This window comes from Tauraco erythrolophus, chromosome 6 (assembly GCF_009769465.1).
Source record: "Tauraco erythrolophus isolate bTauEry1 chromosome 6, bTauEry1.pri, whole genome shotgun sequence".
Lineage (NCBI taxonomy): Eukaryota > Metazoa > Chordata > Aves > Musophagiformes > Musophagidae > Tauraco > Tauraco erythrolophus.
The window spans coordinates 39,118,235-39,190,323 of NC_141470.1; positions in this window are offsets into that span (position 1 = coordinate 39,118,235).

The following is a 72,089-nucleotide window of genomic DNA, read 5'->3' on the forward strand; positions in this document are numbered from 1 at the left end:
AACTTTGCAGACATTTCTGTACATTAAAGGAATGTAGTAAAGAGATACCTGACTCAGATGACATTTTCTTCCTAAGTCCACAAGTTGTTATGTGTTAGACAATTATATGAGCTACAGGACAATATGATTCTTTCCGATATGGTAGATAGAATTTCTGATGATCTCTGCAGCTTGTACTGTAATGCAGTACAAATACGCAGTTCCTCATTTTGCACAGTTAATTATGTTGTTTATTGTGGTTTTGATTATATAATAAATATGAATATATTCATATAATATGAAGTTAGTCAACATAAATCAGTGCTAGTAATACAGCTACTGTTACCGTTATAAGACACTGTTGTAAGGCACTGAAAAAACATGGTAAATAATGATTGTATTTGCCTGGAATCATATTATAAGGAATGAAAAAGGCCTGTTAAGTCTGTTAGTTCTTTTGTCAACAAATACAGTTCCATGTTTCCATATTCCGTTTCAGTGAATGTATTATTTCAACTTTGATTATTTCAGTAAATTAAATAAGGAAACTTTACTACTTCCTCTTCAAGACAATCACACATGAAGAGTTTGGTGTAAACATTAGACTCTGTTATGAAGTTGCCCACAGAACACTCATTAATATCTTTCTGGTTTAATATTAACAGTATTACTGTATTAATTACATGTTTTCTTTTGGCTTGGGAGATAGGAGCTAAGAGTTTCTTAGTATTGTTTCCTTCAGGACAAAAATTGAGTAATGTTTAGCCATTATGTCCACTCACGGCTTTGAAGCTGAGTGAAGAGTAAGGGGAAGAAAAGTGAAGGAATGAAAGGCACTAAGAAATGCATAGGGAAGCGTGATCCAGAAGAAAGAAAGCTAAGGGAAATTGAAGCTACTCTAATTAAAGTTGCAGTGTGAAAGGACTATAAGGACAAAGTTAGAAAGTGCAACATATTACAAGTATAGAAAGCTGATGGAAAGGACAAGCAAAAACTAAATAGAGTACACAAATAAAAGCATGTGTGAGAGGAAACTATGAAGAACTACTGGATATAGGCAATCCATAAGAGAGAAGGAGTAGGCAAAAGTTGTATGCTTACACCAGAAAATACAAAAAGTGAGTTGTTGTCTCAGGAGTAATGGATAAATTAGTTGAATAACGTGCATACTACTTGAAATCTTCAGCCTTCTCATAATTTTTAATCATATATGGATAGCACATGTCTGTCTAATACCATGACGTTGCATTTAAAACGTTCTATGACTCTCAAAAGGTTGGAAACTTGCTTGTGATTTCTGAAACTTGGGGTTAGAAGTGTTGTTTCTTTTTTTTTTTCCCCCAGGGTAATGTCTCCTTGAATAAATACTGATTATTATCATTGTATGGAAGATTAAAGGAAAATTGGCAGTATCAGCATAGACACTATTTGCTTTACAACCCAATTACGAAGAAGATAGAATCTGGATAGTGGACGGTATTTCTTCAGGGAACAGAAGAATGAGTATCCTTTAAAGATGCTGTGATCTCATTTATCAAAGGATCACCAAAATGTATCATTTAGGAACCAGCAAAGGTCAGTTCCGAAAGCAGTTCCTTTTTTTTTTTTTTAATGTGCTCCTGCTTTCAATTATTTAGTAATTGCATACTAGTGAACAGTGAAGAAAAACTGATGTCGATAAATGCCAGCTGGAGAGGATGCTTCTTTTTGCCTAATAAAGCAGTTGAGAACTCATATAGGTAACGACACCAGCACTGACCATTTCAATTCTACAACCTTGACCCTTAGCAAATTTCTTTCTATGTACAGCCTATTTCCACCAAAATGAAAAAAGTTGCAGCATATTGGCAGCTGCTGAATTAAGTGCAACATACTTGCACTCGATACTGTGATATGATCTATGTTTCACATTTTTGCTTCTTAAAAATAACCTGATAAAGTTTAAATTACAACATGGTTCATTCCAGCAGCTAGAGATTGCAGAATATGCATCTAAAATGACATAAACATGATAGCCTCCTCCTACAGAATGCTGTTGCCCTTTTCGCTCAGGAAGAGGCGGCAGTGATAGCAACACAACTTAGCAACAAATCACACCATATGTATTTATACAAATACATATATTAAAATCTGTCATGTCAAAAATAGACTAGCTGTTCTTCTGTTATTTGTGAGTTGTCTTAAAACTTTGTTGAAGAACTTTCTCATGATTCCTCGGATTTTGTTGAGTTTTTCTATTGATAAACTCTAAGGGAAACACCATGAGTTTCAAGTAAGCAGTGTTGTAATTCTGATAACTTTTATAGAACATGAAGATTTATTAGAAAATATAAGCCTTCTGAGAAATAAATTCAAAGATTATCATAAAATTATCAGCGTGACTGAAGCAGAAAGGTTTTGTTTTATAACAGAAGGCCACCAATACAGGTTTCCTGCAAGCTAAAAAAGACGACTCAGTCAAACAATGAAAAAACGATGTAAAGCATTACACTATCGTTCCCTGCACAGTCATCCCAAAGGCAGGAGTCTGTTGCCTAGCAATTCTGACATAATTTACACTTTCCTGGGTGTCACACATGCCATGAGGTCCAATAAAAAACCTCAGGACAGTACATTTTCTAATGTCAGAGTGGTATATTTTCAGGTACACTGTATGTTGCTTGGAAGGGCTCATATTTAATTTTGCAAGCAAAATTGTTTTCCTCTTGGGCAAGCCCTTTCCTCTTCTCTACTTCTTCATGCAGTCTACCTTAAATAATAATGTTTTGCAATTTTTTCCTGATATCTCTATCTTCCTGATATCTCTATCTTCCTGATCTTTGAAAGAAAAGAAATGTTTTGGTGTACTCCTTCAAGTTACATTGACCAGTACACCATGTTACAAATTTTGAAAACACTGTCAGTCAGAATTGGTTGCATTTACCAACTTAAAACAAATTCTGTTTCAAAGCACTTTGCCTGCCATCCAAGGTAATTGGAAAGACAGTTTGAAAATCTTCTAATGTGCTTTTTAAAATTGACCAAGGCTGAAGAGGCAGCTTCTTAAACAAATATAATTAATTTCTATCTGTCTAAGCTGATCAGTGCAGGCTGACAGTCCCTCTGTATTCTTTGTTTTAATGCATGTGAATTTTTCCAATAAACTACACCTCTCTTTCATCTCCCTCTTTTCCTTGTGTAAATTGGCACTTTCTGTCTTCTAGGAATCTCATTACCATGTACTGATTCTCTATTGCTTCATAATAAAGGTGCCCAACTGATATACCAAAAGAACTGTAAATATATATTTTTCTCTACTAAAGATTTTTTCCATACAAGCTTTATGCTTACAGTGGTTCTAACATGCCAGTAGCTATCTGAATTATTCGATCTTACGATATCTGTTCAACTCTTCTTCATTCTAAATCTGTACTCTTTGGTGTTACATAGTGACTAAGATATAGGTAACATTTCCATTAATCTCTAGAGCAGTAGTTAATTAAGAATGATCCTGAAAGAACTGAATTACATCATCTGAAGATTTAAGTAAAAAAAAAAAAACAAAACCAAAAACAACCAAAACACCTCAAGGCCTGGAATGTACTACCAGTTCTCACACGGACTTTCTGTGTCATCTTTAGGAGTTTTGGATCTACATATACAAGATCAGGCTTCCTGAAAATAAAAGCCCCAAACCTACTTGTCACTTAAGCATATTGATTTCTTCATCTGAAACATGAAACTGAAATATTTCTGACCCTCAGAGCTAAGCTGTTTTTGGCTTAGAATAGCACAATACCACTAGTGTAAGAAATTTCTTGAGGACTAGTGACTGTACGGGTTTGCTTTTTACTGCATTGCCAGTCATTGGTTCATCCCAGTCGGTTTAATCCCCAGAAAATGTCCCACTCCTCTAATTTCATGGCTTATCCTTTGCTTTCAGACCAAGGGATTGTACCAGTTTAACCTTAACTGCAGTGGCAGATGAATAGTATGTTTCCAGTCAATCTTAGAATTCCCTCTGATTGCATACATATATTAAAATTTTCCAGGAATAGTTCCTTCTGTTTGCCTCAGACTTTTTTCTTTCCCCTTTCCTGAAGAGATTCATAATTTTGCAAGTGCAAATTAGCTGCTGATTTTGAATTTTTACACAGCCAAATAAATCCCTTTCTTCTCCCTAGTACTATCCTCTGCCTCTAAATATTTCATTGTTTATGACTGCTTTTTCACCAAGTAAAGCAGATGAAGAAAGATAGTAGAATCAGCAGAAAAGAAATAATGTATAGAAAGGAGGACTAGGACTTTCTAAAGTCATTGCAGAACTCGAGAGTTCTTATGAAGAGATGTTTTTCTTTCCTTTTTACATTAAATTGAAATTGATTCTAATTATTTTGAGGTGCGTCTTTTGATCTTAAAAAGGTTAAAGCAGCTCTTCCTGTGGGTTTTTGGAACTGAATGACAGCCATAAAGAAAATTAAAAAACAGCTGTACACTACTGGACTTAAAACACTTCTGAAGTGTTGCCTTCTTTATTTGCATAGTTTAAGAAGGTTTCGTTATTATGATATTATACAAGATGATTCAGGTGAATATCAGAAGGTCAGAAAAATATCATGAGCTAAGAAAGGCAAAATAGAAAACTACCAAACTATGCAGGAACCGACTGCAGAGAGAGAGAGGTGTTGGTCAATACAATTTAAAAACATTGAATTTATCACTAAATTCTCTAACGATGTTTCAAAATATTTTGTATAATGTCCTCGAATCAGGACTGAATTCTGCATCGCTCTGCAGAGGAGAAAAGGCTTTGTTGGTACTGATTACATTTCATAACTCTTCTACTCCCAGATGAGAAACACAGCATGCATGAGGACTTTTACATAGCATCCTGTAATACTTCTGTTTGTCACTACTAGTTTGAGTCTTGATAGAGTATGCCTTGTAGCAGTTGCTACAAGTCACAAAGTGACCAAACATCTCAATGGGTATATTTACAGGATGCAGTGGTAAACTACAACAGACCACTTTATTTTGCAACATCCCTGGTTTTACAGGAGTGATTTTCACTGACAATATTGCTAAATTTATTTTTTTTTTTTAACCTGGAGTTCTGTGAACTTCAAGATATTTATTCAGGCTGCAGTATGCATTGTATGAAGGTGGAAAGTGGCTGTGATCAAGTTTTATACAAGGAATGTTGGGAGAAAATCAATAGTCTGATTAAAAAAACAAAGCTCAAGAGGCTTCTAACCCTAAAAGTTGATTTGTTACTTCACTATATCTCATGAAAGAGCAAACTATATTAGTCTTTAGCTTTACCAGGTGCATTATTCTTGTGTAGTTTCAAAGGTACTGGCAGTAATGGGAAAGAACATCTTAGGTTAACTCTTGTTTTCTCCTAAAGTATATCAGTTAGATCAGTGGGGAGAAATACCCTATACTGTATCATACAGGTGAGCTATAAAACCTGCAAGAACAGGAGATTCTTTGCACTATTTCTGACCCTGAAGATTAGATTGAAAAATCTTGGTTTCAGATATTTTAAAAATATACTCTTCCCAAGAGACAATGAGAGGGAAAAGGATATTATACACAGTGCAGAAAGGAAGATTATAAGTAAATGCAAGTGTGTGGGGGCCTGTGTTTGGAAAAGAAAATAATTTTAAATGCTAAACTTTAAATTAAAAGATAAAGCTTTTAAATATTTCTTTAAAGTACTAAATTGATGACAAAGGAAAATAATGGTTTGAAACTTGAAAGAGCAAAAGTAAGATGTCAGCTATAACTAGCTAGAGTTTCTAATAAAAAGGGATAACAGTGCCATGGCATTTAAGCCAATAATATCTGAACAACTCCTGAAAAAATATTTTGGGAAAGTTTCCAAGTGATAAAGCAGAATGCACTAGGTCAAGGAGAAAGCAAGCAGAGTTTCACTGCAAAGTATAGGCAGTGTCTGTACTAGCAGTTAACATTTGCTGATGAACCTCTGTGGACTCTTTCAAGGAGGCAGGTTTCTGGGACTCAGTCCAACAAAGCACTTATTTTGGACTTAACTTTAAACACGCAAGTCAACATACTAGACTTAATTCATATAAAAGCATTGACTGAATATAGCATTTATCATGACATAGCCTGATAGCTCTTGGTTTCAATGAGATCCTTCTTTGTCTTCAAGATCTTAATAAATTTAGACTGCTTCGAATCATTAAACTCTGACTCCATTGCCTTGATACACAATGAGTAAGTGTATACGGGCTACAGCCGAAAACCTGAGTATTTGAACACCTACTTCACTCGAACAGTATGAGTGGTTCTGGTCCTCAGTATTAAGAGAGATACATTACTACCAGAAAAAAGTACATAAAAGAGCAGCAAACTTGATGAGAGTTATGGTTTCAGGTAGAGAGAAACTAGGCAGATCTAGGCAGAAACTAAGAATCTGTATTTTGGAAAAGAGGTGACAGAAGACTATGATAGATGTTAATGAAATCAAGAGAAGAATGACAATTCTTTTTTTTTTTTTTTTATAATGGAAGAGATACAGGGCCCTAATTAAATTACCAGCAATATGTTTTAAGGAAGTATTATGAAATGTGTGCACAACATTCTTAATATAATTGTGGGGATTTTGAACAATAGGACCTATTAAATTTTATCAATCTGGATACAGCCTCTGGTTTGTTTATCCTTATTGCCAGTAATGGAGAAGCGATACCACTCTGCGCTTGCCTGAGCATATAGTCTTTTGTAAGAACTGGCTCCTAGCTGCTTTCTGAGACTGTTCTCAGCTAGATGGATCTTCACTCTGATCTCATGTGGCTCTTTTTACTCTAGAATCAATAGAAGACATGCACACACATAGTTTTGAGAACCTGGGTCCAGCAATGTAAAATCAAGAAAGCACAATACAGCTGAATGCAGAAAAAACTGAATGTACCAAGGATAATAAAACTCGACATATGTTTTTAACAGTTGACATGTCATTCATTCATGCAGATGTGAATCAAGAGGATGTTTGCAAGCCCATAGAGTTACTGGCAAGTTAACATACTCTACGTAAGCAATAATGCACAGTTGGCTGGAATTCTAAAATCTTTTGTTGTCTGATCCTCTGCTTACTGCAATAAAAAGAGAACTTTGTGAGAAATGTATAGTCAGGTCTCATCTGTGACCACTGCATTCAAGGATTGCTTTAATTGGAGCAAGAACCAGCCTTTGTACAACCATTTTCTCACTCTGTTAACTTTTTTTTCTTCTTTGAAATGTACACTGATTGAGTTATAAATTTATAGTGACCTTGGATTGTGATGCTGAAAATCCAGTTTATTCTTTCCACTGTTCTACTAACTATGGAAATGAAAGCATGACTTATTTCTCGTTTTGGGAACTAAATTATGCCTAGCTACTGATCCAGTATTTCTAGTCAAGATAGGAATTACTGTATTAAGGACTGCAGACTGATTTAATTACAATGGGCAGTCCACAATTAATATGAGTCACGATGCCTCCAAAGTAGTTGTTCTCTAAAGAAGAAAATAATTAATTAATAGTAAATTAATAAATTAATTGTGAGAGAATCAAAGCAACGGAGGAAGAAGCATATAGAAGTAAAAAACTCAAACAAATAAACAAAAAAAACTCCAACAAATCACAAAACAGAATGAAAACAGTAAGCAGTCTGAATCATTCATCAAGATCAGAGAGGATTAAACTGCACAATAAAACAGAGTACCTATTGTGATTGAAAAAGCAAAGCAATTCTAATGTAGATAGTAAACTAAACAAGATCAACAAAATTAAAAATGTGGAAAACATGAAAAGTAAAAAATATTTAATATGCTCTAGAATCCTATACATGTATTCTTTAATGCTGAGTGGTTAATAATAACAATTACAAATTAAAATATTCTATTTCTATTCGATGTTAACTTAACTTGGAAGCAAACTCACTCAAGACTGGAGAGGCTTGACATGATTCTAGATGTACTGTTCTAAGGAAAAAAGCACCCATTTTTCATGCAGGATAGTCTCTGTTGATGAAATTAATACAGTGTACTATATTACAGTGTATTGAATTGAGCTTTTGGGCAAGTGGTAACCTAGCTTAAACATGGTTCAATGAGAAATAATTTTAAAATGACATTTCAAATGGAATTTCTTATCAAGTCTATGAGGTGATTTGACTTAAAAGGAGTCATCAATATGACCCACCACATAACCCAAGTAATGAATTCTTCATGTGCCTTAGTCTCTGAAGAGAAACACATCCAAAGAATATATCTTACCTACCTAAAGTTTTCCCTAGAGACAGCTATCTCTCTTTGGATGCAAGCACTACTATTTGCCATAGAATTACCCTGAAAGCTCCAGTTGAAGACGTTAATAAACCACAGTACTATTTCAGAAGGACAATTCAGTTTTGGTTTCATTTTAATTAGCTGGAATAAAATTAAATTCCCATGGGAAAATCAGAGTAAAGGGAAATGGCAAGGCAAAGAGCTGGTCAAGATTAGCTTTTAGTGTAACAGCAAGGTGAAGCAAAATGGGAAGTCTGAGTGGATATTTTGGGAATATGTTTCTACTGTCAAAAATATCTGCTAAGATGAAAATTGAGTGTTGTTGTGCTTAAAATATGGCAGGTTCTGCAACCTGTATGAGGATATCTCATTGAAGAAACAGGCTAAAATTTCCTGAATAACTTCCATGACCTCAGGGATCCATTTCCTGTGAGCTTCAACAAAAGCCAGAAACCATCATCTACTTAGCATCATAAAACTACATTTGCAGTGTATAAGGTTTGGACTATATGTACTGGATTTCTGTTATTGGTAGAGTATTTTTAAAAGGCTTCAAAATTAAAAGTCAAGCAGGGAGAACACAAACGTTATAGTTAAGTACTGTTCTAACTCCTTTTTATTCAAATTTTCAGTTATTTCACACGCAAGTAGCACAACCGCTCAGATTTTTTTTTGCAGGCTTTTTAGCAAATTCTATTTTGTGACCTTTTCTTCATGGAGTCTGTGCTGTCTCAGTCCTTCAGGTAGTACAACAGGGTGTTGTGCTCATCAGAAATTTCATTTCCTCTGGTGAGACTAGAAATGGCAGGTTAGTAAAATTCCTATAGCAATTTCTACAAGATTCACTGTAGCCAAATTCTAGCTGAATTCATTCAGGTGACATAAAACTCCAATAGTGGTTCAGTTTGGAGCTATAAGTGACCCATGAAGGAAACTTTCACAATGATATTTCATTTCAGAGGTGACTTTATACAGCATTACAGAGGTGACTACCTGATGTATACAGTGAGCAACGCACACAAATTTTGCAATCAACCTGTAAGTTAGTCAACTATTTTGTCATTTGAGGAGATTAGATGTAGAAATGTCAGTCAAAGAGTCATTAAAGGAGATCCAAACACTACCCTGAAGTGTTAACCAAAATCCAATTACATGTCATTCTACTTCATTTATTGAGATCCTATCGTATCATTGAGATGGAGATAATAAATAATAGATTAACTATATTTTTGCTATTGGGGAGACTACATCTTTAATTATCTCTGACATCTTATTTAAATATGGAGTTTGCTGCAACTGAAAATGACAAGAATCTTATAGAACTCTCCGCCTAGAATATAAAGTCCTTAAAAGCCATGCTTTGCAAAAAACGTCAAACCTGAAATAGAATCTTGAGCAATTCATGCTTTAGTATGCGTTCAAGGCAATGGTGTGTCATTTTGGAAGACTGCATCCAATTCAGCCCAGTAGAGGAACTCATTTAATGAACACTGGGGATAAAAGGCTACATAGAGTCAGAATAAAACATGAATCCTGCATGACCCTCATTCAGGCAGAAAAATGAGTTGGCTAGTACACAACACAAGAATTGGGGAAGTCTAAGCAGGGACTTCTCTCTTCACAAGGTTTTGCCAGATTAGAATCCCGATCATCCCACCCACTACGCTGTCATTAGACAGTTTTCTTAGTAGAAAGAAGACTTTCTGCTGTCTTCAAGAAACACCTACTTTCATACGTCTATTTTATCTTACTGTCGTGGGTTAGGCTGACCCTCCCACACAGCTGGTCACTCCCCCTCCTCCACCCCCAGGAATGAGGGAGAGAATTAAAGAAGAAATGGGAAACCCGTGGGTTGAGATAAGAATAATTTAATACAGATGATTTAATACACAGTGTAGGTGCTCACCACCCCCTCGTATGTGAAGCCCGTCTCGTCCCGAAGCTGCAATCCCAGACGAACGCGAGGCCCCGAAATAGAGAGGGGGAGAGAGAGAGAGAGAGTACTCTGAGAGTGGGAGTACTGGGAGAGAGAGAGAAAAGAAAGAAAAAACAATAGAGCAAAAGCGCAGCAAGCACAAAAGAGCAAAAGCAGCGAAAGAGCCAAAGCGCAAAAGCCCTTCTGTCTGGCTGACCCTCACTTTATACTGGGCATGACGCTGCATGATATGGAATACTAATTGGCCAGTTTGGCCCTCATTCCTTAAGTTCCACCACAAATCACAAGGGGAATCGTGTCCCCCTTGTCCCAACTATGCTCCCCTCTTATCCTGCCGTGCTTCTGCACTCCGGTACACTGAAAAGTCCTTGGAGTCTCAAACATCAGCTTGCTATCAGCATTCTTCTCAGAGCGAGCCTCTGAGTCAAACCAAAACACGGAGCTCTTCTAGCTGCTAAAAAGAAGAGCTAACCCAGTCCCAGCTAAAACCAGGACACTTACATATAATTTGCATTTCCCTGTGTCAAAGTGAGAGGATTAAGTCCCAGATGTGCTAATTTCTGTTCTTTTCTTCTTCGTGTAAGCAATGAATTGCTCCTCTGGGCATGAGAGTTGAAAATCAATTCCTCTGAAATAGTTTTAATTTCTCTGCATTTATCATGAAATAAATGAAGCAGAATTTGTCTCATTTGTCTCATATACACAGCAATTAGACAATCATGAAAGTGCATTTATGAGATTTTTCCAAATTTAATCCAAATAAAAATAAGTCGTATCTAGGCATAACTGACCTGCATATTTTCAAAAGTAAAGCACTGAGCTATTATCTGATTCTACTGGTTTATATCTAAACAACATGTAGTAATATCCAAATATATTTCTCTAGTCTTTCTTCATAATATAATATAATATAATATAATATAATATAATATAATATAATATAATATAATATAATATATATAATATAATATAATATAATATAATATAATATAATATAATATAATATAATATGATATATATAATATAATATGATATGATATGATATGATATGATATAATATAATATAATATAATATAATATAATATAATATAATATAATATAATATAATATAATATAATATAATATAATATAATATAATATAATATAATATAATATAATATAATATAATATAATATAATATAATATAATATAATATAATATAATATAATATAATATAATATAATATAATATAATATAATATAATATAATATAATATTTTGTTCAGTTATGTTAATTTTTAAAACCTTAGTAATTGCAGACCATTTATCTTATATTAGGTCTTAGTTCTCTCTCAGGACAGCCCTCTGTCTCACTTCTACCCCCTAACGAGATCCTAATTCCACTGGGAAATATCAGAAATAATTAAGAAGACTTCTACAGCTCAGTGATAGAGAAGAAATCTATCTTCTGAAAGGTAAAACAGATGAAAACCAGGTGACAGCTTACTTGATATTTACAGTCGGATATGACGTCGGTCAGAAGGATAGTATTGATTGATTTTAATGGCAAGCAGCTGAGCATGCTTATTGATTTTAGACATCAGTTACTTCAAAAATGGCAAAGACCATTAATACACTAGAATCATAGTACTGACAATACAGAGAATAAAAAGTGACCTTGCATTTTAATCTCTTCCCTCCAGGTAAAATGTAGGGCTCTCTGGGTTGGAATGCACTCCCAGATGAAACTTTCTAATCCTCGTTATTATTTCTTTTTATCGATTATGAGGAAAGGTCTCAAGATTCATCAATAATAATGGACGTTTTGTTAAGATCTCACGAATTAATTTTTTTCAATAATTGTTTAAAAGTTTGGTAAGGAGTAACAAAATAGAACTGGAGAATGTTTTTAGGGTGTTATATTTAAAGTTTAATTAAATTATTATGAAATGGAAATCATAATGAAAAGGGTTTTCACCCAGAGTTACTGAAGTCTTTCTAAAATGATCCTAGAAATTCTTCCCTTTCCTTTTGGCCAAGCAGATCAAAGAAAAAAAGCAGAAAGCAGATAAAAGGAAAGCAGGCAGGAAAAACAGGTCAAAAAAAGGTAAGGAAATGAAGGCTGTTAGAAACAAGGATGAAGAACAAACAGTATTCTTTCTCGATACCTCATCTTCCCTCTTATGAACATAGTTCAAATAACTTTTTCGTTATCTTGAAGTATAGTGAGATCTTCTGACATTTGTAAACTTTTCTAGGTGTGCCCAATGATTTATTTTTTCATTTCTTACATTTCATATTTTTCCACTGTCAAAAGACTGCATGTAAGAGATGACATGAAAATTAAAATTTCTACATTTTGTTAAGTATTCCATGTACAATAACTTTGAGTTTTCAGTAATTGATGTGCTTGTATAGGGCTGATCACAGTTCTGTCCGTCACCAGTGCCAGCAGATCACAACAGAAAATCAAATTATACATCCATAAGGTCAGAATAAGTACATGCAGTTTTCTTTGCTAAGTAATATGTAAGGCTACTTGAGAACACATGAATGTGTATTCACTCAGCAAGACTCAATCAATCCTGTATTTTTAAACTAACTCTTGTATCATTAAATAGATAATATTGTACTGCATGAAGCAACAAATGACCATCAGTTGAGAACCAATGTTCTTTGACAGAATCTCTGGTCAGAAAACCAATATACTTTTCTATCAACTGAAGAAGATAAATTCTCCTTTTGGCGTTAAACAACTTCTTTTCATCTATCAAATTTTCTGTAAATGAAAATAAGAACATCTCCGATTTTTATCAACTGTGTTTAGATTTATAGAATAAAACATTGTGTCTTAAGAACATAGATAACTCTGGTTTTAGAGTTAGGAGAGATACCAACATTAATCTCTCCAGGAAAGGATCATACAATTTAGCAAGAAACTAAATTGCAACTTTGTATTTACATAGGAAATATTTTCAATCGGACGTTGGCTCCTACAGAGTGAAGTAGCAGTTGGTCTACTATCAGATTCAGGAACCCACAGTCTTAACCCTAAGATGCTGGTTTATACAGTTGGCATTCTCAAGCAACAGTCAGTCTATTTTGTAAGGGTGTGAACAGAATCTTTGTTTTCACATGGGAAATCACTTGTTGTAGACTAAGAGCTGCTGAATGTGATGTATTATATTTGTTTAAGTTAGCACCTTTGGCATGGCTAGCAGGGAGTAGTGGTATGGCCAGCTAGGCTAGCTCTAAGTAATCTATCAAACAAGCAGCAGATGTATGATAACAGCTGTCAAAGTTACAATTTGACTTACAGGGAAGTGTATCTTGCTTTGTAATTACAGTCATATTTAATATAGAACCACTGGCTCCAGTGGAGCTATGCCAGTTTGAACTATCAGAGGACATGATCCACAATTCTTATATATCAACATATTGATACTCATACAAAGCTAGGAGTCTATAAATGAATAAAAATTTCTGTATTAGACAACTCAAGAGAGGTGGTTAATTCTGAAATTTCAGAATTCTGAATCCATTAGGCCATACTATTAAATCAAATAACAGCTTTTGTCAATAAGTAGTAAAATTAATATTGTTGTCAGCATGTATATGTGTATAATATGTTTCTTCCATCATCAAGTTTAATGAAGTCAAAGCACTTAAATCAGCACATAGCATCCTGAGGTTGCAAGAACAGCTGTTAGGAGAGGTCAGAGCTTCTCCTGAATTTTACAAGGAGGCAGCATGTGTGCTGTTACCTCTTGTCCTTTACAGCAAGTTCAAGTTCTAGGGGGATCTAAAACCCTGAACCAATATTGCTCACAGAGGTATTTTGGTAACTGCAGGAAGTTCTGGCTGTTGCCCTCTATGACATATCTTTGAAGAAGCCATGTGTTGCTTGTAGACAGCTAACGTTCAGGTGTCAGGAAATACCCATTCTGGGAATAGTCTCTAAATGTAGAGTCATCTTTCCCAGAAAAGTTGGATATTCAGGAAAAGTTTTGTGTAAGGACTAAAGCATAACATGAGACAGGCACACACTCTACTCTAGGGAACTAAAACATAAGCAAGATGGCAACTAAAAACACAGTAGTATAACCTACATTAGAGAGAAAACTTGAAAATCACGGCTGCTTTATAGTCTTTCCAGTGGCCATGAATATATTAGAAAATACAGATGGAAAAAGATTTTCTCTTTCACTCAAAGGGTTTTTACAGCAAGAGAAATAAGATAGAAAATACCTTTAATGAAAGAAAGAAAGATAGCGACCTTAGTAAGAAAAGGCCAGATTCTGGTCTGGTATAAATCAGAGATTGGATGCTTGGCCTAGGGCATCCTGTGTCACACGAGAGAACTTATCTTGCATATAGATTTCTTCCATATTCCCGCTGTGTTTGCATGCAAATTCAACTGCAGTTCTATGGGATATTTTATTCTGAATTCCAAGCTTTTGAATGCTGAAATTATCCTAGGCAGAAGCAAACCTTGTTTCATAAATTTTTGTATGATATAAATAGACTGTATTCTAAAATGTACTGGCCAAAGCAAAACTTTTTTTCTACCTACAGCCAATGTGACTATCTCCCACTGCCAGCACAGCATAAAATACAGTAAAAGTAAAAAAAAAAATCTATGGAGGTAAAAGGGAGCAAAAAGCTTGTGCCAGAAACCTGCTCTTTTTCATTTATTTGATTTCACCTTCACAAAGACAGCAAACAAGACAACTATTTTTTTACACCAAGTTATTGTGGACTGATTGCAGTAGTCTAAAAGAAACAATAATTGATTTCAATAATTAATTCCTGCTGACTAAAGTAATGATGCTGTTTATGCACTCTTCCTAAGGCCAAGTAAAAAAGAACTTTAAGCCAGGAGTGCATAAACAGTAATGTTACTTTAGGGAGCAGAAGTCCCCTAACATACTGTTGATTTGGGAAAGGCTTTTTTTTACCCTCAGGCTATAACAATTTTATTTTATATTCTCTCATGTTGCCTCAGGATGACCCCGAGATTCTTTCAGATTTATAAAACAAAGGAAACAAAGTAGTGAATTAGCTGTTTTGACAGAAGAGAAAGAGACACAGAATTTAAAAATGTATTTTCTACCAAGGTGATCAAAATTCTCCAAAATTTTGAAACATACTTCAAAAAATATGTTGAAGTACTGTAAAATTCATGTGAGAACAGAAATGAAAACATTATGTGAGGAATTTCTTTCATTTATTGTCTTTTTTCATGGGACGAGAGTTGTCTTTCTACATATTGCTATCTCAGCACAAGAGTACAGAACAAAATTAACTTCCCATGATAAATATTATAACTTCTTTGTTGAAGATTTCATGATAGTCACACTGATACCCATCATGCATGGCCTACCACGGGTCTGCCAAACAAAATTCTTACAAGCATTACTTTTTTTTAAAAGCTATCACATGCCCAGCTTTCTTTTGTCTTGACTTCATCACAGTCCATGTTTTTCACTTATCTGGAATTTATTCCTTAAATCTGTTGTAACGTCAAAGTTTTGTTATTAATGTTTCTCCTATAAATATGGTATTACATAAATATAAAGCAATCCTTTATTATTCACATATATTCCGCATTAACTCCATGCAGGTACAGGACATGACCTTGTTTGACTCCACTGGTCCCTTGGTGATCAAGTTCCTGCTTTATAGATCAGAATAAAAGTAAAACTAGACCAGATGTTTTTCCTATTAGATAAATTAGCCCAAAACTAGAATTAGGAAAACATACTGGATCTGATTTACTATCAGTATATGATCTGTTACTGTATGGGGAGCAATGGACAGCAGAGCAGAGGCAAATTGCAATTTATTAATGCGGGCATGGGAGTTCCATACCCTCACCCCTGACTGCTCTAAAAATGCTGAACGGAGGGCCCCAGTCTGGTGATGAAAGCTGTTTTTTGACGGTAAAATCTCAGTAAAAACAACAGGAAATCATTTTTAAAATAGTGCATGAGAAAGTATTGGTGGAAACACCTATCCCCACAAAAAATTGCTTGTCTACAGATATATAAACACATATAATTTCAAACTTTTCTTTGAATGTTTCCTTGAAAAGATTCATTTTCCTGAAGTATTATGATGAGCCACCAGACAGTAACATCCATATGATTCTGTTCTTGGTTAAATAGATTCTTCTTTCACACTATGCAAACTGTGTTTGATAAAACCTTGGACTTTGGATTAAAACATAAACTTTTCATAGACCATTCCCATTTTGGTGTATTTAAATAACTGCATGGAAATTTCGTGCTCTGAGGCAGGTTATTGCACAATTTCTGGAATATGGGAGATTTTGTCACAACCTGCATATTAAAAAAAATCCTTACATTCATATAGCAACTGCAATAAAGATTCCCAGAATGTTTTCATAAAATTTAATTGAGTTTCCCAGAAATCTGTGAGATAAGCAACGATGATCATTAGAGTTGTTCAAAGATTTTCAGCCAAACATTTTATTCACCAAAAATGTAGATTTAGGTGGACTGACACTGTTTTTGGATTCAAGCCCAATTCATATAATTACCTGTGCTGAAAAGTTTCTGTGTGTATGAGAAACTGCGTGTTGCAGGACTGTTTTCAAAGAGTTGAAATTTAAAGAATAATATACAAAATTAAATGAGGCTGTCATTGGTTTTGAAAAAAATGAATCTGAGGAATTTTTATTACAGGGGAAATCTGGGAATTTTGCAGGGAATCTGAGGAATTTTTCTTACATCAGGGAAATGAGAAGAAAAGCAAATGGCTGGAAAAGATCATTTTATTTGTTCAATTTGACAATTGAAGTAAAAAAAAAAACAACAAAACCAGACATGTGCTCTAAACATCATCTCTGTTTTGTGCATAAGTGAACTGAAGCCTTACATGTGATTTTGTGACATGGCCAGTCAGGGGCAAAGTGAAGAGTGAAGTGAAATTAAGTTTTCTTTTAGTAGTCTGCTGGTTGGTTTCCTGGTTGGTTTCCTTTTGACTCAGAAAGCACTACATCCTTCACAGTAGCAAGTATTGAGTCCTGAATATCTAGGGTTGTGGGTTTTTTTCTTTCCTTTAGGGCACAGTGATATCAAAGTCATTTTCTGTCAGTGTTAGGTGGCTGCCAAATCATATTTTTGAATATAGCTATGGAATAAGCTGTCCATTGCATCTCAGGCAACTCACTGCTTTATTAATCATTCCTCAGTATGGAGCTAGCACAGACCTGTTTATACTCTAGCTAAACAGTCTTATTTCTCTGGTATCTGGGTTAAATAGCGGATCACAATAAGGGTTGCCAGGTAGCAGCAATGCTTATAGCAAGTACTACATGGTAACTTCAAAATATACACTCGAGGACTTTGCAGCTGGTGTTTAAAATCTGTCCCAGAGCAGATGGGGAATGCTCTCTCAGGAGTACATGTTCACTTCTGAAAGTATGCTATGCTATTTCTGCTGGGACTCTGTCAGCTTTAGAGCAAAAAAAAAAAAAAAAAGTTAAATGGAGGCTTTTGCTCTGCAGTTACGTCTCCACTTTGTGGCCATATGCCTGCATGCTCCTGTGTGTTTGAAGCAGTTCAACATAGGTGTGCACTGCTGTGCTCTGCACTGAGTGCTTACAGACAGCCTTGCTGGTCTTGGTGAAACGAGGGGTATCCAAAGAGGTGCAGCAGTCACTGTGTCTTCCCTGGCAAGTTGTCAGTTTCAAACCACTTCTATAACCACTTCTATTATTTCTTGTAAGTGATATAGGGTATATTCTGTTTGTTGCTGTTTTCTTTCAGACATGCTCCTTCTGGAAAAGGAGAATAACGAGCTTTGGAGGGAATTATGGTAAGAAAGAAGCTGGTGAATCAGTTTTGTGTTTGCCTTCATCAGTATTCCTCACACATTTTCTGTCCCACCAAATCTGCTAACTAGCAGTAATAACACTGCAACTTGCTGACTCTCACTTAAAACTATCCCTGGGTCTCCTCATCCACTTTTAAACACACCTCACCTTGTCCTATTTATAATCAGGTTCACTGAAAAATTTGAAGTTCATTATATCTCTACAAGAACATGTCCAAATTTACCCATATTTAATGTCACATGAATATGCACGTACATGTGTGCATAAACGCAATATGCATTCTTACTATGACACAATATGAAGTGAGCATTCTGCATCGTTAAATCTAAGGAATTTAAAGAATCATAAATATTAGATGAAAGTAATATATTGGCATAAATATTAGAAAGATTTTTGCCATTTGCAAAACTACAGTCTTAAGCGTTCCAGAAATACAGATTTGTACATTGGAGGCTTAAGGAGTTGGAGAGGCTACTTAAGGAGATGCTGTCTGTTCATTGAAAATGAATTAATGAGTGATGCATTTTCTGCCTGTGAGAACTGACTGTTCCTGCTATTACTGCTTCCATCTACTGCTCTGCAGCCTTGCCTTTGCACACCTTTGGAAGTTTAAACAAGGATTAGACAGAGAACTCGAAAGGGCCTTTACTGCTGTTATTGCTGGCTGCTGGTATTTAAAGTGAAGATTCCAACTGATACTCCTCAACTGAGAGACTCAAATTAAGGAGATTTGCTGACTGTTAAAGTTCCATTTCCACATCAGAGGGAGAAGCAGTGTGACATGCTCTGCATCACAGCGGTGCAATTTTGGCCAAGCTCCAAGTGAGCAAGGGCTGACTTAGATCTCAGTGGGTGGTGGCCATTACGCGTTTTGGGGAGGCTATTTAAAACTGGCATGTGAACTAGTTCTATCAGAGAGGAGAAAGCACAGGTAGTAAAGTCACCCTGTGACATCTGCCCTCCTGCTGTGGGTTAACATACAGAAATGGAGCTATCTGAAGCACAGAGCCATTCACAAGAGGGAAATCAAACAAAACAAATTGGAGATAATTTGATGTTGTTAAAATCAGAACTATCGCACCAAGAATTCCTATGAAGTAAGAGTTGTAAAGGGCTTCCGCTGTGACTAAACGTTTGGCAATACAATAAGATTGCTGCAGACCATGTCAGAATGATTATTCCTACCCTTTAAACTGATTGAGGACATCAAGTAAGCATTTTGACAGACAGTCCTGAAAATGATGACCATTTCTAGTTTAATGGAAGTCTGGAAGTCAAATTTGCCTTAGATTTCCAGTTCATTAGGAAAATAAAGTTTAACACAACTAGTAGCAGGTGAAATACTTTAAAATATGAGAGTTCATCACTGTATAGTGCCTAGAATCACCATCCAATACAGACCTCTCCTATTAACAATAGGATACAGGGCCAGGATTAGTACTGCTGCTTCACTGGTGGTGGTCAAATCAAATATTTCTTAATCTGGTTGCCATGGAAAATTTTAAAAGACAGAAAACACTCAAATGAAGTCACAGAGACATGAAATACCATTTTTTTAATGTGTTGCAGTATTCACTAACAGGTATTCCGCATTTTTTTGAATTGACTATGAACTTGCTATGAAGTAACCCTGTTAACTGAGATCCTACTCTATAGTGACTAAACACTAAAAAAATAGAGTGTAGAAGACAAACTACTGATGATAGGGAAATACTTTGTTATACTTTTGCATAGTTCAACTAACTGCAGAAACATCATTTTCTTATCAGTACTTCCCAGAGTTATAACACTATTACTCATAAAATTGTACCCAAGTTTGTCACAAAAATCTGAGCTAAAATGAACCAATTGAATACTTTTTTCTTAAAGGAATCCAAGGTCAAGAACTGCAGGTGACAACTGCAACATTTACTGGTAGCAAGTATTACCTCAAAGCAACTGAATAAGAGGAAATCAGCTGTGGGACAAATTGACTTAATAATGAATTAACGGTAGTGATTCCAATGAGAGAATTGAAAGTATAGCGAGTTACAATAAATTATCAACAAAAAATTCAGTAATATATATGTTCTTGCAAAAGAATCTCTTGGAGTAGACACATTCTCTCTATGAAGATAACAGGTACCAGGTGAGGTTATTGGTGGTAATAATAATAATAATAATGCAACAAAATGTGAATTTGGCTAGCTACCATAGGGACTAATAGAGACCATAACATGAATCTAGTAACTGATAGGTATTTTGAAAGTAAAGATATTGTAAAAAGCTGAGTGTCAAAGGCAGTACATTACTACAAACATAGACCTGCATTTTTCTGCTGAAAATCTCAGCAAATGGTGTAAAAATTTAATGACTATCAATAAATACTTCAGCATAAACACATGGCCAGTTATGACAGAGCCCAGATTTAATTGCAGTCAACAGCACAATGCAAACTTGTGGTGTGCAGAGTCTTCAGCTATCCCTAAACAGAACGGATTACTTCTTAAGTAGGCAATAGGAGCTAAAAATCTCTAGACCAGATGCTCCTCTCTGTGGTAAAGCAAGAAGAATTCTGAAAGAGAAGGGTCTAAAAAAATCTTAAAAGAGAAAATAGGACTTCTTGTTGTTCCCTACCTATCTGGAGATTCAAAATTTGACTTGCCAGCAGATTCAGAATTCGACTTGCCAGGAGCCTGGATTTGCAGAATGACAAGTCAAAGGAGGAGGCAAAGTCAACAGCACTGTCATGATCACCTTTGAAGGAGGGAAAGCTAGCAAGGATAGGTCAAATGCACCAGTTCTGTCTGCTAAATGTGAATTAACTGTATTTATCTTGAATGGTCTATTTGGATAAGAATGTCCAATAGTTATATGGTCTCAGCAAGTTTTATGAGTGTCTCTATGACATTGCTATTTCCTTTTCCTTGGAGGGAAGGAAACAGACAGAAATTGGATCATGTAGATTGCATGAAATTTATGAGGATATTTTTATCTCCTGAGGATTTTTTTATACTGGAAGAATTCTGTTGTATCTAGGAATACTCTTACTGCATTTAAGAGTATCATTTTATTTCTTATCTGTTCAATATAAGTATATTTGTGCTACCTGAAGAACAATTTGAGTAATCATTATTAATTAATAGAAACTCAGTAATTATTCTACATAAGAATTGCATATCTAAACCTCAGAACTTTCTGATATCAGTTAAAAATTTATTACATAAAACAAAGCAATATCAGAAAAAGGGGTTATCAAATAGTAAACTGTTAAAATACTTTGAAAGATATGATGAAAGTATAACTCAGTTTGCAGCTCAAGAGTGTAAGAGTACAATTAACACTGCTGCACATTGAGCTGTTTGTGAAATCAGTAGTCCAAATTTCTTTGCATGCTTATGTGTGAGGCATAAACTTAACTCCTGTTCAGCTGGTTTTCTTTGATTTCATTGTAGGGCAAACAGATTTGCTCTAAGTCTGTGGGTAGTTCTCTTTATGGCAGACTTTTTACAGTGATTGAATTTCCTGTATATGAAGTCTACTATTTCACTCTTAGTGGTTGCACAGTTTTCTGGAAGTGGATAATTCTGCCATTTGCATGCAATGGTATTACAGGGATGAAACCTTATTAATGTCTAGTATCATACCTGAAAACAATTTTACTGTAAAACCCTTGGAGTTCACGACATTTCAGTTCTGCTGTACTATGGATATTTGGCTTCATTCTGATGTCATTAAGACCATTTTAATACTGGTGAAATACTACTGAAATTAAAGAATGATTACTACATATGAACGCAACAGTAAACATGTTCTCTGTTAAGACTTTCCGTTTAAAGTACTATTCCAGTAGGACTGAGCATGCTCATAACCTATAGAGGGGCTCTGTTTCCTCCATATTTAATCTTTAGACAGTGGTGCTTACGAATCGTGTTGGGTGCAGTGATGGAATGTGAGCATTTCTTACACATGGGAAAGATGAGTATGGTAAGAAAGAGTTATATAGGACTTACTTTTCTTTATTAAAGTTAGCATAATTCACAGTGCAATTAATTCTGTAATCTGCATCTAAAGTAAGTATATGGAAGATTCAAATCTTTAGTTTTTCTTCACCTTGTTGTTCCTTCTGCTTATTATTTAGCAATTTTGGACATTTTAGGTATATAATATTGTGTCAAAGTCTTCCCACACTATGATATACAGTTTTAAAATCTATTTGGATTTTGAGGCAGGTTATTCTATTTGCACCTGTTAACAATAACATGTAATTTTAAAATTTTATTCTAGCTGATGCTATCAGAAGTTTTGGCTGTGTTCTTTTGAATTGGCAAAGAATTACAAATGAGATTTTTTTTTCTTTAACACACAACCAAATAAACGTGAAGATTTTTGCATATGGGAAATTGTGACTAGTCAATTATGTTATTCTTCTGAAGGTTTCTCAGGGGTTCATTGGAATATGATTAGTTTCATAATTTTAAAAACTTTTGATCATTTAAATGGCATCATCCTAGCAAAACATAGTTGGTTTTGATTTTATCTTTTCTTTTACAGATTTTTTTTTTTTTTAAATTTCATGCACAACATTTGGCATCTGATTGAATTCTCTGCATGTTTCCTTCATTAAACACTGCATGAGTATTTTACATTAAACATATTGGTTGTCTTCTGCAATTAGTATTGGCTGTTTGTTCAATAGAATACATCAGCAGTTACCAATGATTCCTAATACCATCTTAATACTTATGTGTTGCAGATACTAATGTCAGCCATCAATCACAGTTCTGGCTGAAATCTCTTCATTTAGTCTTAATAGAGAAAAAGCGAAATTCTCTCTTGTTTAATGATTGCAAAAACAAACTTCATTTATGACCCAGTATGTCAAGTCTTTTGGTAGTAATGAAATAAATGATCCAGTCATTAAGAAGCAAGGGATAGGTTGGGATTTGGGTTGCAGTTATAGGTAAATGTATTGTTAAGGAAACAGGAAGAAAGTTGACATTGCAAGCAGGCAAGGTACAGATTTGGCCCTCATAAAAAACTTGAAAACGGAGATTTCCCTTTAAGCAAGCTTGTTCGTGGTGTAGAAGAAGGTTTGGAACAAGGAAACTTTTTCTTAGTGTTTTTTTATGTTGTGTTCACAAAAAAAGGAAATTTTCTGTGCAATTTTAACAAATAAATTGGACTGTAGCCAAAAATATCTCAGTAGTCCTCATCAGCATATCCTTCTGATGGAAATGGAAACAACAGGAAAGCCCTTGAATATTGACTAATTGAATGAGCTTGAAGAGACTACCAAAATATGGTTCTGTATGTTGGATGTTCATCTGTAAGGAAAAAGGTAAGAGCCCTTCAAGATTGACTGCTGGTAAACATTCTAAAGGACAGTGAAAGAAACAAAAATACAAATGGAAACGAGATGATATAGCTCACATTCAGGAAGGTAATCAAGTGTAGTACTAAAGTCTTAGAACTGGGGTATCACATCTCTTGCGGAGAATCTATTCCCTTGGATAGATTCTGCAAAACTGTACACCAGTAAAGACATCAAGTATGTGAAAACAAAGTTTCAAAATCATACAAATTAAATAAGGATTAGAGAGACTCCAAAAACTTTCAGACTCAAAAATTTCTGAGAAATATAGCTATGTGGTTTTTTGACTAATTGTAGTGTTAGATGAGAATACTTGAATTTTGAAAGATTTAGACCAAAGACACTTTTTATCACTCTGTGCCAAAGTGTGATTGACTGGTCTTTATTGTATATGAAAGACAGATTTTACACTTTTTATGTCGCTAACACTTCATAAGGATTTCTATTGAAATTGATGTCTAAGTTCTAAACGTGCTAGATGTGGAACACACAAAGTATTCATAGATCATTAAGTCAAACCAGTCATACCAGTTGAACTTTTGGATGCAAAAAATATGTTTCAAGTATCTGAAAAAATACTTATAAATAATAATAATAAATATCAAATAAAAATTGAGAATTTTTCTGCTTTTTCCAGTGTGTCTAATAAAAGATAATATGACCTGCCTTGCTAGTATCTTAATATTATTGTGTCTGCAATAACACCAATAGTACTAGCTAATCATATATACTGTCATTGTACCTCTCCTGTGAGGATGAAATGGCCAAATATTTATACATATTACATTTTCTTTACGTATTTGTGTTTTGCTCATTTTGAAAATTAAAATATAAACATTCTGGTAAAAAAATCTGTTCTCTCCATCATGCCACACAGTCAAAGACTAAATCACTTTTGCCTTATTTGATATGGTGTGTATATGCATATATAAAATACATTAAAGGTCTTTGTTTTACTGTATCATGAAATTAAAAAGCATGCAGTCTCTGTAATTACATTGTCCTTTGCCGTCTCTTTAAAAAAGAAAAAGACTGTGTTCAAATTTTCCCCCTGTTTTATTTGCACCCTATTAACAACTGTTACTAGAGCTTTAATTATGCCCCTGTGATTGCAGAGATGCGGCTGACTTGTGTCATTTTCCTCCCAGGGGATGCTTTATAATTACCAGCATCCATCGTGGCTGCCTGTAAGCTGATGCTTTTTTATTACCAGTTCAATAATCACTGCATCCTTGTGAACATCTGCTCTACAAGCCATGCATCGGAGGTCCCAGTGCCTGTCACTCGATGCTCCCTTGCTGTGGCAACCCTTTTGCCCTCACCTTCAGTTTATATCTAATTTGCTTAGGAGAAGCTTCATCCAGATTGCCTCACAGGAACGCAATTAATGCTCCAGATTTGCAAACAAAGAAATTTTCCCCTCTTTTTTTTCTTTTTTGTCTTATTATCTTAATGTCATATCCTATAATTTGTATTCACAGCAGGGTGAATCAATATAATTCCAGAGAAAAATATATTATTTGGTTGGTTATCTAGCTACATAATGAAAAGTATGTAAGTGGTGAGGATTTTTTCCCCATGAACATCCGTATAGTGTTCTCAAATAAAAAGATGAACATCAAGGTTTTCTGCATAAATTTTCCTACAATAAAAGTTGTGGAAAACAAGGAAATATTTTCTGTATGAGGATTTAAATGTTTTGTAAACAAGAATTCTTCAGTACAAGAATTTATAAGGCAGGAAATCTACTACTTTTAAAAACATGTAATTGCTTATGTTTATTTGTATTTTTATATGGAAGTACATAAAGTCCTAGTGAATGTATTTTGGTGAAAGAGGATTATTATTAGTTGTAGACATGGGTCATGTAGAGATGTGCAAAGTAGCTGAGATTATGATCAACTTTTCCAGTTGGCTCTGTCACTCATGAGGGATGAAGCCTTTAAGCAGTACAGACTTCTGCCGACATAAATTTTTATATTGGCCTACCATAGCCAGCCAATGTACAAAAGGTCTTCAAATGAAATGTAGCGAACACTGTATGGCACAAAATCAGTAATGTTAGTGTTTCTCTCCACATGTTACTGCAATTTATACATGTCTCTGATTAAAGATTTTCATCTAACCTAGCAAGATTCTTGGAGCAGTGAACACTGATATTATCTCTTAGGAAGAAGGATGCCAGAAAATAAGTAAGCACTGCACAACCATTTTGAAAACACGCACTTTTTCTTTGTGGACACTTCTTTGTAGTTTCTGGAATCTTCAGCCTTTTTTCTTGTTGATTAAACCACCTCATATAATAGTACAATCAATGGTTGCAACACATTATTTGGTATGTTTCTATAGCAATGCTCTAGATATGAAATTATTCAAAGGTTTGAATACAGCCTTCAAAGGGCTTATTACAAATCTTGTGAGCCAGTTCAAATGAATACAGCTATAACTGCTGTGCCTAGGATGGGCCTGAAGCACCAGCACAAGAGAGAAAAGAAAGCACTTGCCTTTGAGACTGCGGTTATAGTCATAATTCTGCGTGGCAGCTTAGAGGGATTTGAAATCGAGAGCGGGTCAGGGAGGCATTTGTGTGCACTTGTAGGAAAATACAACCTCATAACATCCACCCAAAGCCTGTGTTACATGCCCTGTCTATACACATGTCAAACTTTTCTGCCAGTTAATTTCTTTAAATTCTATCTAGTCTGGTACTGGATGAGGGAGAATCGAATGATCTGTCTGAGAATCTCTTATTTAAAAAAAAAAAAGAATAAAAAATTATTGGTGTGATAAATAATTTTTAATTGTTTAATAGTAAATTGGCATATTTAATTTTTAATAGTAAATTGGTATACTACATTTAACTCTATTTAACTCTATGTACTTCACAGTCAATATGGTGGGCCTCATTAAAAATTAATGGTCAGGATATTGTAATGTACTCTAGTGGTCAGAGGCCAAAGGGCTTTTTAGTATAAAATAGAGACCATCCTGACCTCTCTCTATCTTTAGGTCCACTCCTAAAAGCACAAGGGATGCAGAGTCCAGCTGCTTCCCTAGTACTTCCAGGCTTTAAAAAGTTGCTATAGTAAGACAGGAGTCCTCTCATAAAGCACAGTCAGGGCACAGCTGAGTTTTCAACCTTATTTCTCTAGCAGGAACATCTAGAACGGTGCAGTGTACCTACATCAAAAATTAAAGAATATATTAAATATGCATATGTATACAAAACTACTGTAAAGCAAGCATGGCTTATCCTCAGAGATGGCACCTCAGAGACTGTTCTTGCTCGTTTTGTGCCTGCATAGCAGAGCCTAACTGAAATCCGAAATCCAGCAAGGACCTTGCCTTACAGATGGATCTAGAAATCCCACCAAGGCATCACTAGCCCAGAGAGGCATCACAGCATCACTCATTGCCCTCCTTTGAGCAGGAGGAGTGGCTCCAGGGCTGTAACTCATTCATGGCAGCCATATCCTTGCATCCCTTGCCAAGTCTTGCTAATAGGTCCTGCAGCTGCTACAGCTGCCATCGGTGAGGAGTAATCTGCCTTTGTCATTAGTAGGTGCTGTCTCTTCCCATCTCTTCATTATTTTCAAAAAGTAAGCCGTTTTACCCCAAAAAGACACTCAACACTCTTAAAGAAGCAGTGTCCTGTTACTTCTTGTGTCTCTGAGCAGTATTACACTGCTCAGCTGAAACTTTACAGCCTTTTGGGTTAAACAAAGTGAAGAACAAATTATTTCAGTAACTTATTTATTGAAAGACCTTGTCTGTATGATATTTAACACTTTTTCTAGACTATAAAGTACATAGTTTAGTCAGATGGTTACTCTGTTTGAATGGTTTTCATTCTGTGTTCTCCAGGATGAAACATCTTCCAGTGCTTCCATGTCATCTGTAGATGCCGCCATCAGTACTTCTCTTGCAGGACACAGATTTTTTTTTTTTAATTTAATACTCACCTCCTTAAGAGTCTTCAAATTAAATAATTACTCTTTCATAATCTTGCCTTTGTGCAAGACGCATTACATGGTGAAAAGGGATTTATCTTTCTAAGAGCAGCATTTTTTTAAAAAAAATTATTTCTTTTGCCTTTCACTTCATACTCTTTGGAACTTCAAACAATACAGTCCTTTATAACTTTTTAATCTATACTCCTACGCTGAGATGTTTTTACTGTAATTCATGTAATTGGAAGTCATATACATGAGACCAGTTCTTCAGAAGACATAAATGCCACTGAAATCTGTTGGTCATAAAGAACTTATTATTTGGCTAGATAAAATGAAAACTTTAGAATCCCAAGTATAAATAAATGGTGATGAGTTGTCTGTCCCAATTTCAGCAATCACTATAATTTCAGAAAATTGTTTTTAAAGATGATTACTAGATTTGTTAATTCAAATTTTCCCATCAGAACTAAGAAATTGGAAAACATTCAGGACTAGAATCAAATTTCACAGTATGATAGGCAACTAAAAGATCTCAGAGGGTCATGAATGTGTGACTGATCTCACAATAATTGTCAAGTAACTGAATATCAATCTTTAAAAAACAGAGGCATGTAAGCTTTTAAGTAATAGCTCATTTGTAATAATGAAGACTGACTACAAAGCAATATATTTTGGTCAAATATAGGTCAGTTCATTATATTTAAAATAGCATTATGCTCTAGTGAACTAAATATAATAAACATGAGAAATCCCCGAGTTTTAATTGCTACTTTGATATTTATTTTGTGTAGCTATTCTTGCAAGTCACGCACGTTTCCTATGCTTCATTTTTGTTACCCATAGAAAAAAGTATATGATTCATAAGTACTCACGGGAGTTATCTATGTCAGATTTTGTGATAATTGGTTAAAGTTTGTTCAGCTTTTAGTAGAGTCATGTTGAGATTCTTAGTGAATAAGTTTCCACTTACTCTGTTTGACTAATCTTTAATTTTTAGGTAGTAGTTACGATTTGAAAATAGTAACAGTGATGCATATATACACACACACACGAACACAAATAGATGGAGAGATAGTAGTATGAGGTGTAACAAGGATAATGAGCATACCTATATGATGACACAGGATTTGGTTTTACAAAATTACAAAGTTTTTTAATGGTAAGTACACTACAGTTATGGAACCAGAGAGGTTTTATGAGAAGATATCTTAGTTTCATAAAAATAATCAGTAGTGTGGATATAATAGACATCATTGAAGACACTAAAAAAAGCAATATGAAAATAAATAAATATTCCATAGTGTACTGAATAAAATACATTTAGCTGTGTAGTAGAAAATGAAATGTAAAATGATGGGTTTAGCGCTAATAAACTAGGCAGTAAGTGTTGACCAGCATGAGCAGTGATAATTGTTTGCCAAGAGAAGGACTGAAAGTTGCCAGAGAAAAATCATTATCAGGATTTTACTGCAGAAAATTTCTAATGGAAGAACACATGAAGAAAATACCATGGGAAACAAAGTTTATTAATCAAAATGATTTGCACAAGGAAGTTAACTTTTTTGTAAATATTCTGTTCCATTCTAGTTGTATATTTTTGATGAAATGTTTCGATGATATCTATATCCCTATCTTTTAGATGAATACAAGCAGAGGCATTAGACATTTTGGTGTACACAAATAGGTTCTAATAGGAAGAAAGACAGTACTAATTAGAAGGCAGTAAAGACAACATAGTTCATGAGCCTGAACTCTGTAAAAAATTCCTTAATTTTATCAAGAAGGAAACATAAGGTGGAAAGTGTATTAGATGTTCTGAAATTTAGCACTGAATTAAAGTCCATGTACTTGTGAAGACATTTGGAGAAGGAAACACGGAAAGACTGGAAAAATCTTATAAGTTTTCATTTGGGATTTATTTTTCTTCATTATGACTAATGTAAAATTGTTAACACATTATTTCATTTTAAATTATTGAAAATTTCTGATATTATCATGAGAAAATCCTGAGCATCTTAATACAATGGCTACATATGCTATATTTCTTTCCATAAAGCCAGTTAATGAGTTTGAAACAGGAAGATCTCTGTATTGCATACTGGTAGGTCCATATTTCTTATTTATTGAAGGTAATAATCACCTGTCTACTGAGTCAGATGTGCTTTTGATCAGATCTTGAATTTTGTTCATGTAATTATTCACTGCTACCATTATTTTTATTTACTAAAGATCCTTAAAGAAGTCTCTCTTTAGATTATTTCTCTTCTTAGTATATAAAGAAAAATCCTAAAAGTTTGTTTAACATACAACAGCATAATGTCAATCTTTTTCTGAAAGTGCAGTAGAAACACAATTATGGCAAGTACTTATGTTACTTGAATAAGCAGTCAGATAGATGCTCTGCAACAACAAGCTAATATATGCAACATTTGAAAACCAAGATATTATTCAAACTATTCAGATATTTTAATTTCTGTAAAATGTTGGAAAGGGTTGAAATCTGACGTAGAGCTATCCTGCACAACATTTTCATTAACTGAATTGTTCAACCATTTTATGGAACATCCTAAATGCTTTTCCTTTTTTCTTCATTAGAAAACTACCACTTCTTGCTCAATGCTTGTTTAAATGTGTGTCACACTGGATCCTCACAGTTTTTGATTACAAGAAGACAAATAAAAGCAGTGTAGTGTAGTTTTTCTTCTTCAACGTTCACTGCGTACCTCCTGTCTTAAAAATTTGCAACATTTTCTAGTGAACTTTGTGTTACAATATGTCTTAAAACCAGTGAAATTTGTCAAAGTGTCTCTTTAGCTGCAGCAACTCATTTAGAATCTGTTATCCATCGATGGTGATGAAAATTTTTCCAGTTGTTCAGGGCACCCTTATTTAGCTACCAAAACCCAGACCAATAAAGATATTTATATGGTAGATTCTCAGGACATGGATAGGTAAGCATCCTCAACATCAAGCTTTTCTATGTTAAAGCACCAACAATATAAAATCAAAATTACTTACAATAAATCAATTAAAACACAAACAACTTTGCTGATATATTACAGAACTGGGACAGAGGAAATATATAATGTATGTTTTTTCAAAAAATAAAAGATGATTTGGAGGGAGAAAGGGAGGCATTTGAAACAGCAGAGCTGAATTATGGCAACTCTGGAACTTGGGAAACAAGCAAATTACATTACAGTTTCTGGAAAAAATAGACTTCAATCTATCTGGTTTTTAGTGAGAGGAGAGCAAAAACTTTACTTTCATACTTTCATGATCTTTTTTATTAATTCTATTTCTTTCTTTCTCCAACTCCGTCCCCCCTAAAAAATATAATCTGGGCACTTCTAATGTAGATTGAATGCAATATTTCACAGCCATGCTGGTATAGTGGTTAAGTAACTGCAAAAAAAAAAAAAAAAAAAGGATTCCCTGGAAAAAGATGTTTAGATCTTGTCCAAGCTGACTCAGGTCATTAGCTTTCAAAAGTGGGTACACTGAGTGCCATGGCAAATGCAGTGTGCAAAACTGAATTAAGGTATTATAAGTGCTTTTTTTTTTTTTTTTCAATGTGGACAATAAAGGTCCTACACCATTTTAATGAGAAAAATTTCTGCCAGCAAACTCATGCAAAAATGTTCTCTCTTGTTGTTTCCTGGAGGAAAGCAAATGTCACTCCGGTCTTCAAAAAGGGCAAGAAGGAAGACCCAGGTAACTATAGACTGGTCAGCCTCACCTCCATCCCTGGAAAGATAATGGAACAACTTATCCTTGGTGCTGTCTCTAGGCATATCAAGGATAAGAGGGCCATTAGGAGCAGTCAACATGGCTGCACTAAGGGGAAGTCATGCTTGACAAACCTGATAGCCTTTTATGAGGACATCACCCAGTGGGTGGATGATGGTAGAGCAGTGGATGTGGTCTATCTTGACTTCAGTAAAGCATTTGACATAGTCTCTCACGGCATCCTCACAGCTAAACTGAGGAAGTGTGGTCTGGATGATCAGGTAGTGAGGTGGATTGTGAACTGGCTGAAGGATAGAAGCCAGAGAGTAGTGGTCAATGGGACAGAGTTCAGTTGGAGGCCTGTATCCAGTGGAGTCCCTCAAGGATCGGTACTGGGACCAGTATTATTCAACGTATTCATCAATGACTTGGATGAGGGAATAGAGTGCACGGTCAGCAAGTTTGCTGATGACACTAAACTGGGACGAGTGGCTGACACACCTGAAGGCTGCGCTGCCATTCAGAGAGACCTGGACAGGCTGGAGAGTTGGGCAGGGAGAAATTTAATGAAATACAACAAGGGCAAGTGTAGAGTCTTGCATCTGGGTAAGAACAACCCCATGTACCAGTACAAGTTGGGGACTGAACTGTTGGGGAGCAGCACAGAGGAAAGGGACCTGGGGGTCCTGGTGGACAGCAGGATGATCATGAGCCAACAATGTGCCCTTGTGGCCAAGAAGGCCAATGGCATCCTGGGGTGTATTAGAAGGGGTGTGGTTAGTAGGTGGAGAGAGGTTCTCCTCCCCCTCTACTCTGCCCTGGTGAGGTCTCATCCGGAATATTGTGTCCAGTTCTGGGCCCCTCAGTTCAAGAAGGACAAGGAACTGCTTGAGAGAGTCCAGCGCAGGGCCACAAAGATGATTAAGGGAGTGGAGCATCTCCCTTATGAGGAAAGGCTGAGGGAGCTGTGTCTCTTTAGCTTGGAGAAGAGGAGACTGATGGGGCACCTCATTAATGTTTATAAATTTGTAAAGAGTAACTGTCATGAGGATGGAGCCAGGCTCTTCTCACTGGCATCCAATGATAGGACAAAGGGAAATGGATATAAGCTGGAACATAGGTTAGACATGAGGAAGAACTTCTTCCAGTAAGGGTAACAGAACACTGGAACAGCCTGCCCAGAGAGGTTGTGGAGTCTCCTTCTCTGGAGATGTTCAAAACCCACCTGGGCGCGTTCTTGTGTGATCTGATCTAGATGGTCCTGCTCTGGCAGGGGGATTGGACTAGATGATCCTTTGAGGTCCCTTCCAAACCCTAATATTCTGTGATTCTGTGATTCTGTGCTGTTCACCTTAGACTCTTGTTTGAAAAAAGAAAATATCCTGCCTAATAAAGAGTGACTCAGTTTGAACAGTGCCAAACATAATTGCAGTTTGTACAATCTGCCAAATGTTTTCAAGTAACAAGTAGCATATAAAAGTGAATGAGACATTACTTCTTAAAAGAGCAATCATGAATCTTATATAGTCTCTTTTTATTAGTTACTTTCAAAGTTTATTTTAAGCCTGTGTAGATTGTGAAAAGTTAGATACCCACATATTGAATAGATATCTTTAAAGGAGTTAAGTCCCGCCAAAAACTTTTCTATGTAGCTGATGATTATGAGTTTCTTGGATTTTGCTTGTTTAATTGTTGCATGAAGTATTACTTTTATCCTAAATGAATCAAAGATGGTGTTGGAATCAACCTATTGGTGGTCTAAAGGCCATTAATAATGAGACATATTTGTGGCCTTTTACTTTCATATCAGTAGTTAGGCATCAAGTCTACTACTTGTCCCAGTGACACATGGATTAACCTACTGAATCTTACTTCTGCTGTTTGACAAGTGTGTTCCCCTTGTCATTGGCTAACCCTCTCATGGTGGATGGACTCTACCAACTTCTTTGAAACCTCTCAGATTTTAAAAATGCCACAAATCACTTAGCAGCAACCCCTGACTCCCCCCCTCCCAATCATTACACAGAGACATAGAAAAAATATCTCAGAACACTCTTCCCTCCATTATTCTCATATATTGTGTTCCCCAGGAAAAATATTATAATTTTTTTTCTGTAAAAATATGTTTTTTTCTGAGTACTCCCTTTCTCAAAGGACCTGAAATTAGAAGTTTAATAAAGAAGCGTTCAAGAACAGGCATGCTGAGAACTTTCCTTATCATAGAATCATAGAATCATAGAATGGTTAGAGTTGGAAGGGACCTTAAAGATCATCTAGTTTTGACCTTCCTGCCACAGGCAGGGACACCTTCCACTAGACCACGTTGCTCAAAGCCTCATCCAACCTGGCCTTGAACACCTCCAGGGATGGGACATCCACAACATCTTTGGGCAACCTGTTCCAGTGCCTCACCACCCTCAATATAAAAATTTTCTTCCTTAAATCTAATCTAAATCTCCCCTCTTTCAGTTTAAAGCCATTATCCCTTCTCCTATCACTACACACCTTTGTAAAAAGCCCCTCCCCAGCTTAATTGTAGGCCCCTTTTAGATACTGGAAGGCTGCTAGAAAGTCTTTCCAGAGCCTTCTCTTCCAGGTGGGGTCTCATGAGAGCAGAGTAGACGGGCAGAATCACCTCCCTTGACCTGCTGGCCATGCTTCTTTTGATGCAGCCCAGAATACGGTTTGCTTTCCAGGCTGTGAGTACATTGCTGGCTCATGTTGAGCTTCTCATCAGCCAACACTCCCAAGTCCTTCTCCTCAGGGCTTCTCTCAATCCATTCCCCACCCAGCCTGTACTTGTGCTTGGGATTGCCCCGACCCACGTGCAGGACCTTGCATTTGACCTGTTGAACTTCATGAGGTTCTCACAGGCTCACCTCTCAAGTGTATCAAGGTCCCTCTGGATTGCATCCCTTCCCTCCAGTGTGTCGACCACACCACACAGCTTGATGTTGTCTGCAAACTTACTGAGAGCGCACTAAACCTCATTGTCCATGTTGCTGACAAAGGTGTTAAAAAGTGCCTGTCCCAATACTGACCCCTGAGGAATGTTACTTGTCACTGGCCTCCACTTGGACATCGAGCCGTTGACAGCAAGTCTTTGAGTGCAACCATCCAGACAATTCCTTATCTACCAAGTGATCCATCTGTCAAATCCATGTCTCTCCAGTCTAGAGACAAGGATGTCATGTGGTTCAGTGTCAAAAGCTTTGGACAAGTCCAGGTAAATGACGTCAGTTCTCTTCCCTTATCCACCAACGCTGTAATCCCATCGTAGAAGATCACCAAATTAGTCAGGCATGATTTGCCCTTAGTGAAGCCATGTTGGCTGTCACCAGTCATCTTTTTTTCCATGTGCCTTAGCATAGTCGCCAGCAGGATCTGCTCCATGATCTTGCCAGCCACAGAGGTGAGATTGACTGGCCTGTGGTTCCCTGGGTCTTCCTTTTTTCCCTTTTTAAAAATGGGGGTTATGCTTCCCCTTTTCCTGTTGATTGGAACTTCACTGGACCCACCTTCTGCAACTTGGGCAGTGGCGGCTGGAGCACTTGCATTAAAGACTGAGGCAAAGAAGTCATTGAGTACCTCAGTCTTGTCCATATCCTGGGTAACCAGTTCTCCCGTTTCCTTCCAGAAAGGGCCCACATTTTCCCTAGTCCTTCTTTTATCACTGACATACCTATACAAGCTTTTCTTGTTGCCCTTGATGTCCCTGGCCAGATTTAATTCTTTCAGGTCTTTAGCCTTCCTAACCGGATCCCTGGCTGCTCGGATAATTTCTCTGTATTCCTCCCAGGTTATCTGTCCTTCCTTCCATCCTCTGTAGGCTTCTCTTTCGTGTTTGAATCAGAATTTTAGAAAGATGTAGTTGTCTAATATTTTTGGCAATATGCAGTGGCGTCTCCACAACCTGGAGAACTGCAGCTGATTTTAATATTGCAAAAATACTTATTTGATCATGAAACTGAGCAATAAATATGAAGTAACCAAGCAACAAATACGAAGAAAATTTTAGAAATTAACTGAAATCTCAAAAAAAAAAACGGTCTTAATGTTGTCTTCATCTAGTATGATGTTGCAAAACAGGATTGTGTCTCCATTGTGTGGAGTACTGTACAAACCTGCTTTGAAGTATTAAATGTAAGTCAACACTAAGAAAGTCTAGAAAATACCCAGTTGTTACCAACATCAAACAATCTGTATGTTGCTTTAGAGCCATCATTCCTATTTTCTTAATAAGAGGCAGAAACTAAGCATTTTTGGAATAATGTTATTAGGTTGTATATTTGCAAATTGAAAACCCAGCAGAAAAATCAAAACCTGGCCAACAGTAAAGAAAATCTCTTAGCTCTTTTTCTGCTGGTCATGTCTTACTATTGCTCTTTGTTTAACTCACCACTAAAATTAACAGATAGTTGGAATATTCTATTTCTTTAACCAAACAAATACATTTTATCGGACTGATCTATGAGTTGATGACAATTCAAGAAATATTTCTCAGAGGAACCACAGACTTTCTTCTATGTTTTATATATATGTAGGATTATGTATACAAACACAGGGTAGCTTTTGCTTAAACCAGAAGTCCTCAGCTTTTATGTTCTCTACAAAAACTATAGCTTCTCTTGGCTTAGAACAAATGCAATTTAAAGTATCCCATGCTACACTTTCAGGTAGACCAGCAGCCTTGAAATACCTTTATCATTAACAAAAGCTCCAAGGGTCCTTTCACAAGGATTTTTCTGTATTTTTCTGTGCCCTTTGATTGTTTTACAAACTGCAGAAGGAAAATAGTGTTGTAAACCTATAATCCATGTTTATGATATAAAATAGGCAACAGACTTTAGAAGCATCTTCTGGTCTTACAAATCTATTTAAATTTAAATGTGTTTACTAAAATAGCTGGCTCAAATACACCCTAATTGTTACTGTTTGGAATTAAATAGGCCGAGTCCCTTACCAAACTTTGCAAAAATTTATAAATTCAAATATTTAGATTTTAAATGGAAAATTAAATCAAATATATTCCTGGAAAATAGGAAGTGTGAATTATTAGCCTTGGTTTTTCCCTGAAAAAAACCAAGTATCTCAATCACAGTAATTAAATTGATTTTTGACTTTAATTTATTGTCAATCATCCAAGAAGAATGAGTGTAAAGTTGCTTACACACAAATGTTCACCTACATCTCTTCGCACTTGCTGAAGCACTGCATTACAAATCTGTCTTAACGACATATTTGTGCAGCATGAAACCAGTTAATTTCATATGAATAGTCATGGACATAGTACTGTTATTTAAATCTTCAGATCAGTGAGGAGTTCTGTTTTCTCTGATCTAGAAATATACACAAAGCCACCAGCATACAGATCACTAGAGACCCTTTTCCATATAGGACTGAACATTAGGTAAGATAAAAGAGTGATATTCTTTGTGTTACAATACAACCATTTAGGTTGGAAGAGACCTTGAAGATCACCGAGTCCAACTGTAAACCTAACACTGCCAAATCCAACACTAAACCATGTCCCTAAGCACCACATCTACACATCTTTGAAATACCTCTGGGGATGGTGACTCAACCATTTCCCAGGACAGTCTGTTCCAATGCTTGACAATCCTTTCAATGAAGAAATTTTTCTTAATATCCAATCTAAACCTCTCTGGCACAACTTGAGGCCATTTGTCCTGATTCTGTTACTTGTTACTCGGGAGAAGCGACCAACACTCAACTCACTACAACCTCCTTTCAGGTAGTTGTAGAGAGTGATAAGGTCTCCCCTCAGCCTCCTTTTCTCCAGGCTAAACAACCCCAGTTCCCTCAGCTGCTCCTCATAAGACTTGTCCTCTAGACCATTCACCGGCTTTGTTGCTCTTCTTTAGACACACTCCAGGACCTCAATGTCTTTCATGTAGTGAGAGGCCCCAAACTGAACATGGTATTCAAGGCGCAGCCTCACTAGTGCCAAGTACAGGGGGACAGGACAGAATATTTCTGATACAAGTCAGGATTCTATTGGCTTTATTGACCACCTGGGCACACTGGTGGCTCATATTCAGCTGGCTGTTGATCAACACTCCCAGGTCCTTTTCTGCCAGGCAGCTTTCCAGCCACTCTTCCCCAAGCCTGTAGCATTGCATGGGTTTGTGGTGACCCAAGTGCAGAACCTGACACTTAGCCTTGCTGAACCTCATACGATTGACCTCAGCCCATCAATCCAGCCTGTCCAGATCCCTTTGTAGAGCCTTCCTGCCCTCAAGCAGATCAACACTCTCACCAAAATTAGTGTTGTCTGCACATGTTGAGTATTTATATACAGAAATAATAGTATATACTGTACTGTAAGCAAAATTAGGGATGACATTTACTCTAGAATTTGTAATAGTTTTGGAGCTTTTAGAATTTAGTAAAGACCAGTAGGAGAAAATCCATTAACAAGGATATTATATCAGCAGAGAGTTATTTGTGCTATCCATACAATATACTAGGTTGTAATATTATTGTAATATTACAGTATAATAGATGTTTGTAATTGGTCCAATATATATTTAGATGGTATAATAAAAGTTTTACTATAAATGCACTATAGATAGAAATATACTGAAATTATGTATTTTTCTTGAAAACTGGAAACAAAATTAAGTGGACTCTTAATGTAGGGGAATTTGTGCTCACTAGGGAGCTGTTTCTCAACAGGAAAGTCAACGTTGTGGGGAAAAAAGGCTTAAGATTTCCAGAAAGAGGCATTGTTCTCTTTTGGGAATAGACCAGTTTAAAGCATTCCTTTGAAAGAGAAGGAAGTTACTTAGCCCAGGAGGGAACAGAAGGTCAGAGTGGATGCTAAAGATTGAAGATTTGTTGCTACACAAGTGTAGAAACTTTTATAATTTTTTTTTTAATAGAAATATCTTGCTAAGCAGCGTTTTGTCATTTTCTAGTTCTAGAAACTTGGACAAATTCCAATTCATGTAATTACATTGTTACTTACTCTCCCCCTTCCTGCAGTTTTAATTACTTTCATCATTCTTTTTTCGCATCCTGTCCAGAACTACTGAAGATTTCTATATTAACAGGACCTATATCCTAAATAGAGCTAATAACATAAGAGGATGCATCTTCTAAGTAGAGCTAATGACATTTTTTAATCCAAAATTGTTGTTTAAAATCCAGATTCATGCAAATAAAACTAGCCACCTTTTTTGCCAAATTATTCGCAAAATAAATTTGATCTAAGAAGTATGATTTATATGATTCTTTTCTTATGAAGTTAAGCATTGTGTTTGACTCAGTGATCCCTTTTTAATTTTATGGTCCATTGAAACTTTTGTGATCAATGTATTTGGAATTAGCATTGAATCAGTTATTTAAATCAATGGAATTTCAATCTAGATATGATTTTACTAGATAATTAAATATTCTAAATGGATTATTTTTGATTTTATGATATCAGTGGCAATATATGGCAAGGGACTGAGGCTTAATCTGGAAGGTGAGACAACGCTTACACTGCTGCCCAGTTCCAAGGTGATGCAATTCCCCCTGTACTTGCTGGTGCTAACAGAGGGCTGAAACTCTTTAGTCCTCTGACACATTGAAACTTAATAAAGCCTAAATGGAGTTACCTACATGGCTTAAGGTCTAAACAAAATCCTTTGAAGTTAATGACAAGGTATCACTAGACTTCAATAAAGTCAAAGTTTTCCTCCCTCATGTCGAGACACAATATGTGATTACCGCAGCAGTATGTCCTGATGTCAGCGAAGGCAGTAGAATGCTAAGGGAATGCAACCAGCTAGCAACCAGCTAACACCCAGCCTTCACCTTCTGGAAGCCTGGGGTCAATCACTGATTGTGGTCAGAAGTGAAAATGAGCTGCCACTCCAGAGAAATTCAGGCCCAGACTAACAAGGGAGTTTGCGGGCTTGTGAAATAACTCTTCACAGTATTAGCTTTGTAGTACAGATTTAATCTAAAATATATGGAAAGCAACTCAGTAAATAGTTCTTTTTCTTTTTAATGCTACTGAGAAAGTCAGCATTTTAAAAGCAAAAAGAAATTTGCATTAAAAATATCAGAACTCATTTTCAGTGTGTATTGAGAGCAAAGGAAACCAGGCATACAGAGAAATTTGAAAATAACTTACATTTTCTCTGCAACCTGAGGCAGTACTAATCTATATTTATATATTGGTCTTTGATCTGATCTCAATGAACAGTTCACTAGGTACAATAGAATAAGCTACAGAGAAAAAGACAAATTATTATATATACCTTAAGATGTTAGTGAGAATGTCTTCTCTGAATGCAAGCAGGACTTTTATCCAAAGCATTTTGAGTTGCTAGGCTCATCCTTACTTCCAAGATACTTCTCCCTTAGTTATGCCTGTGAGCCTGGGTTCAGTAGCCCACAGATCTCTATACTTATTTTCAGGCAAGCACCATAGTAATTCTCAAAGATATGGGCACAGCAGTTTTACATAATATTCTGCAAATGTGGTCCAGTGGAACTATGTGTATTGTCTCAATGTTACATGAAAAGTCCATTTCTTAACAGTGAAGCATGGAGCTTATTTATTATATTGCTACTGTGATACATGTAGTTCAAATGATAATAATCTGACTTCACAAAATATCCTAAGGAAAGAGGAAAAATGGAATCTAATCCCACAAACTCTGTATAGCTCCTACTGATTTCAGGGAGTGATTTGCCTCTGAAAAGACTGCACATGTGAATTAGAATTTGAAAGATTTTCTCCTTATCTGCTCCTTTTATGTCATTTGGAGTATCTGTATATTATTAGAAACTTTCAATCAAATTTATGCTGGGCTACATATGACCAATTAGCTTTGTATTTGCTGAAACTTGTAAACACAGTTACATAGTTTTAATTCAAAGAATGAGAGATAATACGTCTCAGAACTTTCATGTTTGAGCAGCAAACGTACTCCATGTGTGATTTGTGTGATACAATTTTAATTTTCTTGCTATTAGATATAGTGTGTCACCAGATCCAAAATATATTAGAACTTAAGCACAAGAGGTGTATCAAACATATTTCATTAAAAAAATATTTTCATTGAACAAGTCCTAAGTAAAAGTATGAGTAATCGCAAAGTTTTGAAGAAGCTATTGTTAAAAACATTCTTTGTTCACTCTAAATGAAGAGATATATTGTGGCATGCATACTTCCAGAATGTATTTTTTCCTCTTGTTTCTCTATTTCAGTTATCTTACTGACCACACCAGCGCATTTTCATTTTCTAAACCATAAAACTAGTTAGGATAAAAGAAACCTCAGATTCTTACCAGAGAAATGTATCTTCTGTTCTCAGCTTTACGCATTTCTGCATTGACCTTATTTGCCAGCAGCAAAAGAAATATGTTGAAAGAGTCACTATCCCAGAAAGAACCAAGTAGTACAGAATTTCCATGATTATTTCCACAAAACCATAGTTTCTTCTAAAGTATTTCTTAGTAACCAGCTAAATGTGTGAACCTAAAAAATCTCCATGAACTTCTGAACCTTTCAAAGCTGGAACAAATGCTAGTCATATCCTGAAATCACTAACATCTGCTCTGTCGTCATCTGAGCAATTTTTAAGGAGAATCCAAGGACTCTTCTACCTACTTTCTGAAAATAAAACAGTAGGAATATAAACCTAATTTGGAAACCTGTGCAGTTCATGATGTAGACGTTTCCAAATGTCATCTCCTCCCAGGATCTGTAACTGGAATGGAGAGCAAGTGTTGTGTCTCTACAGATAATGTATGCAAAATCTAAAGATTTCCAGCTATTTCCAGATACATTATCTTCCACTACAGCTTGCAGGAAAAACAGGCCCATGTTTTGCTGGAATCTGCTGAGAGATGTGCTTTTATGAAACATTATTTTTGACTTATTGGTATTTTCCCCCAAGCATCTGTTCGCCTGAAAACTCACAGCCAACAGCACCCACTTCATCAACCCTGGCGTCCTCAGCCCTGTTTCTCTGCGCTGGTTGACTCAGTACTGAGCGCTAACTGTCTTCTCTGCTGATGGTCGCTCAGGACAAATTTTCTGAGAGGGATAACAGCTGCTAAAAAGCAGTTTAGTGTCTGACAGAAAATTTACCATAAAAGCACAATATAGTTTTCATTATGGCTGTGTGCTTCATTTAAGATTGTAGAGTTCAAGCACATGCTTGTCTACAGAGACTCTATCTGCACTTTCTTTCGTGCAGAAGCTTCAGAGTGTAGGATATCCATATATCGTAGAAACTCTAGACATTTGAGAAACCTAACATTAGTCTTAACATCTATATTGAGAAAACATATTGAAGTTTATCCCTGCACATGGCAGAAAGGTTGGAACTAGATGATCTTTAAGGTCCCTTCAAAGCCAAATCATTCTGTGATTCTATGATTCTAAGTGACTCTTTTCCCAGCAATTTTACCAACCTCTCTGTATCATTTAAAATTTTGGGAACATTGTCTATTGTTCTTTGTCCTGCAATAGCTCAAACTGCTCAGTTTGAACGATACTTTGAATTGTTTTGATGGGAAACTGGTCTGTCTTCTGAGCTCATGGGAGAGATAGTGAGAAAGTCTTGAGTCTCTCAAAGTTGACCTGAAACCTTACAGCAATTTACCAAGGAATATAGACTAAGAGGAGGCAGTACCCAGTCTCTGACATCGGTATTTGAGTGTGTGAGTGTCAATTAGCCAGCACCGAAAGCGTCACTAAACTTGAGGAATGGTTAAAGTGTGTCAATGAATGGGAAAGAGATACACTGAAACACCACTCATATTAAAGTCTGCTTTAATTACATACAAGGTGAATAATGTTGATTTAGGTGCATTTGCAGAAGTTTTTCCTCTCGTTCTCCCAATACCATTCTGTATAAAATGGAAGCCATGTTATTGATAAGGTCTTCCAAATTCTTGCAAAGGTGCATCCACTCATCTTTTTCACAGATGGCTATGAACAATGTTTTACATTAGTATGTATAGCCTTCAGACTTTTAGAATATTTTTAAACCAAATCTATTCTCCGTTAAGTGTTTTCAGGTGGCAGTGATGGCTCATCTGTCCCCCCACATTACATACTTTGGTCCGGAATTTACCCCCACAAAAAAAAAAAGCTTATAGTTACGGCAGCACTGAACTGCCCAAGCTCTCTCTTTCCAGGGTCCCCATCTGCCAAGCAAATGGACAGAAGATAAAGGAATAGTTTGTAGCACTTTCAATCATTATTTTCATTGATTATGTCTAGGTCAAATAGTGGGAATTATACCTATGCCTACACAAAATGCAACTAATGGCTTTGCATTTCACTCAGCCCCTTAGAATAGACCAGTATACCCAAGCATCTCAACGTTGCTAACCTCTGTGAAATGCAATAGAAAAAAAGTGGCCTAAACAAACAAAATGTTGATCTGCCTTTTATTAATTTCATTTTTTATCTTCTTGTATACAGACGTTTGACAGCTGTGACATTCATGGGCAATGCATTTGAAAAAGAAGACATAAATATTCAGAGACATATTAGAATGCTGTTCAATGTAAGCACCTGTCTACTTAGTGTTGACAGAAAATCATTTACTTTGCTTTATGCATGTTCTCTCCAGAGACTACAGAGGTCCTATTTTATTTAAAGAGCTGGTCCCAACATCAGTACCAGCACTTGAAAATGCAATATATACAGCTAATTATATTTATTAAGGAAACAATTTTGGTTTATATTTTCAATAATACTAAAACAATTTTTTCAACCTCTACTTCAGAATTTCCTTCCCTTGGGGAAAAGAAGGAGAAAGGTAAAAGTGAATGAAGAGTAGAAAAAGTGTGACCTCATGATATCCTTATTTATGACATCACAAAAGATGATATAGAAAGCACAATATAATTAAATAAATATATCATAAAATATATGCAATCAAAAAGCAATCACTGCCTAATCTTTTTTTCGATGGCCAATGCTCGTATAAACAGTTCTACTAACTTCAGGAATTGATATAACTCATTTAAGTATAAAAAATAAGGGAAATGAGTCCTCAATGGCAAGGTATTTCTAAAAAACTACTTAAAACATTTTGAGATGTAGATGTTTTTCTGCTTTTTGATAGTTTACCAAAAGACCAGTGGAAACAAGAATCGTCCGATAACTGGAACTGCTACAGCTCTCAAAAAAAAAAAATCTCTGTCCTGACCAAAATAAACACACATGAAAAATTTGAAAATCATGAATATCAAGCCTGAGAGAGTATGAATTCCACAGCAAGTACTTCTCCTAGGAGGGAAGATCATTTGCAATACTGTTGTATTCAACATAACACAAGTCAGAAGGAGTATGATGAGTTCAAGCCAAGTTTGTAGAGCCTCAGTGTGTCACTTAACCTTGTGATTTTCTTTTTCTTATAATGATGAGGTGGAGATTCATATGAAAAAGATCTTTAAATCTCTATATCCAGACTCACAGACAGGAGGTGAGATGAGATGAGAGGAGAGTAGAGGAGAGGAAGAGAAAAGAAAAAGAAAAAGAAAAAGAAAAAGAAAAAGAAAAAGAAAAAGAAAAAGAAAAAGAAAAAGAAAAAGAAAAAGAAAAAGAAGAAGAAAAAGAAAAAGAAAAAGAAAAAGAAAAAGAAAAAGAAAAAGAAAAAGAAAAAGAGAAAAAAGAAAAAAGAAAAAGTAAAGAAAAAGAAGGAAAAGTTCGTAATAAACACAACCTAATTTTTGGCCTGAACATTTCACTCCATTTATTTTACCTGACATGAGCATGTAATGATGTTAACTCGGCCCTGATCACATCGCGTGGGTGAGTGGGGGAGCCTTGAGGAGAGCATTAAATTCCTGAGAGAAGCCTCAGACGCCACAAAACCTGACAATGCTGCCACCTATAGACCAAAAGTGACAACATCGGCTCCCCAGAGCCATTCAGAGGGGCACTCTTGACAGAAAAATACACCGTATGAAAGGAGTAGGAATGTATGAACAAATTCGGGCTCCTGCACATGGTTAATTCACCTGGTGAACTGACAGAGCAGCTACTTTGGTTTATCTAGTTCAATGCTTTCTATAATTTAATTAGGATCATCACACAGTAACCTAACCTGTCTACAGAAGTTATGAGCTGCAAGTCCAGATCCCATATGAATCCTTTTGCTCAATTAAAGCTAAGCATTTTTTCTATGGAAAGATTTTTTTTCTTTAAAGTGCACACAAGGAGCAATGGAGCATGATATGCCTTTTTTTTTCACATTAAGGTAATTATGTAAAAGCAGTAAGAAAATATTTGCTGAAATCTAAAATTTACACTGCTATTGCAGACATTTAAACCTGTCATTTTTAAGATATTGGCACAATTTTCCTATGCTATGGGAGAAACATGGGTGATTAGACTTAATGCCTTCAGATATCTTCATGACATTCTCGTAATATTAGCACTTACCACAAAAATACTGTGAATAGTCTAGAAAATTAATTTCTAGAATCTGTTTGGAAATAGCCATCTGTATTTACATCTATAATTTTCCTTTTCATTGGTGTTTCCATTTATACAATATATATTTTTCATATAATAAATCAATATTATTATTTTATTGACATTTCTGGCAAGTTCTCTCACTTTTCAATCTAATTCACCCAGCTGGAGGAAAGCAGCCCCTTAACAGTTTTACTTCTCAACTGTTAGAAAGAAACCAAAATAAAATAAAATAAAATAAAATAAAATAAAATAAAATAAAATAAAATATTCCTCACCTACTCTACCAATGCTATATTCTTATGCAGCAAAAAAAGCAAGATAAATAGGGTGCAGTGGAGGGCAGGTGGGTAGGTCGTTATCTGTGTAGCCATGGAGAGGTTGCAGATCACAGAAGGGTGAGCAAATCTTAGGTGCCACTCTACTGCAAAAGCTATCTCTTCATTTTACAATATAATCACTGAATAAAATGTAGAAGCAGCACCTTGCCAGGATTCAAATTAGACAGAAATGGTGCTGGCATCCAGGCTCCACAAAAAGATAAGATTTCTGGCAGCCTTTAAGTTATTTACTCTATAGCTCATTGGAGAACCTACAGGGTTTTTTGGAGTACCTTTCCAAACTAACTGACATTCCTCATGTGTTGTATCAGAACATTAAGGTAAATTAAGATACTATTTGTCACATCCGGGTGAGATCTTTAAAAATTAGCACCTGTGGAGAGAACGGGAGAAATAACATGAAAGGAGAGGAGGCTAGAGCCACCTCCCATGACTGTGGCAAATCACACCACTCATCATCTGTACTTTAGGCCTCCACTTCCATGGACGGATGGTCAGCACACAGCTTGCTGTAGGGATGCAGTGTGAAGGCAAGGCTCAAGACAGAAGTCAGAAGAAAACTTCAGTAGATCATGGATGGTATATAAGTTTCTGTGATCTATATTGGCTCCTCTGTGCATTTAGAAACAATTTGTCTTCTTTTCTTCAGACCTTCCTGTCTATACCATATCCTCATGTCAATGTTTTCTGTCTACTAGTACATTTCAAACATCAAATGTTTCAAACAAAGTGGTCAGTTCTACAATTTCCCACATTTTCCTTCTTTCCCATCTGAGCACTAATAAGCTAATTTTCTGTAGCAGCATTAAATCTTCAGTGCTTGGAAAAAACCCTAATTAAGCTAAATTTTGTTCTTGTTTATTTTCATACTATCCGTGTACCAAAGGAAAGGTCCTGATGTACCTAATAGAATAAAATTAATGTTGGTAGACTGTGTGGATCAGTCCCACAAACTGAGTAAGAAACACTTAAGAAAGCTAGAAGATCTTCTTTAATATTTTCTTGAAAGTAATATTAGAGTTATTTTTGAATATATTCAATAGTAGCTTATTTATTATGCACATGCATAAATGTGAGACTAAGAGTTATCCTATTAAAATCAATAGAAGCACTCCTGTGATTAAAGTTTCATTTATGCTGAAATAGGGCCTTATATTCTACATACAATGCTACTCAATATGTGCATATTTTGAATATTAAATAATGTTAAATTACTCCCTTTTTCATAATAGAATCAGCTTGACAGTTACAATGTTCAGGAACTAAGCAGCACATATTATGATGGCAGGTCCCTATCATTCAGTAATTTTCTGCCTTTTAATATTCTTGAATTTTACCTCTCACAAGTAGGTGAAATGATCCTGTCTTTGAAAAGTGATTTGGCATATTCCCGAAGACTTTAAATCTAGTCAATAAGACTATAGTCTCTCATGTATCATTGTCTTTGAGTAACATAAGTTTGTTGAGACTTGTTAGTTCCCAGTTCTCTTTAGAAGCACAGTGAGGATGGAGAAATTAGTTCATCCTAGATTCCCCTTTGAGAACAATTAAACAGGGCCATCATCTCCACCTTTACAACTGACATGGAACCATCATGTTTGATTCCACAGCAATGGAGCAGATGGCTGGAATGAGTCCAAAAGGACAAGTACTCTTGTCTTTCACTTCCCATTAGATACTGGATGCCCTGCTTTTCTTCTTGGGCTTGAGAGCACTAAAGGTGAGACAGCGGGGGTATAAGGAGAAATAGTCATGACGCAAAGGTCTCTTTAAGCATTTTATGAAGTTGGGAGTCCACAGATTTAACAGAAAAATGAAAGAATTGCATGAATGGTGATAGAGCTAGTAGGTTCTGAATACAAGCACATCTTGCTATTAAATTTCAGTAGCATGACTCAGGCAAAGCCAAGGAGCCCAATGACAGCTCCTGCACATCACTCCTTTAGGAAGTATGTGTTGGGGCAGACAGTGAATTCAGAAATTCCAGGACAGAGTCAGACCTTGTGTCTTTTTGCTGGAGATGGCAGGATCTCTGTGTAGTCTTTCAGGAGCACAGATTTCTATGGATGTCCTGCAGCTAATTAAAAAAACCTGTTCCTCACGACATGGTCAGAAACTTCTGCCTTTTGAAAGACAAAACACAAAAGTGGAATTATTGCACTCCTGCCACCTGAGGGTTAGCATAGTATTTCTGTGACTCAGAAATAGATCTTATCTGTAAACAATGTGGATTTGGAAAAAACATGCATTACAAAGAGAAAAAAGATCAGGCATATCTTCTATTATTCTATTAGTTGTGACTTTATCTGACAACTCACAGGAATGTCACAGTAAACAATAATCCAAAGAGAATATTATATTCATAAACATTAAAGATAGAAAAGTTCATTTCATAGTGACCAGTTCTTTACAGTGTGTGATTATACTGTGCACATATTAAGCAATCTATTACCTTGCCCTGTTTTTTTTTTTAAGTTTTTCTCAAAAACATCATTCTTTATAAATTTTAGTCTAATAGATTTAAGGTAATTCAACCTAAATTACTAGATAAGATAATAATTCTGTTATTATTGTCTTTATCAGAAAAGATTGCTTCATTGGACTCTAAAAATTCATAACTATATCAGACTTAGATTTGGTTAAAAAAATAGATTAACTAAAATGAGACACTTGTTATTAAAAGCTGAACACCGTCATTAGGAAATACTGAAAAAGTAAATTCTTGCATTTATGATTTGTTGTTTGTAGGATTAACAATTCCTTTAAATACTGGTTTGATTAAGCTGTAACAAGTGCATTTATGTAAATACAATAGGACATTCCTAAGGGGAATTGCAATTAAAAAAAAAAAAAAAATCCATATTTACTACAATAAATGTTACGCCAAGAAATTTTATAGCTATCAGAAACATAGAAAATACTACATTCAAAACTAGAAAACTGTTCCAGTACAAAGCATGCCTAATATATAGCCTCCCAAATACATGGTATACCCCTACTAAAGTTGTAAATTATGGTTGCAAATGAGGGCACAAACAAAATTTTGCTCAAGGCATGAATCATAAATTCAAACAATAATCATCTCCTGCATGAGGCACAACTACTTTGTTTACTTCTTATACCCTGTTTCCTAAACATGAAGATGAAAGTAGGTCAAGTAAATTTAGCATCTTTTCACATGAAGTATGTTATGATAGCGGGTGGCACAGCCTAATTTACAATTACATGAGTTTACATGAATATTAAAATATGTGTTTTCACTGTGCTGTGTCATTACACATATTGACATTTTACCTCACAATGACACAGAATCATAGAAAACACCAAAGATTTGGAGAAGGGAGGGAGCAGAAGGGGAGAGAAATATTTACCACAATTGCAGCCTGAATGAAATTTCTACATGTTAGGAAAGAGCTTCATATGATGTTGAATGATATTTTTAAAACTGATTTTTACTATTTTTTGAGGACTTTTGTAGGTATGTTTATACAGTGATTTGCAGAGGGAGAAGAGGAAAACCTGGAGAAAGTGCTGGTTCCTTTTATTTATAAAATGTGTCAGTTTCATTGTAACTGTTTATTAAGAAAGAATTTTTCTGAGAAAATTCAAAATTTAACAGTCATGGACTTTCTTAAAACTGGATGGAAATGTAATCAGAGGTTGGAATCATATATTTTGTTGTTCGTCATTCTGCCATGAAGTTTTAAATACGATTCACCTAGAAAACTTCCTTGAAATAAATAAGTGATTAATTTTATTATAATGATTTTTTTTTTCATGGAGAGCAGAAGGGTTTTGGTGTGGCTCCTTTTCTGATAAACTACTGTATATATATATATGATTTTCAATTAAACTTCCAAAACCTCTGTAATTGTATACAGAGTATGTGAGAACATTATTCATGGACCAAACAGGGTCAAAAAAAGTTTATTATCAGTTGAGGATGTATATGTTGTTGACAGACCAGAATCTGGCTTGTTTTGCTAAATTAAACCTGCTGATTTATCTATCTTTGTTCAATGAAACAAAAGTAACTTCAAAATAAATTCTGTTTTCAAAGTAACATGCATGTCTACATGTATGTATGAATGAATACTCATACAAAATTGATAAAGTAGAACAGAAAAATAGTTCTGTTACTCAGGTAGTACTTCCTTCTACATAAATCAGTAATAGTATCACATTAGTTGTAGAAAATATTTAACAAAATGCTGAATTCTAGTACAGATTTGTATAATCGCAAGTCTAGTAGAAATTCAATAAAGACTGTGGATTTCGTATTGAGCTACAGAGCTTAAAGCTTCAACTCAACAAGCTACTTTGAAACTAATTCATGATCCAGTGACCAAGTCACATGTTTGAGGTAAGCATGTGGCTAAATGTTTTTCTGAGATGCTTTCCAGATGAGGGCAGAATTTGGCTTGTCATCTTACCTTTCAAGAGTTCAAAGATTACAAGATTACTTTAAACTAAGAATTTGGCTACAGCCTTTGAGAGTTATTTATACTTAAAATCACACAGGTTTGGCGGTCAGTAGTGACTGAAATAGTTTAGCATTTTTAATTAAAGACAAAAAGCCAAAATCGAGAATGTCAGGAATAAAAGGTAGAGGACTTACTACAAGAAGAGTTAAATTATTCAATTATTTAGTCTAACATTATATGTTGTCTGTTGTGATGTTAGAAATTATATTTGTACTTCATGGTGAAAAATAGGAACATGAAAAAGTGACACCCACATGTGGAAAGAAATATCTGAACATATACAAATATAAAACTTCCAGCATTTATTCGTGACCCAATCACAGTAATTAAAAGTCAGAAAATAATGAGGAATAGAAAAGCCATAATGTGAAAGACTTTAACTTTTTAATGCATTGAATAATCTTAGCTGTAATGAAATTTGAAATAAGAAGAGTACAAAAAAAAAGAGAGCAAGATAGAAATTAAATATAAATAAAATTATTTTGAAAAATATTAACCAGGAATAGAGATTATGGGCCCTGCTATCTATAAAGAGTAGAACAGAAGAAAGCAGAATAATATTTGACACAATCTTCTCTATTCCCAGTTGAAATTGAAGCACAAAGAGATTATCGTAGTGAACAGTTTTAGGCTGTTCGGGCTTCCACCCTCAGAAAGTCTTTAGGCACATCATACTACTTTACTTACAAGAGAAGACTATATAGACTCAAGCAAATAATTCTTTTATTAACCCCAGCAGAGAATAAATTTCTACTGGCAAGCAAAACCAGAGTTGACCGAAGTTTGGTATATAATTATGACACTGTCCAAAGATGGAATATGAACGTAACTCTCAGAGCAAAAATTCTTGCTTTAACAAGAATGTATAACATGAATATGCTGTCAAGATGGAAGTAAAGAAAAAGTGAGATGGACATCAAATTTCAATTCCGATTTTCAGCACCATACTGATTGCAAATTATGACATAAAGGTCTAAATTCAATTACTTTAGCCAGATTAAGATTGTGCATTTCAAATGGTACTCGAGTACCATTGTAATGAAGTATTAACTTTCAACAGGATAGCTAGTGCACCATAATAACTAGTTTTCACTTTTACTGCCAGACATGAGTTTCAAAAGTCCCTTCATTGTCCTGAGAAAGAAAACTTTATTGTAATTAATATTTACCCTATGTTTAGTACATGTGAGGAGAATCTTCATTATCTTAAATCCAAAGAAATCCTGTAGCAAATAAAAGTGTAAGCAAATCTATAAATTATAGCATGTCTGCAACAGCTAGTCAATGAGGGTTTAATCTTTACTTCAATAGAAAAGATATTAGGGTTTTAAGTTCACAGAACCCCCTTTTTGACCAGGCAGTGGCAGCTTCCCATACTAACATAGCCTGCCTAAAAAACTGTGCTAAATTCCTGAAGAAACTTGTCAGTATGAAGAGGCATCTCATTCTAATTAGACTTCATTATGATTTACAGCAGTATTTAAACATCATGCAGCTATCTCTGTGTTTTCAAATTTGGAGTGAAATATTTTCTCACAGACCGAGACCTTGTCTATAATTTCAGCCCAGAGTATTTTTTTCCAGTCGAGTTATAAAACACTGAAAACAGGGAATTATGATAAAAAAAAGTAACTTAAAAAGCCACAATTCTTTCCTCCTAGTTTGATCAGAATAATCACGAACAACTAATGAGAAATATAACCATATGTTTATTGTGTTTGCCACTGCATATTCATCAACACAAACTAAAATCAAGGGAGTTTTTCTGTCTTTAAGACCTACCTGAAGACCATGGCCCAAAATTTAGAGTTGAACTCCAATATATATTGTAAAATGGGAAGAATAAAGAAGCTCTGCTACCAAGTTAAATAATACTACACAATTGTTTCATGTTGCTGGTGTCCGAGCAAACTTTTTCTTTAATAAAAGACAAAGTTGCTGCAATCAGACATGTAGTATTCCATAATACCTATCTTAATCAAGAGATTATATCTTGGGTTCTTTCTTCGTCCATTTGCAATTGCTTTACATGTCTGTGGTAATTTAAACAATTACTTACTAAAAGAAAATGTACTATTAGAATGCTATATTTCTACTCTTTGTTGCAATAAACCAGCTGAAAACAAAGAGAAGCATCAACACAAGCTGAGCAGCCACTGCCTTTTCAGACATGTTCTTTGCAAATCACAGTTTGAAACTCATAGATAGTAGCGATTTTTAAAAATGGTCAAAGAATACACACAACATGTACAACACTAGACTGGCAGAAATATACCATACTTTGTAACAAGGACAATGAGATCACTGAACAGTGAATAAAGTCATTCCAAATAAGTTTACCAAAAGCTGCAGAACTCTACATTGAAAAATGATAGGACACAGTTGTTCATCAAGTTATTGCAATTGAGGACTTATTCTGAGGCTTTGGAATAAATCAGAGTGTATAGTTAGTTCCTAACATATAGCTACATGATATTCCCACCATTACCTATTTAGTACCTCGGTAAAACATACCCCAGTAAAAATGCTTGTCCGTGTTAAGAAAGACAAAAGAATTGTGAAATGTGTTGGCAATTTTAATGCTACTGACACTTGCTCAATAGTTACTGATCAAGATACATGTTTCAGCCTGACCACTGAAAAGCTTTTAAGGGTGAACAACTTTCAGCCACAGCACAGAACTGTGGCTCTACATCATTGAAATCTTACATTTCACCTCTGCACAGACACTGAGCTTTGTACTTGTTCTAATTTCTTCTCCTTCCATGATCTTTTCTAGCTTCGCAATTGTCTTCATTGAGAATGCAGCACATCAAAGTGCTAAAGTTTGAAGGTAGAATAGCAAAGGTTCACATCTGTTCCTAAGGAAAATCCTAGCCACGGCTCTTTATCCTCAGAAAGTATTTGCCTCTCCTAAATGTAGCTGATTTTTCTTAACAGTAGAAAGATAAACAAGTCTCAAGTTTCTTGTCACTATGTTGAAATGTATATGCACTCTTCCAGGCAGTCTTACTGTATTAAAGTGAATGTATTCATGCTAAGTACCTTGACAGATAAATTCCTTTTGAGCTTTTGAATGCAATGGGACACTCAAATCTACAGCCAAACCTGGTCCTGGTCAGTAACCCAGGAAGACAGATCATTTGCTGCAAAAATCTGCTAGTCTGGGCTAAACTGCTGCCAGTTTTCATGTAATGTCTTTCTGAGAGAAGTGATGTATTCCTTCAGTCAGCTTGAGATACTTAGAGAGCTTGATATCAGACCTAAGTAGGTTTGTGTACTGTAGGGATCATTTCCCACTGGTAGAAATTCTCCTTTTTCCTCATTTAATCCACCAAAAGTAGGCAGGATCTAGCTCTGCGTCATTAAAAACCAAATAACTTCAAGAAGACGCTTTTCCTGAGAGCAGGCTTACATTGCACAGTTAGCAGCAGACTCAAAAAACAGTGTCTACAGTGTCAATTATAAAGAATGTTTCATTTTGTGTATATAACACACGGCTTTTTCCAAACAGGGAAATATCTTCCCATAGAGTGAAATATGTAAGAACAGATTAGTACTTAGCACTTCCATAACACCTAAGGATCTCAAAACACTTGCAAACTCCTTTCATTAGAAATATATCTTTGGGTATGCATTCACCACTGCTGTACAGTTTTATTTTAAGAAACTTTTCTAGAAAGTTCTTCCTGGCCAGGAAATTACAAAATGTGAATTCAAAAGTTCCATCAAATTATACTGTCTGATGTCTTCCCCATATCCAGTTTTTTTTTTGTAAAGACCAGGGTCTCCCCATGAATTTTGTTGTAAAGACCAAAGTCAAGATGTTCCTTTGCAGAGCTGCATATATGTAACTTGCAAGCAAACAGGAAGAATTAACAAGCAAATGGAACATACTCCACCTTTATTATTTCCAAGTATAAGTTTTATTGATTTTTAAACCAGACTAACAGGTTGGGGTTTTTTATGAATACACTTATACTCCTAGTACTTTCTGCATTTCTCATAATCAGAACATAGAACAACACTGCAGTTCTTCCAAATAGAAGGGTCAGATAGACAGTGAATCCCTGTGCCAATGTGGTGACCCAACTGATATCTAAGCATTTTTAGATGAGATTATCAGTGAAAGTTAATGTTGTTCTACAGTTATTTAATAGGGGTTTTTTTTAATAAAACGTGTCCTCAAAATCAACATTTAAATCACTTATTAATATGTGAGAAGTTATCATTCATGACTAGTACTTGACTCCTTTCTAAGTGTCTAAGAGTTGCTACATCATGCTATTGAATAGCCAGCACAGTTTGATAAAGAGAAATAATGAAAGCATTAAAGGAAAATAGAGTGGAAATATAAAAGACTCTAGCCATGACATATCTAAGGTTTTGTTAATTGTAAAAAACAAGGAGGTACATTTTCAGAAGTGTTTAAGAGATATGGGTGAAACCAAAGTCATTTCTGAAAGAAGCATATTTAGAAAATTTCTCGGGGCAGTTGTTTGCTAACTATTGAATTTACAAATTTTGAAAATAAAAAAAAAACCAGTAGAGTCATCTAGTTCTTCCCTTCTCTAATTTGGTCAGCAAACTTTTTTGAAAAAACATAAGTGCAAAGTACTGCCTACTGAAGTAAAATACAAGGTTTGTAAAGTACAAAATCCTACTACTACCCTCACTTAAGTTTTGAGCTTTGAAGATTGCATTCACTTACATGATAACAAGCGAAAGTTTGTAACATACTGCGAATTAAAGAGGATTTTGTAACCCTAAAGCTAAAGACGGAAAGCCAACATTTAAAATGGAGAAGTGACCAAGCCTTTGGTGTGACTCTGCAGAAAAGCACAAGCACAAGCAGTTTTTCCCACAGCAAAAGTAGTTGTTGTACACTAAGACTTATGGCTTGTCTTTAAATCTTTTTAGTCTTCCCTATTTTTATAGAAAACTCTACAAATTCAGGGAATCTGGTTGTAATGAAAATGGAAAATTGTCTGGAAATCACGTCTTCTAAATAACAGGTTAGTTTTTGTCACACAGAGTCACCTTCATTACCTGTGTCACCAGCAATTTACACATCTTTCACACACCTGAAGTATAATATACCAGACTTCTATTCATATGTGGTGTCTTCTAATGCAAATCTGTCTTCAGTTTAAAACCAAGGCTTCTGTGCTGTAGGTGGAAGAAAGGGTGAAAAACACTCTACCAACAGATAACCATCTGGCAGATTCTCTTTCTCTCTCTGCTATCTCCATGTGATTTTTAACACTTTACAAAATGTCATTAAGCAAACAGAGAAGACCACAAGCAAACCTCTAGTTTCATGAAATCATGTTTTATAAACTGTTGAGAAACACTGACATGTAATGAAACCCTATTCCCTATATACCTTCCTCTTTGTAAATTATTTGCTTCCCTCCCTTTACGTATAAATAAACAGAAATGTGTCTTTATGTTTGCTGTTTTGTTGTTTTTGTTTTTTTTTTTCCTTGGTCATCATAATCAAGGGCTATTACAGCAATAGATCTTATCTCTAGAATGGCAGTCCCCTTGCACCTTCAGTTCAGATTTTTGTTTATGCTTGGCTGCAATTGTGGCTGTTTCTGATAGTTTTAGGTCAGCCATGACAGACTATGGGTGACACTAAATAAACAAGCTGGGAGTCTGGGACCAGGAAGGAACGATACTGGTGCTCAGAATTTGATTTTCTCTGGTTAATCAAAATTTTTATTCTGAATAACCCACTGTGTAAAGCAACTGTTTGTCTGACTACACATATTATGCTGTAAGGTTTTTTAAAAAAAGGTTAAAAAACCCCTACACCTCGCAAAGGGAAGCAAAAAGAAAATACCATACTCTATCTTGTTTTAGGTTACAGTAGTCTACAGACATTTGTTTGTTTGTTTAATTTATGTTCGGCCATTTCTTCCTGCCTCCTCCCTTCCTTCTCTCAGTTAAATTCCATCACAGCAAGTTGATCTGAGCACAGTCTGGCATGGAATAGATAGGACATTTCCTTACAGCCTGCTCAAGAAGGATAAAAAATCCAATGACCAACTTACTAACTATACTCATGGAAGAAGGTGTAGAATAAGATCCCATGAGAAGGGATAAAATATCCTACTCAAATGGATATCTGTTCCAGCTCTCTTGATTGTACTGCCAGTCTTGAAAGATTTTATGCATTTCTTAAAAGTCCTGTTTCTATAGTCATATCATTATGTCAGTGTCTAAACTCACTTTTCATTTATTTATTTTAACTGCATCACTTGCCCCCATGGTTGTGGAGTAAACCTTAAAAAATGTGTACCCTAAGGCTGAAATACCAAAGTAATAATAATGAAATCTTACTTTTATGCATTTATTTTTAAATTTCATTAATTTTAAGTCAGTCTTGTGATTAGGAAGAATATGAGAACAGACCCTTTTAAAGCTTGAGGTTGGTCATGCTGCCTACCTGGGAATGTTACAGAGCCACGAAACCAAGCACTCGAGTGCCTGGCTTTCAGATAGTAGAATGAGTAGAATAAATGTATTATAAAATCTAATTTTCAATATGTTGCTTTTACTACATACCTGGAATAATACAGATTTTTCAAACTGTATGTAAATTACAAGGATAATAAATTATTTTTGTGTAAACATCCACTGTTAAAAATTTGGCCCTGAAAGTGAATAGAAGCTGACAGTCCAACACTGGCCTACTCAGCAGTAAACAGTGTCTCAATGCAGTTTCTAGTGCACAGATATTCCTTTCAGAAAGCAAAACAAAATATCCACCCGTACAATGTCCATCTTCTTGCAAAAGACCCATAGAGAACTGAATGGTTAGAAAATCTACTGTATCTTCTGTTCCATAGAGGTGCACTTTCTGAAACTAATGTGATGTACTGGTTAACGGGGAGAAACTTGTGACCCTTCACTAACATCTTGAAAGATGTCTGCATCCTGTTTATAATTCAACTGATGTGGCTCACCAAACTACCAACTAAACTATTTCTTAAGCTCATCTTGGTCACAGCAATGTGTCCCGATGCAATGCCTAGTAGCTACCTAAACTAAAACGTGGAAGTGTACGGAAATACCAGCGTATGATTTTCTTGAGCTATGCTATGCTTACTGCCAGCGCCTGCCCTGATCTCTTTGAAAACAAACTACTAGATAGTTTAACATTGCCTAGGGTTATTTTATTTTTAAATTTCTTCTAGATCCACCAAAATCATCTCAGCTAAGTCTATGACAACCCAGGCCTTTAGAATCAAACCTTTGCCAGCGCTACTATGGTTTAATTAGCTGCGCATTTGCCTCCTGGCCATATCCAATAAATATGCGTGTATTGGCACAGCTGCATCTCAGCATGCATACTTAAATTAAAAATGTTTCCTTTGATGCTCTGGCAATCTTGGCATTCATTCACTTTGCCAGAAGCTGAATCAAATTACAAAATACTTTTCCGGTCACCATCACGATGTACAATCATGAAAATGTGCTACGAGATTAGCTCCTCACGCTACATGTGTAGTAACCTAAAATTCATCATGCTCACTCTACAGTTACAGAGGATGCTCCCATGCTCCTCATGACTGAAAGTTGTTCCCATATGCCAAATAAGCTGAATTTGATCAAAACAACATGTAAGTCTTCTATTGATATTAGTTGCACTAATCCATATCTAAAGTGCTATTTTCATAACTGCAGCTGCATTTTCTATTTAAAAGTTGCAGAATGAATTTGAGTTGTTTTCTCCGCTTGAAATAAGCAGTTTTAAGGAACAATGACCTCGCTAGTCACTAGTGATGAATTATTAGTTATTTTTACTAAAAAAAAAAGGGACATTTGAATATTATGCAGGCTTTCTAAAGGACACACTGAAAGAGAAATAGGACACTTTTTTTTTCACTATTGCCCTCTCCATGCTAAACTCCAGTCTAGTCAAAGGAGCAGAGGAGAGAATACCTATAGACAGACATGTATACCTACCACATCAATAGAAATTTCAAGCAATTTGAAATGCTTGAAAGAGCAGAAGCCATGAAGGTAGGACCCATGTTTCTGTTTTACTGATAGCCTGACCCACTGATTATTAACATCAAAGAGAAGACTGACTGACTTCAGTAATCAACAGATCAAATGGGTTTTTACCATGCCCTTTTTTTTGACAGTAGGTTGGTAGATACTCATTCTCTGTTAAAAAGGAAATAAGACAATCTTTTTGTTAAGTGTTCAGATTTACCACCATGGTGCCTCCACAGTACCAGATGATTAAAGATACGCTTCTTAAAAACATAGATTTACAGAAGTGCCTCACCAGCTGAGATGCTGTGCTCCCAGGAGAATCAGACTTTTCATCTCACATCTCAAGCCATATGATAAGGCCCTCTGAGAAGGTCTTCAGGAGGTATACTTTGTGTGAAATCCCAGAATCACTGAAGTCTATGGCAAAATTTATGCTGACTTTACTGGACCAGAATGTCAAGGCATTGTTGGATTCCATGCATCAGTCCATAAGATTTTAGGAAATGTTAGTTTTACTGAATTATCTGCAGCAAGGTAAGCAAAGATGGAATGAATAATAGCAGTTGAAATACAAATAGCACATCATTATTTTGGTATGGAAAATATTGTAGATTAAGAATAATTCAGAGAAAGAGAGAAGAGAAAAATACAAGAGAAAAATATTGGCTTCTTCCCAAGAAAACTTATATTTCTCTGAAATTACTTGAAATGAGTCAAATTGCATTTTCTGATAGAAAACTTCCACAGAAAATTTCTCAACTAGGACTACAAGAAGTACTTTCTCTGAACTATTCTTTCCATGTTTGGGTTGATTTTGCTTGTTTGTTTTTTATTCCTGAAACTATAAAATAATAAAAGTAATCATGCATTCTTCCGTAATCCTCAGGAGAGTACTAAATTAAACTGACAGCACTGATACTGCTATTCATGTTGAAATAATTAGCAATTCCAAGGCTATTAATGGTGCATTGTATCACTATTTTAGACTGAGTAGGATGAAAGTAAAAACCTTTTGGTGACTTTTGCTCCTACTAAAATTTAATTAGCCCTACTTGCTGACCTCATGTTTTATGTAACAGTACACTCAAAAATGACCTCATAAATGGCTACTAATATAAAGGTAAAGTCTTCCTTTTTTTCTAAAACCAGCATAGCATAAAAGATTTTTTTAGATTATTTTAACTGCTTTTGCAAAGTATTCTTATAATTGCTAACATTGTACATTTCACCATTACCTATGGGACCAACTGGCTTTGAATTTAATCGAAGCAAGAATGCCTCAATTTGACAAGGTCACGTTTAAACCGCAGCATTCCAGAGAATTTTTGATTTTTCCTTTCTGAACTGGCTTTAACCTGTAAAACCATTGATAAAGAATTATATCTTTGCCATCAAATATTAGTAAAGATTAAAAATGAAAATGCTACCATTAATGGGCATAAAATTTATAGATTATGATGATCTGTACTAAATCTGGAGGGTTATATCTCATTAGTGAAAAAATGTAACTGTGGCAAATGCACATCAGTTTTCAGAAGCTACTTAACATGAAGTGTTTAGTTCTGCAAATTTAGACCCATAGGGTTAAACTGATTCCTGATTTCGCTGTAATCAGAATAGTTGAATGCACCCTGTTGGTTTCCTTTCATAAAAGAAGCAGAGGAAATTAGTCAGATTAAAAGCTCCAATCAAACAATTTGAATCTCAAAATAAAGATATGACATAGCATGATTTACCTTCATTTGATCACATTAAATAAGACAAATATAAGACCTAATAACTAGGTACTGAAAACAAAAGGTCTCAAGAAGGAAATGAGAAGCACATTTTTAACAATAAAGTATTTAGCTGTTCAAACTTATTATTAAGGATGAAGTGAATTTTCATCACCTCAAACAAATATTACCGAACTGCATCTGACAAAAGTACAGCATCTGTGGGAAGTATCTTACAGACTCAGAAATTAGGAAAATAAAGCATTTTACATTACTTTAAATGACTCCTTCTAAAAGCTTGTTTTGGAGTGGAATCTGGAACAACCCCTCCATCTGATACATAAATGGAAGCTCAAAAATGTTTTGAATTTTTTGCATTCATCTTTTTCACAGCTTTCTTTTTATATTACTTCTTTTTTTCATTTTGGCATTAGAAAAGAAAAGGATAAAGAACAAAGGAAAATAACTGGAAAAAATAAATCAAATTGAAAACTGCAGGGAGATACTTGGAATACAATTACACCATATTTTTCAAAATGAGATTTTTAGCAAGATTTAAAAATAGAGTGATAATTCAGAATTCCAGTGAATGACAAACACAGAAACAAATTTTCTAGCTATTTTACTAGAAGAAACATCATGCAGAAATTTTAACCTCGTAGGAACGTGTTTTCTTAAAGTCAAAGAAAAATGATAATATTTTCCTTTATGATGAGTATATTTCACTTCATAAATAGAAACTGAAATGCAGTTTCTGAAAACACGTATCTAACACTTATTCTTTTGCTAATTTTTACATACAAAAATGAAAAAGCAACAATGCAAACAATACCATCAATAACAAAAAACTTCAGTCTTTAAGCATATCTCACTGGCATCTTTCATTCTTTCCAAGAGCACAAGTCACTTATATTTCTATATAGCTCCTCTTCCACACATTTTAATCAGAGGAAGGACGACTAATTTTTTAACTTGAGGGAAAGAGTTTTCTGTTGAAAGTTTGGAAATAGCAGACATCAGATATTCAAAACTTCCTTAGGCAAACTTTTAACACTGGACATAATACAATACATAATACTTGTATTATGTTTAGCACATCTCTACGTGTTTCTGATGCATGCACACATTTGTCAAGAGGTCAGGAACCTTTTAAGGCAAACAAATCAGAAGACATTACTACTTATTGAGATACAGTGCAAACTGTTAAACAAATTCCAGTACGCCACCTTTGTATTCATGAATTTGAGAGTCGTATTTTCATAGATAAAACAACTGTATCTGATATTTGCTGTGCATTAATTTAATTTTTTTGGGCTAGCACCCATTAGCGTGTATACAAATGTATGTTTTGCCCCAGACAAAACTTTGATGTGCGTTAATACTCCTCTTGAGTAAAATTTGTGTGTCAATGTTTGCCTTATCTCTATGGGATGACTATAATGATCAGAGCATATGCTGTGAAAAATTGTCTGTAGATATATTTTTTAGAATAAGTAAATGTAGGGTTTTTTTTATTTTTTACGCAACTGCCCAAAGGAATTTAAATAGTTTTGAACAGAAGAACAACATAACAAAGCTAAATATTCCCACAATGAGCTATACAAAAAAAGGAGTTCCAAACTTTCCAAAGTATCTTAATGAGGGTTAAAGGTCACTTCTAAATAAAACTGAGAAACAGAAAGGACCAGGATCCTGTTTCCATTTTAATGTGCCTCATGTTTATGTTTTGCTGTCGGCAGGGGAAAGGCTGAAACAATTCCACTTACAAGGAGGTTACAAACAGGCTGAGTATTGCAGCTGGCTGGGAGAAAAAGTTTGTGCTCCACAGGGCTAAGGTGAATACGAGTTCACACAGAACAGACACATGCTAAACACAGAACTTATAGCTGACATTTCTGCACAAATTCTTTCCTAAAATTACAATCTAGTCTGTGGCCTGAATTCCAGTTCCTCTAAATTATGTTCCACAGAACCGATCATTGACTTTTAATTTTAATTTCTTCACTGCTATTAAAACTCAAATTTTATGGAAAATGGTTCAATTTTAAAGATGTATTGTGCCTGCAATTAGCATAACATTAAACAGAGGAAGACCTTAAATTCAAAGATCTCTGGAATAGGAAACAATTGCTAAGGCTACTCATCAAAGCAATATGGTGAACCCTAACCTTTGTTTAATCACTTCTGAATCCTAAAAGAAGCTTGCTACTTTTCTGAATTTCATTTTAGTGGCTTGAAACTAGCATTATGATTCTAAGGAATTCTTTTCTTCTTGAAAAATTATATACTGCTCTGCTAAGCACATTCTGTTCCTACTCTCTATCCACACAAATACATAACTAGCTCAAAGAATGTGTTGCATACTAATTGTGAAAGTCTGTCTTTAATCAACACGCTCACCTTAAACACTATAAAAACCACCAAAATTTCATGTGTGGCATATAGGATGCTTTGGGATACCATTTCTCAGTAAAGAATAGTTCTTGGCTGAGATACAGATAGAATCATAGAATCATGGTAAATGGGGCTAAATCCGGCTGGAGGCCAGTCACCCGTGGGGTTCCCCAGGGCTCAGTGCTGGGTCCGGTTCTGTTTAACATCTTTATCAATGACCTGGATGAGGGGATTGAATGTACCCTCAGTAAATTTGCGGACGACACCAAGCTGGGAGGCTGTGTCGATCTGCTTGAGGGTAGGGAGGCCCTTCAGAGGGATTTGAACAGACTGGATAGTTGGGCTGAGGCCAATGGCATGAGCTTTAATAAGGCCAAGTGCAGAGTCCTTCACTTGGGGTGTAAAAACCCCAAGCATCGCTATAGGCTCGGGGAAGAGTGGCTGCAGAGCTGCCTGGCGGAGAAGGACCTGGGGGTGTTGGTTGACTACCGGCTTGATATGAGCCAGCAGTGTGCCCAGGTGGCCAAAAAGGCCAATGAGATATTGGCGTGTATCAAGAATAGTGTAACCAGCAGGAACAGGGAAGCGATCCTGCCCCTGTACTCGGCACTGGTGAGGCCGCACCTGGAATATTGTGTCCAGTTTGGGGCCCCTCGCTTTAAGAGAGATATTGAGCTCCTGGAGCGGTTCCAGAGAAGGGTGACTAAACTGGTCAAGGGGCTGGAAAATAAAAACTTATGGGAAGCGGCTGAGGGAGTTGGGGCTGTTTAGCCTGGAGAAGAGGAGGCTGAGGGGAGACCTAATTACAGCCTACAAATACTTGAGAAGGGATGGTGGGGAGGTGGGGGAAGGGCTCTTTACATTAGTGATGGGTGATAGGACAAGAGGAAATGGTTATAAGCTTAGTCAGGGGAGATTCAGGTTGGATATTAGAAAGTATTTCTTCTCTGAAAGGGTTGTCAGCCACTGGAATAGGCTGCCCAGGGAGGTGGTTGAGTCCTCATCCCTGGATGTGTTTAAGAAAAGGGTGGATGAACTACTTAAGGATATGGTTTAATGGAAGATTAGGGACGGTTGGACTGGATGATCTCTAAGGTCTTTTGCAACCTAGAAATCTATGAATCTATGAATCTATGAATCATAGAATGGTTAGGGTTGGAAGGGACCTTAAAGATCATCTAGTTCCAATGCCTAGATCATCTAGTTTCCCTGCCATGGGCAGGGAAACCCTCCACTACACCAGGTTGCCCAAAGCCTCATCTAACCTGGCGTTGAACACTTCCAGGGATGGGACATCCACAACTTCTCCGGGCAACCTGTTCCAGTACCTCACCACTCACTGAGTGAAAAATTTCTTCCTTATATGTAATTTAAATCTGCCCTCTTTCAATTTAGAGACATTTCCCCTTGTCCTATCACTACATGCCCTTGTAAAAAGTCCCCCTCCAGCTTTCCTGTAGGCCCCTTTAAGTACTGGAAGGCTGCAATAAGATCACCCTGGAGCCTTCTCTTCTCCATGCTGAACAGCCCCAACTCTCTCAGCCTGTCTTCATAGCAGAGGTGTTCCAGCCCTTGGATCAACTTCGTGGCCCTCCTCTGGACCCACTCCAGCAGCTTCATGTCTTTCTTGTGTTGGGGACTCCAGAGCTGAACACAGTATTCCAAGTGGGGTCTCACGAGAGCAGAGTAGAGGGGCAGAATCACGTCCCTCGACCTGCTGGCCACGCTTCTTTTGATGCAGCCCAGGATACAGTTGGCTTTCTGGGCTGCCAGCGCACATTGCCGGCTCATGTTGAGCTTCCCATCCACCAGCACTCCCAAGTCCCTTTCTTCAGGACTGCTCTCAATCCATTCTCCGCCCAGCCTGTACTTGTGCTTGGGATTGCCCCGACCCATGTGCAGGACCTTGCATATGGCTTTGTTGAACTTCATGAGGTTCTCACAGGCCCACTTCTCAAGCCTGTCGAGGTCCCTCTGGATGGCATCCCTTCCCTCCAGCGTGTCCACAACACCGCACAACTTGGTGTCATCTTCAAACTTGCTTTGCAGATGACATCAGATAAATGAGTTTGAACTCAGTTTCTACAGTGATGGCAGCCCTCAATGATGAAATTCCAGATATTTTGTGAAACATACAATGATAACTACATTATTTGACACGACAGTTACATCCTCTTAAAACAAGAACAGCATAGGCTTTCCAAAACTGACATGTACATCAACAACAGAAGAAATTTCCGTGATTGCTTTTCCATGGCCAGAAGCTCTAAAATGGATTTTTTACATGGAAGATGTAAAATACGACATCACCCAACAGTAACTCTTATAACTCCAACTCTAGAAAACCCATATCCCCAAATGCTTCATAGCTACTTGTTCATTAGTTCTAGTTAATGACTAAAAATTTACTCCTTGTGAAGGATAGTGTAAAACTCTGTTTATGCAAGCAGGTTGTCATCTTCAAAGCTTTGAAAGCTAATGAAATGCCTTTGAATTTGGGAAATAATATTTTACTTGGGAGAGATTGGCCTACCAATTATGAAAATTTAATCGTCAGTAGCAGTACTTTTGTCACCAATCATGAACGCTTTCATTCATATGAGAAAGATATTAGTCAAGGGATATCCATGCGAAGTACTTTATTTCTCATTACATTACTGAATCACAGTAAACAGTTTGTGGGAACTTTGGAACACTCATTTGCAATCAAGACTTTATTTTTTTTTCCTGGTAGACTGTAAGTGAAACACATTGTGAGTTGCACTGCAATTAGGGTTCTGAAGTCATCCTGAGATAGGGATAGACACAACTACCTTGCCTGACATAAAAATAAATTAATTTATATATAACAGAGAAAAATTTCAGTGGCTCGTTGGATAAATAAATCACTAAGACTTTGGTTCATACAGACAATGTCTCAGTAAGATGATAAACTCAGACACTACCCATTTCTGTCAAAAGGTACTACTGTTCTTGGTACCTTGTTTCTGTCTTGCGTAACCTGAATTTAAGTTGATGTGTTCTCACTATTCTGCCAATATCTTCCAGTACAGACAAGTGTCTACTCATAAACAGAATGATCTTGAAGTCCTCTCCTAGGCAAACTAACCTTTCAGTCTAGCAGATAGTCAGAGCCCAGAGCACACCAACCCTTCCAAGGAGTTTAATGCTGTACACTCAAGGCCAACTCTCTGAGAGGTCTGCCTGAGAAGACTCAGCAGGCCTTGGAGATCTTTGAGAAAAAGGTGGAAGAAGCTGCAGCAGGAGTTTCTACATCCTTTGGTTGGGAGATGGTTTTAAACAGAAGTCGTCATGCTTGGCTCATGACGGGGCTGCCTAATGATCTGGATCCTGTGGATCTGGATTCTGACCCTAACCCATGGACTGACTTCCTGCCCTGACCTCAGACATGCCTCATTACAGTGGACTTGTCTGGAGATCTGGACTCCTGTCTGAGCCTGCTTCCTGTTTGCCTCACTGGTGCTGTGGGACAGAACCCTTGTGAATGAGGCGACTGCTTCTGTTGGCATTGCTATCACGCTGGGCTGCTGGCTTAAAAAAGAAAAGAGAAAGACTAATTGAGGCCATGAATAAACTGTTTGTGTATGATATTTTTAAGATGAAAATCAGTTCTGACCTCTCCTTTCTAGTCATCTTTTCAAGATGCAATAAGAAAGATCGGTATCTGCAGTGCTTAAATTTCATAGAATCATAGAATCATAGAATCATTAGGGCTGGAAGGGACCTTCAAAGGTCATCTAGTCCAACCCCCCTGCAAGGAACAGGGATATCTCCAACTAGATCAGGTTGCTCAGGGCCTCGTCCAACCTGGCCTTGAACATCTCCAGGGATGGAGCATCCACCACCTCTCTGGGCAACCTGTTCCAGTGTTCTACAACTCTCATGGTAAAAAATTTTTTCCTAATATCCAATCTGAATCTACCTCCCTCTATTTTAAAACCATTACCCCTTGTCCTATCACAACAGGCCCTCCTGAATAGCCTCTCCCCATCTTTCCTGTAGGCCCCCTTGAGGTACTGGAAGACCACTATAAGGTCACCCCGGAGCCTCCTCTTCTCCAGGCTGAACAGCCCCAACTCTTTCAGCCTGTCCTCATAGGAAAGGTGCTCCAGCCCTCTTATCATCTTCGTGGCCCTCCTCTGGACCCTCTCCAACTGGTCCATGTCCTTCTTATGTTGGGGACTCCAGAACTGGACGCAGTACTCCAGGTGAGGTCTCACAAGGGCAGAGTAGAGGGGGAGAATCACCTCCCTCGACCTGCTGGCCACGCTCCTCTTGATGCAGCCCAGGACGCGGTTGGCCTTCTGGGCCGCAAGAGCACATTGCCGGCTCATATTGAGCTTCTCGTCCACCAGTACTCCCAAGTCCTTCTCCTCAGGGCTGCTCTCGATCCAAACATCGATTTGAACAAAACATCTCCACTGAATATAATTTGTGAAAAAAATGACAGGTCAAAAATGTCTTATCAGTAAAATTTAGAGTTTTTTTAAATGCAGTGGTAAAGCTTGAGCTCATACAAATCTTTTGCATCAGTGTCCATCTGAGAAAGGGCAAGTATTTCCAGACACACTGTGATAGTTTGATGTGGGGGGGGTTGTTCTGGTGGCAGGGGAGGGGATTTGCTCCCTGTGCCACCAGATTTGAGTCCCATCCCCCCTCAGGGGGTTGAGCCAAATCGGCGCCTCTGCGAATTGCCCTATTTAAGTTGGGACAAAGGGGCGGGAAAGGGCTTTTTGCTCAGGAGCGAGGAGAGAGCAGGAGGGCGCTGCCCTCACTCCCGGCTCCCGGTCGGGCGACGGCCCGGGCCCGGGCCGGCACCATGTGCTCAAGATGGCTCCGGGGGAGCCGCATGGGGGACTCGGGAAGCGCCTCGCTCCCGGGGTGCCCGCCGGGCCGAGCTCCTCCAGAGAGGATTAAGATCTAAGAGAAAACAACCACAACGACCAGGTCAGTCAAGATGGAGCAGGAGGAGGTGTGCTGGAGCTGAGGTTTCCCTTGCAATCGGTGTGAAGATGGCAGGCGGCCCCCCTGCAGCCAGGGTGTACTCGGCGGAGCAGAAGCCCACTCGTGGCCCGTGGAGAAACCCACGTCGGGGAAGAGATGCCTGAGCTCAGGAGAGGTTGTGGAGCAGGGGATGCACGACAAGGTACTGTTAATAATGGGCATGGAAATGCACGACAAGGTCGTGGAGGCACCTGGAATCCGTGGGATGGCCCACGCCGACGCAAGTGGCAGCAGCTCCCTAAGAGGCTGAGACTGGTAAAGCCCGAACTGGTGCAATCCATGGGGAAGGATTGCAATCCTGCAGGCAGGACTTACGTTGGAAAAGTTTGGGGACTTTTTTCTTCATGAGTAGGGGATCCACCAAAGCAAGGGAAAAATGGTGTAAAGACTCCTCCTCCTTTAAGAAAGGAGCGGCAGTTAACATCATGGATGAACTGGCCTGCACTCCCCCATTCCCTGTCCCCCTGCGCCGCCGGGGGGGAGGTTGAGCCAGGAATGAAAGGAAACAGGGGGTGGGGAGGTGTTGTTTCAAGATCTGGCCTTGTTTTCTCTTTCTCCTCTCAAGTAACCAGTTTCGTTCCCTTATGTCTACTGTTAAGTAACTGTTAATAAATTGTTTTGTTTTATGAAGAAAGCCTGAGTCATGTTTTGCCCAGGACCATGGTTGGTGGGTGCTCCTTCTTGGTTCTTGTCTCGACCCTCAGTCCAAAAAACCACGACACACACTTAGGAACTTTTAAAGCCAGAATGACTAACTCAGTGATGCTCTACACCAAGAGAGGGTATGTGATAGTTTGATGTGTGGGGGGGTGTTCTGGTGGCAGGGGAGGGGATTTGCTCCCTGTGCCACCAGATCTGAGTCCCATCCCCCCCGGGGGAGGTTGAGCCAAGGCGGCGCCTCTGCGAATTGCCCTATTTAAGTTGGGACAAAGGGGCGGGAAAGGGGCTTTTTTGCTCAGGAGCGAGGAGAGAGAGAGGAGGGCGCTGCCCTCGCTCCCGGCTCCCGGCCGGGCGGCTGCCCGGGCCCGGGCCGGCGCCATGTGCTCAAGATGGCGCCGGGGGAGCCGCATGGGGGACTCGGTAAGCGCCCCACTACCGGGGTGCCCGCCGGGCCGAGCTTCCCCAGAGAGGATTAATATCTAAGAGAAGACAACCACAACGACCGGGTCAGCAAAGATGGAGCAGGAGGAGGTGTACTGGAGCTGAGGCTTCCCTTGCAAATCGGTGTGAGATGGCAGGCGGCCCCCCTGCAGCCAGGGTGTACTCGGCGGAGCAGCGGCCCACTCGTGACCTGTGGAGAAACCCACGTCGGGAAGGAGATGCCTGAGCCCAGGAGAGGTCGTGGAGCAGGGGATGCGCGACCAGGTACTGTTGATAATGGGGCATGGAATGCACGACGAGGTCGTGGAGGCATCTGGAGACCGTGGACGACCCACGCCGACGCAAGTGGCAGCAGCTCCCTAAGAGGCCGAGACTGGTAAAGCCCAAACTGGTGCGATCCATGGGGAGGATTGCAATCCTGCGGGCAGGACTTACTTTGGAAAAGTTTGGGGACTTTTTCTTTGTGAGTAGGGGATCCACCGAAGCAAGGGAAAAATGGTGTAAAGACTCCTCCTCCTTTAAGAAAGGAGCGGCAGTGAACAACATGGATGAACTGACCTGTACTCCCCCATTCCCTGTCTCCCTGCGCCGCTGGGGGGAAGACAGAGCCAGGAACGAAAGGAAAATAGGGGGTGGGGAGGTGTTGTTTTAAGATCGGGCCTTGTTTTCTCTTTCTCCTCTCAAGTAACCGGTTTCGTTCCCTTTTGTCTTTTGTTTAGTAACTGTTAATAAATTGTTTTGTTTTATTAAGAAAGCCTGAGTCATGTTTTGCCCGAGACCATGTTTGGTGGGTGCTCCCTTTTCGGTTCTTGTCTCGACCCTCAGTCCAAAAAAAAAAAAAACCACGACAGGGTAAAACTCTGCTTAGGAGATGAATCATTTTTATAATCTTCTGGCCAGGCTGCCTCAGCTCTATTCAGGCATTTTCACATAATAAACAGAGATGCCTCACTGCAGGTCTTTAAGAAATTTCAGGCAACTCACATTTAACAGATCATTCCATTACTCTGAACTTAAGGAAGAAGTTAGAGACAAATAACTACAATTCAAAATGTGGATTTGGCACTGGAAACTTATTAACTCAGATGCAAAATTATGTAGATGTGATATGCAAATGGGAAGTTTGAGTCATATTTACACCATCAAGTTATATCTGACCACTAGCTTTTCAGAGGACACACTCAAGATAAGCTTTGTGGTTTGTTCAAACATCAAGTCCAAGCTTGTATGGAGCTGGTATCTCTATGCTGTGTTTAGTATACCATTAAATACCATCCAGACTGGTTGCCCGCAGTATGCCAGTGACAGCTCTTGTGGAAGATAGTTGGTTTAAAACTGTCATAGCCATTGATTTCAACAGATCTTTGACAATAAACCCAATCCAGGAACTCCCCCATGTTGGTTTTGGTGTCCTGTTTTGTGGTGCTCAGATGTTCACCACAAAATCCTGTGAACACCCTGGCGATAATTTCTCTTTTCTTCAGCAAACATGTCATTCTTTGTTCTACGTTTTTCACAGTTCTCAATAAAAATGAGAAAAAATACCCTCTGAACCACGTTCTAAACTCCTGAAGAAATAACTAACAATGGAAAGGACCATAGTCACCACAGGGAAAAAGCACTTCTGCTAGCACTCCTAAAAGTCCCTTTACCATGTACTCCTACTTACTTTGTAATGATTGCATGTTTTCCCTTCGGGCCCACTAAAGTATTTAATTGCAATTACACTCATTTACATAGCAGATGAGGCTAATTGCTGGTATTAGTTACCAAATGTATGCTTGTATTGTGAGAGTAAAAAAATGCCCTACAGAAAAGAAAACGACTATGCCTCTAATTAAGGAGCTATGAGTCAAAGTGAGCTTGTTCAGAGATGTAAATATAGAATCAAGGGCTTTCAGAGTTCTGCAGTGCATTTTATTATACCACTAGTTCCCATATTTCAGAGATAACACTGGCAGACCTCATAGTACATACAATGAACTATTCTTATTTTCTCAGAAGCAGGGATGATAGGCACCACATAAAAGCTCAGACAGATTTAGATTTCTAAAATTTTTAATTAGAAATAGATGTGAATGTTGTGTTAGGAAGGCTCTTTGTGTATAATAGATACACTGAACTTATTATTTTAAGCAGTCTTAAGTACCAATTCTTTTGGGCTAATTCCCAGGAAAAGTCTTTTTCTACTTTATTCAGAGCTCAAACTGTTTTGCATCAATGGACTTCATTTTGCATGCAATTATACACAAGAATTTTTAAGATAATACGCTACTAAAGTGAATGTGAGAAGCATCAGGTTAAGTGGAAACCCAGATGAAAAACAATGCAAAGATTTGGCCCCAGATAACATTCCTAACAGAAGAAATCTTACAAGATTTGCATCTATACATCTATCTATATACAGAGAGAGAGGGCTAGTCCCGGATGGTGGAATGAAGATTTGTTAATTTTAGCTAGCTTCAGGAGGTCACAGTGAGAACAGAAGTGTGCCCATCAGTATCCCTTGGACAGGGTTGAAAAGCTCCCCATAAACATTTAAAAATTAACACTTTATCAAACTGTGCCTTAAATTTTTTCTTTTCCTGGAAGTCTACCAAATCTTGACAGCAGTTAAGCTGTGGGTGTGCAGAAGCACTACATACCATATTTACTATTATCATCTTTTAGGTAGTTTCCCATTAGTCTACTGTGTTCTGTGTTCAAAATCGAAAGTCTTTTGGTTTAGGGGTGGGTAGCAAAAAGCATCATTTTCTTTCTGCTTATGCATTACCTAAAAAGCCAGCAATTTGACTGCGCTCATGAAAAGGGTTCCCACATGTTCTGGTAATACAGGTGAATATAAAAAGAAATTAACAAGGTATGTTAAATCAACGTGGTTTCTTTCTAGCCTTTCTTGGATTGATATCTCAGTTTTCCCATCACTGAATCTAGTAGTCATCATGGGTTGGAGACCAGTTTACCAGGTGAATGAGGGCTTTGAACTTCAAGTGATATCACAGAGCTACAACCATATAATTTTATAGCATCTCTGATCTACACCTCAGCTACAGAAAGTACAACACACTATGACATTTATAAAAGCAACATTTCTTTAGATTTCTACTAATATTAAAATCAATTCGAACTAATCTCTGCATTTGTCATTGTCTCCCTGTTTGATTACAAGTTGTTTCTGCCTCCCATCAAAAAATAATTGTCACCCCCATGCAAAAATGAATTCCAACCTTAAAACCGTAAGCTTGATTTTCTGTTGCCGTTCATATCCTATAATGTAAATCTTGGATAATATATTACCGTTCTGATATAGAAAGCCTGTAAGTCACAAAAGGATGATATAAATGAGAATCCATTCCTCTTGCTTTATTAGTTTTGCTATTCCTAGATGCTGTTTTATGCTAGTATTAGATTCATCAGTGTTTGGTTATCTACACAGGTCATTTCATAAAATGAGACTGGCTGTGAGCCACATTATCAGCCGCTCCCTATTTTCTTTCTGAAAAGAAGATCAGGAAAAATTTTAAACCACCCGAAATACATTCCACGGATGCCAAGGCCTCTCCCTTCTGAGTGCCTATTCTCGTTAAATATATACCTTTGTAGGCCTAATCCCAAATGGTTTGATGACAGGGGTCATACAAGTGTCATTTTTCAAACTTGTGTGAAAATCCATTTCAAGCCATCTTCCCCTCTTATATTTCACCTCATTTCTGGAGCACTCATGCAGCATAATTACTTAGCTACAGCACAGAATGTAAACAGGACATCCTCTCAGATAGGAGATCCCAACATGTTGAAAAGTATATGCTTTAGTTCTTAGTTCTGGAAAGTATCCCAAGACTTCCACAAAAAGATACTGTTTCTGTTACTGTGGAACATAAACTTAGCCCTTAACATAAAACAAAACCAAACAACATCTGTCCTTACAGTTTGATTGTTTGTTCCATCCTGGTATAATTATTCTTGCATGACAGCAGCCCCTGCAGGCTATAGCCTTGCTTACTCTACTTTGCCCTGAAAGCGCGCCCAGCATTAAGAGATGAAATCACTGCATCAGAACTGCTAGTGAACATTCATTTACAAACGCTTAGTGCTACAGCACAGTCACATTTTTATAATTATCTAGGATTTTTTTTTTAATAGCATTTTGCCAGTCCAAGTTGACTAAGAAATATTTGTGTTTCCCAAAATCACAGGTCTCCAAACAAATCCTTGGAGCTTCCAAGGGGAAAAGTGGTCAAGGTGGGAGAGAGATCAATTTTTCACTCCTCTGTTCCATTACAGGAATAAAGATTTCTTCTTACATTTGATCTTTATTTTAAGGCTCCTTTGCAGTTTTTCTATCTAGTGGCAATAAAATCTTAAACGTGCATAAGAAAAAGGGAGAACATGCTCTAGTCACTACCCCTGCAGATAGTGTGCGGACAGTAGAAAGCCAAAATTCTCTTGTCCCAACAGAAGCCACAATCTTCTGCCACTGTGACCA